This window comes from Protopterus annectens, chromosome 8.part0, assembly GCF_019279795.1.
Source record: "Protopterus annectens isolate FY-2018-M chromosome 8.part0, PAN1.0, whole genome shotgun sequence".
In the NCBI taxonomy this organism is placed as follows: domain Eukaryota; kingdom Metazoa; phylum Chordata; order Ceratodontiformes; family Protopteridae; genus Protopterus; species Protopterus annectens.
In genome coordinates, this window is record NC_056741.1 from 1,009,442,168 (window position 1) to 1,009,513,933 (window position 71,766).

The following is a 71,766-nucleotide window of genomic DNA, read 5'->3' on the forward strand; positions in this document are numbered from 1 at the left end:
CCCATTTCTTTGAGATGGTCTTGAAGATGTCGGATGTAGCATCCATTCGTGGGCATCCGATGTGGTTCTGCTTAGTATGTCTGCTAGAGTATTTTCTTTTCCCGGTACAAATATTGCCTGTATCTGGATGTTGTAGCTGAGTGCCAGGTTCCACAGCTCCAAAGTCATTCTGCATAGGGGTATGAATGAGTGCCTCCCTGTTTGTTGATGTACCACATGACTGTGGTGTTGTCTGTCCTTATCATCAACTGGCCCTCTTTGAGAAATGGTCTGAAGTTTTGGATTGCCAGTTTTACTGCCAGCATTTCTTTTAGGTTGATGTGCAGGTGAAGTTGATCCTGCGTCCACAATCCTTGCACGCATTTGTCCAGCATGTGGGGCCCCCATCCTAGGTCTGAAGCGTCTGTTGTGATGGTCTGGCTTGCTTGACATCTGCGAAAGGGTAGCCCTGGGTTTGACTGGCATGCTTGAGCCCACCATAGGAACTCCTGTTTTAAGCATGGAATTAGTGGAATTTCTGTTTCTAGGCTGTGCCTGTGTTGGGACCATAAATTCTTTAGGTACCACTGTAGTTTTCTCATATGTAGTCTGGCCAGTGGGACCAAGATTATGCATGATGCCATGAAGCCCAAGGCCTGCAGTACTTTTCTTGCTGTTAACTTGTTCTGTTTTGTTAGTGCCAAGAAGTAAAGGGGGAGTTCTCTTTGTTTTTCTGCAGTTAGGAAAGCCATTTGTTTTACTGTGTCCAATTCAGCCCAAGAATGTCCTTGTCTGGGATGGTATCAGCCTTGATTTTTGTAAATTGACTGTGTATCCCAGTGCTTGTAGCAAGTAAATGACCCTTTGTAAATCTGTTGTCAACTTGCTTTTGTTGTCCCTTGTAGCAGGCAGTCGTCCAGGTATGGGTAAATTTGAATTCCTGTAGTCTGCAGTGGGCGATTACTGATGCCAGGCATTTTGTGAATACTCTGGGTGCAGTAGATAAGCCAAAGGGCAATGCTGAGAATTGATAATGCTCTGATCCTGCAAGAAATCTGAGGTATCTTCTGCAGATTGGTCGAATGGGGACGTGCAGGTATGCCTCCTTGAGATCTAGAGTTACCAGCCAACACTCCTTGCCCAGCATGGGAAGAAGTTGCTGTAGGGTCAGCATTTTGAATTTTGGGACAATGATGTATGTATTTAAGGTGGACAGGTCGAGAATAGGTCTCCAACTTTTTTCCTTTCTTGGAACTAGGAATAGTCTTGAGTAGAATCTCTTTCCTTGTTCTGTTGTTGGCACTCTTTCCACAGCTCTCATGTTTGCTAACTGCATTATCTGTTGTAGAGCCTCTGTTTTTTGATTTGGAGGTAGATTTGGCATTCCTCTTTTGACTGGTAAAGTGCGGAAGTGGAACCGGTAACCTTGATCTATGGTTTGTAAAATCCACTTGTCTTTTGTGATATAGTGCCAGTTCTTTGAAAATAAGGTTAATTTGCCGCCTAATGGAGCTGCTATTTGTTCCCTGGTAGGCGGTTTTAGAGTTAAGTCACTGTGGCTGTGTTGTTGTAGTGGCAGTGGTTGTGTCTGTGCCTCTGTTGTTACCTTGCCACTGTCGTCCTCTGTAGGCACCTCCTCTGGATTGGTTTCTGCCTCTGGAACGTCTATTCCTGCCCCTTTGGGATCTTGTGGAGTCAGGAAAGGACCAATTTTGGCAGGCCAGTTCCTGCTAAACCTTGGGGTTGGACCTGCAAGAAATCTTTAACCGTTTGAACAGATTTTGCCTTTTCTTCCATTTTCTTCATTACCTGCTGGGCAGGTGTACCAAACAAGCTGGTCTTATCCATAGGAGCATCTAGTAACTTGGCTTTAACATGATCCGGTAAAGCTTGTTCCTTTAGCCATGCATGCCTTCTTATCACTGTGCCAGTCATGGCTGATCTAAATGAAGCCTCCAGTGCATCATAGCCACATTTTAAGGAATGGTTACTAACCTGTTGTATGTTATTTACCATTTCTAATACATATTTCTTATCAATTGATTCATCAGAGGATAGCTGTTTTGTTAACTGATCAAGCATAAACTCTTGGTATTGTATCATGTGAAACTGACAGTTTAAAGCTCTAGCTGAGAGAGTAGCCGAAGTGTAAACCTTTTGCCCCATCTGTCTAAAGACCTGGCTTCCCTTTCAGAAGGAATAGGGTTTTAGCTGTGGTCGCTACTGCCTTGGGACCCTGGGATATAGTTTCGGGTCTGCAAGTGGGGCCTTGTAAAGGTGGTGATGAGTGTCTGGTACCCTGTAAAATCTGTCTGGTTTGGCAGGGGCTGGAGGTAAAGAATCTGGTGCAGAGCAGACATCATTGAAGGCATCATCCACTACAGAGAGCACAGGAGGTATAGCTAAGGGCCTGTGTTGTGGAAGGTGCAGAAAGGTTCTAAGTCTTTTCTGGAGTCTGAGAAATCCTGCTGCTGCCATTGGAACTGCTCTCATGGCATGTAAGGTTTCCCCAAAGGAAAATTCTTCTGGTGGGGAGGCAGCTGGAATGGATTCTTCAGCATCTGAGTCTTCAATATTGGAGAAAGGAGCCTCTGGCTGGTCTGTTATGTCTGATTCATCAGCAGAATCATCAGAGGACACAGGCTCGGGGCTCTGCCCTAGGTCTCTTCTCTGGGGGCTGAGAGGCCCTGTCTGGGTGAGATTGAGATCCCTAATTAATGAAATTAAATCTTCTGCCAGGGTAAGCATTTGTGAACTAGAAGAGGGCCGTGTTGTAGGGGTTTAGCAGGCACTGTTCTAGTAGTTTTGGCTGCTTTGGCCCTGGCAAAGGCCTTAATGGACATGGCTGCTGGAGGCCTAGCAGCACCACGTGCTGGGGTAGACACATCCAAGGGAATGGTGTCTGATAAGTCAGTGGCAACCACCGTAGTGGATAAAATTTCTGAGGCCGATTCAAGAGAAGTAGCAGGGGCCTCAGTGGTAGTGATCGATTCTGCTGTATTTTGATCAGCTTTCTCGGTTTCGCCGAAACCGAGACACTCATGATTTGCTTAACCATGGTTTCGCCGAAACCGCGGACCATGAGTGTCGGTCTTTATCTTTGCGTTTTAGCAGTTTGGGTAGTCGGAGGATCCGACGGCATAATATACGCAAAATCAGAACCGAAAAACTGTTCAGCAAACTCCGACCGACGCCTAAGCATTCGTCGGTTGAAAGAAGCACAGGCCGAACAGGCTGCTACGTCGTGGGCTGGGCCTAAACAAGGCAGACAGTAAGAGTGGAAATCCTTATGAGGTATTTGTTTCCCACAGGTTAAACAATTATTAACTTTTTCTGACATCGGCTGAGGCAAGAAAGAGTCCCCAACGGGGTACTTAGCTTTAGAAGTCTTCGAAGTAGTATTCGGTAGAAGTAATCTCTGGATCCGACCGACCGGCACTTGCGAACAGCTTCTGCTTCGGGCGCCACGCGGCAAGAAAGACTGAGGAAAATGGCGTCGGCTGATGCTTTTATACCCGAAGACCAACAGAGATGACGTCGGGTGAAGTGCGACATCAGCCGAAGCCGGACCCGGACTTTGGAATCCGGCTGACTAAAGGGCTGCCTGACGACAGGACAACCCAGTTGTTATGACTGCAGATGCATCATGAAGGACATCTGGCGACTGGCCTAGAAGAGGCCTTGTAGTCAGTTTTGGGTCTCGGATGCTTGTCCTTGCACTTTTTATGCATTGCGGTCATCGGAATTTCCGACGGCATGGTGTAATTGAATTTTCTACCAAAATAATGTCGGGCAAGATCAAATAGACGTTTAATAGTGCGCTTGTTAAACCTAGCACAAAACCGACAGCCAGTGATGTTGTGGTCAGGGCCTAGGCATGGAATACAATAGGAGTGGAAAATCTTATGATGTATTTGCTTCCCACAAGAAATACAGTTATTAACTTTTACTGACATCGGTCTGAGGCAAGAAAAAGTTTCTCCAACGGGGTACTTAGCTTTTTTAGAAGACTTCGGTTCTGGATTCGGAATGAAAATCTCAGGAGTAGGCTGACCGGCACTTGCGAACTGCTTCTGCTTCGGGCACCGCGTGGCAAGAAAGACTGAAGAAAATGGCATTGGCTGCATCATTTATACCCCTGTCGCACTGACTTCAGGGAGGAGGCGACAGCAACCGACGCCGGACCAAGACTTTGGAACTCTGGCAGACTGCGGGGCCGCCTGACAGCAGGATAACCTAAGTGTGATGACTGCAGCAGTGTAACACAATGAACATCATCAGCATAGAGCCTGCCCTGAAACATAGATATGTCCTGCAAGACTCCCTTATGGGGATGTGCAGATAAGTTTCTTTTAAGTCTAGGGTGATTAATCAGGCATCCTTGGCTAGCATTGGAAGATGCTGCAGTGTAAGCATTTTGAATTTTGGGACCACCAGAAAAGTGTTGAGAATTGATAGGGCACCAAGGGCTCTCTTTTCTGGGCACCACGAACAGTCTGAAGTAGAAACCCTGTCCCCTTTGTTCTACTGGAACAGGTTGAATAGCCCTAATATGGAGAAGGGAAAGTACTTGCTTTTGAGCCTATGCCCACTGGTTTGGAGGAAGGTCTGGCAACCCACTTGGGGTTGGCAGTGAGTGGAAGTAGAATCTGTATCCCTGGGATACAACGTTTAGAACCCATCGGTCCTGATAATTGGAAAGTCACTGTGAACCTTTTCCATACGGGGGTGGCTTACCACTCCCTGTTTTTGAGGTGGGAACACTCCATTGTTTAGATCTCTGCAAACCCTTAGACTGTAGTCTTGGGGGTATGTTTTCCCTGGGTTTGGACTGACAAGGCCTGGGAGGGCCTGATAATACAAGTAGCCTGCTTTGAAGCGTTGGTATCTTCTGCAAGATTCCCTGACAGGGATATGCAGGTAAGCTTCTTTTAAATCTAGAGTTGCCAACCAGGCATCTTTGCCTAGCATAGGAAGTAACTAGTGAAGAGTTAGCATTTTGAAATTTGGAGTGTCCAGAAAGGTGTTTAGAGTAGACAGGTCCAGAATTGGACGCCATGATTAGTCTTTTCTGAGTAGCAGGAAAAGCCTGGAATAGAAACCTTGTCCCTTTTCCTCTTCTGGTACCGGCTGAATAGCTCCCATGGTTAAGAGGGAAAGTGCTTGTTTCTGAGCCTCTGCCCATTGATTTGGGGGCAGGGCTGGCCACCCGTTTGGTGTTGGCAATGTGTGGAAATGAAATTTGTTTCCCTGGAACACTATATTTAAAACCCATTTGTCCTGGGTTATGAGTTCACAGTTCTTTGCATGAAGAGCAATCATTCCCCCCAAAGGGGCGGCTAAAAGTTAAGTGCTTGGTAATTTTAAAGGAAAGTCATTGAGACTGTTTACCATAGGAGGATGTCTTGTTATTTCCAGATTTGGAAGTGGAGGCCCCCCATTGCTTAGTTCTGAGAGTCCCTTGTGACTGAAGCCTGGTGCTTTTGGCGTGTCTGGGTTTGGCTTGAGTGGATCTGGAAGGAGCTGGAAAGGGCCAATTCTTAGTAGGCCAGTGCCTACTACATCTTGGAGGTTGCACTTGTAAGAAATCTTTTACAGTTTGCATACATTTACCTTTAACTTCCATCTTTTTTAGAACTTCTTCAGCTTTATTGCCAAACAAGCGGCCCTGATTTAAAGGAGCATAAAACAATTTTGCTTTAACATGATCAGGCAGAGATTGCTCCTTAAGCCAAGCATGCCTTCTAATCACAGACCCAGTAACAGCAGCCCTGCAAGAGGCCTCTAAAGAATCAAAACCACATTTTAAAGTATGATTTCCAAGTTGTTCAGCAGAATGCAATAAATCCGGTAAATCTTTATTTTCCACAGTCAGAAATCAATATTTTCTGTTTAAGCAGTCTAATAATATGCTGTTATTTTAACATATGAAATTGGCAGTTTAAAGCCCTGATTGCCAAGAATGCAGAAGTATCAACCTTTTTACCCCATTTATCCAGCGCCCTGGAGTCTCTATCAGAAGGGGTAGGATTTTGAGCAGTAGAAGCCTTAATGCCCTTGGGCCCCTGAGAAATGGTTTCTGGAGCCGCAACAGGATTTTTGAAAAGGAACTTGTGGGACTCAGGAACCCTGTAGTATCAGTCAGGTTTACTAGGAGCCGGAGGCAGGGAATCAGGGGTCATACTGGATTCCGAAAACACATCAACAATGTCTAGTACAGGAGGTATAGCCAAAGGCCTATGCTGAGGTAGAAGGAGGAAATCTCTAAGCCTCTCTTTAGATTCAGAAAATTCCTGACTTTCCCAGTGGAAATGCTCCCTTAAGGTATGCAAAGTTTCCCCAAAAGAAAAGTCCTCGGGGGGGGGGGGGAGCAGAGGAAATGGAATACTCTGCATCAGAATTCTCATAGGTAGGTATGGACAAATCCAGGTCATTGGAAGAATTAGAAGAAAAGTACAGTTGTGTACACTTACCATAAATGTAGACGTTAAGAGTGTATTCACTGTTGCAGTCATTACATTTGGGTAATCTGCTGGCAGGTTGCCCTCAGTCGGCCTGAATTCCAAGGTCTTGGGTCCTGCGTCGGTTGCTGTCTCCTCTTCCATGACGTCAGGTCGTGAGGGGTATAAAACAGGCAGCAGACGCCATTTTCTTTAGTTTGTCTTGCCCCAGATGTCAGGTGCCCCCCAAATGGGTAGCAAAAATATATATACAAGCTATATATACATGCAATACAAACTTTACCTTCATCTACAAGCAAATACACCACAAAGGCTGTAGAAGATAGTGAAGGAAAGAGAAACTCCAGAATAAAAGGGGGATGGCGGGCGGGCAAACCTGGACTGCAACAGTGAATACACTCGAACATCTACATTTATGGTAAGTGTACACAACTGTAGTATGTTCTTCATGTTTCACTGTTGCAGTCATTATATCCAGGTAGAATCCCAAAGCTATGGATGGGAGGATGGAGCTAAACTGCCTTAGGGGCAGCTATAAGACCCTGCAGAACTGCAGTGACAAAGCATGCCCTGGACTTAGAATAGAGAGGCAAATGATAATGCGTTATAAAAATGTGAACAGAACTCCCAAGTAGCAGCCTCCAGAATGTCTTTGGTTGGTACCCCTCTGAGAAAAACTGCTGATGTAGCTGCAGCCCTGGTAGAATGAGACCTAATGCCCTTGGGCACTGGCTTGCCATGGTGTAAGCAGAAATGAATGCAGTGGCTTATCCACTTTGAAATAGTCTGCTTTGAAGTATCCTTTCCCTCTGATCCAGCAGCAAATGTCACTAGTAACTGCTCAGTTTTTCATAGAGCTTTAGTCCTGCTCAAGTAGGATCTTAGTTGTCTGTGTATGTCCAGGAAATGCAGAATCATCTCCCCCTTGTTTTGTGGATTTGGATAAAAAGTTGGCAGATGAATGGTTTGGCTAAGAGCCACACTGGAAACCACCTTAGGCATAAATTAAGGATTGGTCCTCAGGGTCACCCTGTCTGGGTAAAATATGATAAAAGGCTTGACAGCCACGAGGGCCTGTAGCTCTGAGACCCTTCTTGCTGAAGTAATTTGTCAGGAGAAGAGCTGTTTTCCATGATAAGAACTTTAGATCTGCAATAGCAGCTGGTTCAAATGGAGGCAGGGTAAGCTTTTCCAACAAATAATTGAGGTCCCATGCAGGAATTGGTGATCTTCTGGGAGTCCTTAAATTTTTGGCCCCACTAAGATACTGCTTTAGTAAAGGATGAGAAAAGATTGGTGTGTCTCTTTATTGTAATGAGCCAAGATGGCAGAAGCATGGATTTTTATTGATGAAAAAGATAGGCCTTTGTCAAGCATCTCAGTCAAGTATCGTAAAATCTGAGGAATATTTGGCTCTGCTGTCAGTTCCTTGTGCTTGATTCCAAGCACACAATCACTTCCATTTATCAGCATAAGATTTTCTAGTACTAGGCCTTCTGGCTTCCAAAATGACATCCATCACAGCTTTACTGAGAGGTGTTTTTTGACTAACTACATGATCAGCCATGCTGCCAGGTTCAGTGTTTGGAGCTGACTGTTCAAGATCTGATTGTTTTGCTGGGACAGTAAGTGAGGTATTTGAGGCACGTACCAAGCTGGGAATTGAGACATATTCCTTAGGATTGGGTACCAGTATTGGCGGGGCCAGTCCGGGGCAATTAGTATCATCTTTGGTTTCTCTTGTCTGGCTTTTAGTAGGACCTTGGGAAGAAGAGGCAGAAGAGGAAAGGTGTAAACGGATAGGTTTTTCCACCTGAAGGACAGAGCGTCCACACTTTCCATGCTTGACTGTGATAAGTCCTTGTGCAGAATTTTTCCAGTTGATAATTCCGAGGAGAGGCAAATAGGTCTATGTCCAGGCTCCCCCATTTCTTTGTTATCATGCTGAAGACTTGTGGATGTAGTTTCCACTCGTGAGGGTCCATAAGGTTTCTGCTTAACTCGTCAGCCAGAGTATTTTGCTTTCCTGGCAGGAATTGAGCTTGAAGATGTACTTGGTAAGTCAAGGCTGTGTCCCACAATGCCATGGTTAGTCTACAAAGGGGGTATGAGTGCGTGCCCCCCTACTTGTTTATGTACCACATAACCGTGGTGTTGTCCATCTTTATCAGTAGTTGTCCTGGATGAAGTAAGACCTTGAAGGCTGTTAGGGCATTTTGAAAAGCTAACATCTCTTTTTAGTTGATATGCAGTTCTATTTGTTTTGGGATCCATATGCCTCGAATGCATCTTCCCGTCAGGTGGGCCTCCCATGCATAATCTGATGCGTCTGTTGTCAAGGTTGGCTGGCAGGGGGTAGAGTGAATGCCCATCTATGTTTTGGTGACATGCCCTTGCCCATCATAGAAACTCTTGTTGTAAGCAGAGAATGAGAGGAATCATGGTTTCCAGACTGTGACAATGTTGACTCCATAAACTTTATAGGTACCACTGCAGTTTCCTCATATGCAGTCTTGCATATGGAATCAGTGGAATGCATTATGCCATAAACCCCAATGCCTGCAGAGTTTGTCTTGCAGGTAACTGGGTTTTTGTTGTCATCAGTTTGAAGCAAGTAGTCAGTTGCCTTTGTCTGGTGTGAAGAAAGCCATCTGGGCAGTTGTATTCAAGCTTGCACCCAGGAATGTTATCTTTTGAGAGGGTACCAGTTGTGATTTCTTTTCTTTTACTGTGTACCCTAGGCATGTTAGAAACCTTTTCAGAAACGCCAGATGCTGAAGAATGTCCTTGTTCTCTGCTTGAATGAGACAGTCGTCCAAGTAAGGATAGATTTGGATACTTTTGTCTGCAAAATGCAATTACTGGTGCCAGGCACTTTGTAAAGACCCTGGGTGCAGTAGATAAGCCAAAGGGCAGTGCAGAGAATTGGTAATGCATAAAGCCAGTCTTGAAACGGAGGTATCTTCTGCACAATTCCCTTATTGGGATATGCAGGTATGCCTCTTTTAGGTCTAATGTCAACAGCCAAGCGTTCTTGCCCAGCATGGGCAGTAGCTGCTGCAAAGTTAGCATTTAGAATTTTGGAATGTCCAGGTATGTGTTCAAAATTGATAAATCCAGTATTGGGAACCAGGCCTCGTTCTTTTCTGGGTACCAAGAACAGTCTTGAATAAAACCCTTGTCCTTTTTCCTGTTCTGGTACTGGCAGAATAGCTCCCATATCCATGAGGGACGTAACTTATTTCTGTGTCTCTGCCCATTGATTTTTTTGGCAGATCTGGCCAACCATTTGCAACTGGCAGAGTGTGGAAGTGGAATCTGTATCCCTGAGATACTATGTTTAACACCCACTTGTCCTGGGTTATTAACTGCCAATTTTGAGCATAAAGTGCTAATTTTCCCCCTAAGGGTGCTGCCAAAAGATAAGTGCTTGGTGATGGCAGAGGGAAATCATTGAGACTGTTTACTGTAGGGTTGTGCTTTATTTCCTCCAGATTTGGAGGTAGAAGTACCTCATTGCTTTGACCTGTAAGAATCCTGTGACTGGTATCTAGAACCTTTAGGGTGCCTGGATTTGCCCCATTGAGCTCTGTCGGACACAGGAAAGGACCAATTTTTTTTGTAGGCCAGTGTGTACTGAATCTTGGCTGCACTTGTAAGAAGTCTTTTACAGTTCGCATAAACTTAGCTTTGTCTTCCATTTTATTTAAAACCTCTTCTGCCTTAATACCAGAGTACCATGCTGTAAAGGTGCATCCAGCAATTTAGCTTGAACATGATCAGGCAAATTTTGATCTTTTAGCCAGGCATGCCTCCTAATCACAGATCCAGTAATTGCAGCCATGCAGGAGGCCTCTAAGGAATCAAAACCACATTGCAAAGTATGCTTTCCAACTTGTTCTGCTGTATGCAATAATTCCTGCAATTCTTTATTTTCTGCACATTCAGAAATAAACATCATTTTCTGTTTCAGTAATCCCATAACATGTTGTTGAAACTTGAGCATATGAAACTGGCAGTTTACGGCCCTAATTGCCAAGGTTGCAGCTGTATAAACCTTCTTTCCTCATCTATCCAGTGCCCTGGAATCACTGTCAGAGGGGGTAGGATTTTTTTGCTGTTGAGGCCTTAACACCTTTTGGACCCTGTGAAACAGTTTCAGGGTCAGCAGCAGGGTTTCTAAATAAAAATTTGTGCAAGTCAGGAACCCTGTAATGTCGGTCTGTCTGTCTTGCTAGGAGCTGGAGGTAAGGAGTCTGGAGTCAAGCTTGACTCCGAAAACACATCATCCACAATGTCTAAAACAGGAGGTATGGCTAAAGGCCTAAGCTGAGGGAGAAGAAGGAAATCCCTGAGCCTCTTTTTTGATTCTGAGAAATCTTGACTCTCCCAGTGAAAATGCTCACTCAAAAGTATACAAGGTTTCTCCAAAGGAATAATCTTCAGGAGGAGATGCAGATGGGGTAGATTCCTCTGCATCAGAATCCTCATAAGGTGGCATAGATAATTCTTGATCAGAAGAGAAATCAGAAGAAATAGAAACCTGATCTGAAGATTCATAATCAGTGTCAGGAGGGGGTTGGGAACCCCTCATCAAGGTAATTAGGTCTTCAGCCATTTTGATCTGCTTTTTGGGCATACAGGTCTGTGCACGTGGCTCATGCGTCATTTTTTTTTTAGCTTTAGAAGTTGCTTTTGTCTTTGATTTTGAAGCTGGCATCGGTTTTATATAAAAATGTTGTGGCCTGAATACACCCTCAGAAGCCGGTGCCTGCTCAGCGGCTCTGGACCCATCCGAGGGAGAGACATTCGCGGGTACAAAACTTTGAGAATCTCGCGGCATGCCAGACTTCACGTGGGTCTCAGTAGGAGCCTGCGACTCGAAGATAGCAGGTAACAGGGGCTGCAAAAGCGCCTCACTGAGTACTGGCGACTGGCTTAGGAGAAGTTTTGTCGTCAGTTTTGGACCGTGACTGTCTGTCTCTGTCCTTTTCTTTGCGTTTTTTTGTGTACTCCGGTAGTTGGATTGCTATCTGACATTTCAGGATAGTTAAATCTGTTTCCAAAATATTTTGAGGCAAAGATATATTGACGCTTAATAGTGCATTGGTTAAATCTAGCACAAAACCGACAACTAGGCACGTTATGATCAGGGCCTAGGCAAGGAATACAGTATAAATGGAAATCCTTATGAGGTATTTGCTTCTCACAAGTAATACAATTATTAACTTTTAACTTGACATCGGTAAGGAGCAAGAAAAAAGTTTCCCCAATGGGGTACTTAGCTTTAGTGAAGACTTCAGTTCGGAAACTCAAATTCGAAAATTTCAGGAGTCGGCCGACCGGCACTTGCGAACTGCTTCTGCTTCGGGTACCGCGCGGCAAGAAAGACTAAAGAAAATGGTGTCGGCTGCCTGTTTTATACCCCTGACAACCTGACGTCATGGAAGAGGAGACAACAACCGATGCAGGACCCAAGAACGAAGAACATCAGAGTCCTGGATCAGAAGATTTATAGTCAAGCTCAGCCCTAGGCCTCTTAGAAGGGGGGGGGGGTTGACTACCCCAGATTAGAGTAATAAAATCTTCAGCCATTTTGATCATTTGTTTTTTTGGGCATAGGGGCCTGAACATGTGGCCTGGGCGTCGTTTTTTTAGACAGTTTGAGATTTAGGCCTTAGTATAGAAGGTGGAGTCAGTTTAATATGCAAGTCTGTAGGCCTGAATACACCCTCAGAAGCTGGTGCATGCACAGCGGCTCTTTACCCATCTAAGGTAGAAACATCCGCGGGTTCCATAGGTGAAGCATCTCGCGGCATACCAGACTCCAAGTGGGTCTCAGCAGAGGCCTGCGAATCAGGAGTAACGGACTGCGAAAGCACCTCCCTGAGTACCAGCGAACTGGCGACTGGCTTAGAAGCGTCACCAGTTTTGGACCTCGACGGCCTGTCAGTTTTTCTTTGCGTTTTTTTAGGAATTCCAGTAGTCAGATGGCTAACCAACGTCATTTCTGGATAATTAAACCGAGAACCGAAATATTTAGAGGCAAAAATGTACCGACAACGGATAATGCGCTGATTAAATAAAGCACAAAACTGACAACAAGGTACGTCGTGGTCAGGACCTAGGCAAGGAATACAGTACAAATGAAAATCTTTATGAGGTACTTGCTTTCCACAAGTAATGCAATTATTAACTTTTACTGACATCAGTAAGGAGCAAGAAAAAGTTTCCCCAATGGGGTACTTAGCTTTAAGTTGAAGACTTCGGTTCTGAAACTCGAAAACGAAAATTTCAGGAGTCGGCCGACCGGCACTTGAGAACTGCTTCTGCTTTAGGCACAGCAAAAAAAGACTGATGTAATGGTGTCGGGCTGCATGTTTTATACCCCTGACGTCATGGAAGAAGGGACAGCAACCGACACAGGACCCAAGACTTTGTTATTCAGGCCGAATGAGGGAAACCTGCCAGCAGATTACCCAAATGTAATGACTGCAACAGTGAAACATGAAGAACATGGGTGATGGTCATCGGACTTCTGGTCTGTGGAATCAGAAGGAAATTCAATTCTTTGTCTTTTAGCAGGGGAAGGCTGGCTTCCCCCAGTTAGAGTAATAAGGTCTTCAGCCATTCTAAGCATTTGTTTTTGTGGCATGGGAGCTTGAGCATGCACTTTGGACATTGGTTTTCTAGGTGTAGTGCTAACTCTGGGCCTGAGAAATTCAGCAGTTTTAGTTAAAAAAGTTGTTGGTTTAATATGAATATCGGTAGGTTGGAATACACCTTCAAAAGCTGGTGCCTGCACACTGCTCCAGACCCATCCAAAGTAGACACCCGCAGGTTCCATAGTCGAAGAAGCATCTCACGGCATACTGGACTCCAAATGTGAAGTAGAGGCCTGCAAATCTGTAGATGTGGGCATCAGAGGCTGCAAAGGCGTCTCACTGAGAACCGCTGGACTGGCAACTACCTTAATGGAAGCGTCGTTGGCAGTTTTTGACCGATGTGGTCTGTCTCTGTCTTTGCGCTTTTTCAGAAAACCGGTAGTTGGATGACCTACCAAAGCCACTTTGGAATATGGAGAATGAGAGTGAAAGAATTTAGCTATAAAAATAGTCAGATGAATGGTTCGGGCGTTAAACAAGGCGCAAAACAGACAGTGAGAGACGTCATGGTCTGGGCCTAAACAGGTGACAGTAAGAATGAAAATTTCTATGAGGTATTTGCTTTTCACAGGCAAGACAATTGTAAACTTTTTCTGACATCGGTTAGCACAAGAAAAAATAATCCCAATGGGGTACTTAGCTTTAGAAGACTTCAGGTTTGAAACTCGAAAAATGAAAATTTCAGGTAGTGGTCGACTGGCACTTGTGAACTGCTTTGGCTTCAGGCTCCTTTTCGGCAAGAAAGACTGATGTAGTGGCGTTGGCTGCATGTTTTATACCGCTGATGACCTGAAGCCATGGCAGAGGTGACAGCATCAGATGCAGAAATCCAAAGACTCTGGTATTCGGGCTGACTGAGGGCTACCTGCAGGCAGATAACCCAAGTGTGATGACTGCAACAGTGAAACACAAAGAACATCTTCCTCAGAAGCTGGTGACTGCACAGCGGCTCTGGACCCATCCAAGGTAGAGACATCCGCAGGTTCCCTAGTCAAAGAAGAGTCTCGTGGCATACTGGACTCCAAATGGTTCTCGGTAGCAGCCTGAAAATCCATCGAAGTGGGCATCAGGGGCTGCGAAAGCACCTCACTGAATACCAGCAAACTGCTGACTAGCTTAACGGAAGCATCATCGGCGGTTTTGGACCTGTGCAGTCTGTGTCTGTCTTTATCCTTGCATTTTTTTGGAAGATAGGTAGTCGGATGTCTTACCGAAGCCATTTCGCAATATGGAGATCGAGAACCAAAGTATTTAGCTACAATAAGGGCCCAACGACGAATGGTTTGGGCATTGAACAAAGCACAAAATTGACAGCGAGGTACGTTGTGGTCTGGGCCTAAACAGGTGATACAGTAAAAATGGAAATCTTGGTGTGGTATTTGCTTTCCACAGGTGAGACAATTGTTAACTTTTTCTGACATCGGTTAGAACAAGAAAAAAGGATCCCCAATGGGGTACTTAGCTTTAGAAGACCTCAGGATGATTCAATTTCAAAAATTAACACTCAGGTAGTGGCCGACTGGCACTTGTGTGAACTGCTTCTGCTTCGGGCTCCTCAGCAAGAAAGACTGGTGTAATGGCGTTGGCTGCCTGTTTTTATACCCCTGATGACCTGACGCGAGTCCTGAAGCGACAGCAGCCGACGCAGAAATACTGAGTCTCCGGTATTCGGGCCAACTGAGGGCTACCTGCAGGCAGATAACCCAAGTGCGATGACTGCAACAGTGAAACATGAACATCATCTAGGTCATCTGCACGTGGGGTCACCCAGGAAGCAGAGGGTCAAGCACAAAAAACCTGCAAGAATACAGACCCCTCAGAGGAAAGGCTGGTGGGTTTCCAGTCTCCCCACTGCTTTAAGACATCTAGTACGTCTCTAAAGAGGACTTACTCAGGAGATGACTGTGGGGACCCTTTCCCCTTGATCGTAGTCTATCTTCGGTAAGGGATTCTTCGGGGAATCCACTTGCTTCCTCTTGCACAATCTATTACACGGAACCTCCTCAGTGGGGGTGCCTGAAGAGGATGCCAAAGAGTGGATACCTTGTGGAAGAGTATCTTGAGGTTCCCATGTTCGGTGTCCTGGAGTAGTGGACTGCGTCAGCTGTGGGTCAGTGGACATATATAAGTGGCACTCCAGCATTGAAAAAGTACAGTTGTGTACACTTAACATAAATGTAGATGTTAAGAGTATATTCACGGTTACAGTCATCACACTTGGGTTATCCTGCCAGGGGTAGCCCTCAGTTGGCCCAAATACCAGAGGCTTAGTATTTCTGCATCAGTTGCTGTTACTCCAGGACTGATAGCAGGTCGTCAATGTGGTACAAAATCAGGCAGCCAATGCCAGTAAATCAATTTTTCTTGCCACAAATGACAGGTGCCCCCCAAAAAGGGAGCTAAGTTGGAAGACCACCACCAGTAAGAAAGTAAATACCAAAAATCCTTGTAGAGAGTGAGGAAGAGTGAGTGAGAGACAAGGGGGATGGAGGGTGGGAAACTAGCAACAAAGAATACACTCGAACATCTACATTTATGGTAAGTGTACACAACTTGTATTATGTACTTCGTGTTTTACTATTGCCAGTCATCACACTTGGGTTGATACCAAAGCTGAAGTAAAGGGTGGAGGCAGTTAAGAAGTGGTGGGGCTGGCTAGTATGTCCTGCAAGACTGCGGTTGCAAAGCCTGCCCTGGATTTGGAAAAGATAGGCAGGTGGTAATGCTTGGTGAAGGTATGAAGAGAACTCCATGTTGCAGAATCCAGGATATTCCTGGTAAGGATGCCTTAGAGGAAAGTTGCAGAGGTGGAGGTTGCCCTTGTGGAATGTGTCCAGACCCCCAGGGGGTGGTTTCCTGTGGTGTTTAACAGAAATGGATACAGTGCGCTATCCATTTGGAGATTTTTTTTGGATATGGCCTTGCCCTCTGCCCCTGCTGCAAAGCTGACTAGCAACTGGTCATTTTTCATAAATGGCTTAGTCCTATCCAGGTAGAATTTAAGTTATCTGTGCACATCAAAAGAGTGCAGAATCCTTTCCCCCTTATTTTGAGGCTTAGGGAAAAAGGTGGGCAAATGAATAGATTGGCTGAGAGCCAAACTGGTCACCACTTTAGGCAGGAAGGTTGGGTTAGTCCTGAGGGAGACCCTGTCAGCATGAAAAATGATGAAAGGCTCCACTGTCATTAGTGCTTGCAGCTCTGAAACTCTTCTAGCTGAAGTGATGGCCAGAAGCAAGGCTGTTTTCCAAGACAGGAATTTTAACGCTGCTGAAGCTGCAGGGTCAAAGGGAGGTAGTGTGAATTGGCAAACATTTTACTAGAAGGATAGACCCTAGTGAAGTAGTTCTGCTAGGTAATCCAGGATGAGAGGTAGGGAAGGCTGTGTTGTATTAGCTCCCTTAGCCTGGATCCAGGTGCAATACCTTTTCCGCTTGTCAGCATAGGATTTCTAGTGCTGGGGCATCTGGCCTTGCGTATAACATCCAGGACTTGCTTGCTTAGGCTGGCAACTGGAAGAGAGGGGTCAGGGAATAAGCCAGGCTGCCAGGTTCAGGGTCTGCAATTGTGGATGCATGAAATCTCCATTCTGTTGGGTCAGGAGATTTGGGATCTGAGAAAGGTGCCACGGAGGCAGGGGTGACAGGCTGTGCTGCAGTGGGTACCAGTGCTGGCATGGCCAGTCTGGGGCAATCAAGATTGTTCTTGGGTTTACCTCCCTTATTTTGAGTAGTACCCTTGTGAGCAGAAGTAGAGGGGAAAAAGCACAGATCTAGAGGTATATCAACTGGAAGGATAGGGCACCCACTTTCCAGGCCTTGTGGTGAGGTTCCCTGGTGCAGAATTTGCTGATCTAGTGATTGTTGTGGGAGGCAAATAGGTCCACCTTCAGTGTGCCCCATTTCTGGGTTACAAGGTTGAAGGTGCTGTGGTCTAGCTGCCACTTGTGTGGGTCTAGGAGTGTTCTGCTTAATATGTCTGCCAAAGTGTTTTGGGAGCCTGGCAGGAATTGTGCTAGCAGGTAAATTTGCATGGCTGAAGCAGTGTGCCAAAGGGTCATGGCTAGCCTGCAGAAGGGACAGGAGTGAGTTCCTCCCTGCTTGTTGATGTACCACATCACTGTGGTGTTGTCTATTTTGATGAGTAGAAGCCCCCGGGATTGTAGGAGTCTGAAAGCTGTCAGAGCATGCTGAACAGCTAGCATCTCTTTTTGGTTGATGTGTAGATGCATTTGATTTGGGCTCCAATGGCCCTGAATGGACCTGCTGTCCAGGTGTGCACCCCAAGCATAATCTGATGCATCTGTGGTTAGGGTCTGGGTGCCATGGGGTTGTGCAAAGGGAAGGCCCTTGTGGTTGCATGATGCTGCCCACCAAAGAAAATCTTTCCTTAGACAAGGTATCATAGGTATGATAGTTTCCAGGTCCTGAGAGTGTTGACACCAAAGGCTTAAGTACCACTGAAGTATCCTCATATGCAGTCTGACATATGGAATGAGTAAAATGCAGGAAGCCATGAACCCTAGAGCTTGCAGGATTTTCCTTGTGGATAACTGGGTTCTGCTGGCTAGTTGAAAGAAGTAGCCTGTCAGATTGGCTTGTTTTTCTGGAGTAAGGAATGGTGGGATGCTGTGTCCAGGGTTGCTCCCAGGAATATAATTTTTTTGAGTGGGGACTAGTTTGCATTTATTTTAATTAATAGTGTACCCCAGGGAGGTCAATAGGTCCTTTATAAAGGTCAGGTGCTGTAAAAAGAAGTTATGTACCTACCATAACGTTCCATGTTAGTTGCCTTCTTTCTTGCTGGTTGGGTTCGGAACCGATCCTCGGCTCCGACTCGGCCATCTTCAAAAGCTCGAGAGCTGTTTACTGGCTCGAGGCCATCCCATATCCCATGATGACTGCTGCTAGATACCTAGATCTCGTTTGGTAAGTCTAACTGCAGACATAAGGAAAGGATCCTATCCTGGAATGTATAAAACCTACCAGAGAGGCTACTAGGCAGAAAAGAATAGCCAGAGAAGACTCAGCCAGTGAAAAACCATAAGGAACTCCTTCTCGGTCTACTAGGATAGGGGATGGACGGTGGGGCGCAAGAAAGAAGGCGAGAAGAAGACAACTAACATGGAACGTTATGGTAGGTACATAACTTCTTTATGTTAAGTTGTCTATCTCGCCTTCATTCTTGCTGATTGGGACAGCGTCCCTAGCATCTAAAATCCTGGATGGCTCATCGGAACAAACTCTTCAGAACAGTGGAACTAAAATCAGCTCTGCTCCTGGAAACCACATCCAACTTATAATGCAAAATGAAAGTATGTGGGTTGGGCCACTTAGCCACAGCACAAATAGATTCCATGGGAAACCTAGCCTGAAAGGCCATGGAAGTGGCTAAAGCTCTGGTGGAGTGACCTTTTGGTTTAACAGGCAATTCTTTATTCCTCAGTTGATAGATAAATGTGATGATAGAAGTCAACCACCTGGACAAGGTTACTGGAAGACCTTGTTTACCCTCAGCATAAGAAAGGAAAAGTTGGTCCGATTTCCTGATGTCCTTAGTTCTATGCAAATAAAAGCGTAGTTGCCTGTGAACATCTAACTGATGCAATTTATATTCCGCCCTGTTGGAGTGGTTGGGGAAAAAACACAGGAAGGTCTATGGACTGATTCAAGTTATTCTCTGAAGAGACCTTGGGAAGGAAGGAAGGATTAGTCCTGACAGCAACCCTGTCATTGTGGAACACTAGGTACAGAGGTTGGGTACAAAGAGCCTGAAGTTCCGTAATAGCGACCAGAAAGAGGATTTTCCAAGATAAAAACTTCAAGGAACAAGATGCTGCAGGTTCGAAGGGGGGAAAAATTAGGGAAGCTAAAATCAAATTTAGATCCCACGGAGGTGGAGGATCTCTCACTGGAGGCCTGAGCAGAATGGTCCCTTGGCGAAAGGCTTTACATAGATTATGGAGACATGATATTATTTTCCGACAGGCCAATGTAAAAATTTGAAATTGCAGCTAACTGAACTCTAATTGTAGCGAAAGCGGACCCAGCATGGAAGAGTTCTGCAAGAAATTCCAAAATGTGGTGTACAGGGGCTGAAAAGGGGTCTATACTCAGCCTCTGCCCAGGAAGAAACAAGTTTCCACTTACTAGCGTAAGTTTTTCTACTCATAGACTTGTGCGATGATAAAATAATTTCGCGCACAGAGGGGGAGATACCAGGAAGCCTGGCTAAAGTTGGAAGTGGAGCAACCAAGCAGTGAGATGGAGAGATTGCAGGGATTGGTGAAGCCCGCCCGATTGATGGATCAGAAGGTCTGGAAAGTACAGTTTTGTACCTACCATAAATGTAGATGTTCGAGTGCTAATACAGCTGCAGTCATAACAGATGGGTTTTCCTGCCATCAGGCGGGTCCTCGGTCAGCCGAATTCCAAAGTCTAGGTCCGGTGTCGGTTGTCGTCGCTTCTTCTCTGACATCAGTGCGACAGGGGTATAAAAGAACCAGCCGACGATATTTTCTTCAGTTTTTCTTGCCCCAGATGTCAGGTGCCCCCAGAAGGAAGGCAAAACATAAATTTATGTAATAATGCAATGCAGTATAATCAAAAAACAGTAGTTGCAAGCAAATACACCATAAAAGAATACCCCAATCAGGTTGTATGAGGAGGTGTTAGCCATTAGGCCTGTTCCAGAGGGAAGGAGGAGGAAACCTGGACTGCAGCTGTATTAGCACTCGAACATCTACATTTATGGTAGGTACAAAACTGTACTATGTTCATCGTGCATACAGCTGCAGTCATAACAGATGGGTAGAATACCAAAGCTAAAAAAGGGGTGGTATGCACTAGCAGGAGCCAGGATGCCCTGCAAAACTGCAGTGGCAAAACCTGCTCTAGATTTGGAGTATAAAGGCAGATGATAGTGCTTGGAGAAGGTATGCACAGAACTCCAAGTGGCAGCTTCCAAAATATCTTTGGTAGGAACCCCCCTGAAGAAAGCTGCAGAGGTAGCTGTGGCTCTTGTGGAGTGAGACCTGATGCCTACAGGTACAGTTTTACCATGAAGAGAGTAACAAAAGCGTATGCAGTGGGCTATCCATTTTGAGATCGTCTGTTTGGAAATAGGCCTCCCTTGAGCCCCTGAAGCATAGGACACAAAGAGTTGCTCTGATTTTCTGAAAGGCTTTGTTCTGTCCAAATAATAACGTAGTTGTCTGTGAATGTCCAAGGAATGTAGTAGTCTCTCCCCTTTGTTTTGAGGATTGGGGTAAAAGGTAGGCAAGTGGATAGCCTGATTCAAGGCTACCCTGGATACTACCTTTGGCATAAAGGAAGGATTAGTTCCGTAAGGGAACTCTGTCCTGGTGGAAAGTGATGAAAGGATGCACAGCCATGAGGGCTTGTAGTTCCGAAACCCTGCGAGCTGAGGTGATAGCCAGCAGGAAGGCTGTTTTCCAGGACAAATATTGCAGTTCTGTTGAGGCAGCTGGCTCAAAAGGAGGCAAAGTCAGTTTCTCTAGAATGAAATTGAGATCCCAAGCAGGTACTGGTTGTTTCCTTGGGGGTTTTATATTCTTAGCCCCTCTGAGGAACTGCCTTAAGACGGGGTGAGAGAATAAAGGAGGATCAGTGTTGTATTCTGCAAAAATGGCTGAGGCATGGATTTTGATGGAAGAGAATGAAAGTCCACTGCTTAGCATCTCAGCTAGATACTGTAATATTTGAGGTAAATTCAGTATTCCTGGGTTCTGGCCCTTTTTCTCATTCCAAGCACAAAACCGTTTCCATTTGGCGGAGTAGGCTTTTCTAGTAGAAGGTCTTCTGGCCTCCAAAATGACATCCTGTACCTCCTTGGAGAGTAGGGTCTGTTGTGATTTTAAGGAATCTTCCATGCGGCTAGATTGAGTGTTTTCAGCTGACTGTGAAGAGTTTTGAAGTTGTGCTGAGTCAGTAGAAGAGGCATTAGAGGCAGGATCCATGGTGGGGAATGAGTTAGGCTCCTCAAGAGTGGGTACCAGTGTTGTCTTGGCCAGTCTGGAGCGATGAGAATCATCTTTGGTCTGTCTGCTCTGGTTTTTAATAGAACTTTGGGCAGCAGAGGAAGAGGTGGAAAGGCATAAACTGTCATTGTTGTCCAACTGAGAGTGCGTCCATTTTCCAGTCCTGCGGATGAAAGGTCCTTGAGCAGAATTTTGCCAATTGGTGATTTCTGAGGGAGGCAAAGAGATCTATGTCTGGCCTTCCCCATGCTTGAATTATCTTTGAAAAAACTTGAGGATGCAACTTCCATTCATGTGGATCTGTCATATTTCTGCTTAGGTTGTCTGCCAGTGTGTTTTCCTTGCCTGGCAGGAACTGTGCTTGAAGCTTGATTTGCAATTCTAGAGCCATGTTCCAAAGAGACATGGCTAGCCTGCATAGGGGGTATGAGTGGATTCCTCCCTGTTTATGTACCACATTACTGTGGTGTTGTCTGTCCATATCAATAGCTGGCCTGGATGCAGCAGGTCTTTGAAAGCTATAATAGCATTTATTACTGCTAGCATTTCCTTTTGATTGATGTGTAGGTGCTTTTCCTTTTGGGACCATCTGCCCTGAATGCACCGATCTGTCATGTGCACCCCCCCAGGCGTAATCCGAGGCGTCTGTTGTGATGGTTTGACTTTCTTGAGGCTTGCAGAATGGGAGACCTGTGTTTGTTTGGCATGCTTGAGCCAACCACAGAAATTCCTTTTGAAGACATGGAATTAGTGGTATTATTGTTTCCAAGCTGTGGCTGTGCTGAGACCATAGGTTTTTCAGGTACCATTGAAGTTTCCTCATATGTAGCTTTGCACATGGGATTAGTGGGATGCAAGATGCCATGAATCCCAGAGCCTGCAGGATTTTCCTTGCAGTCAGCCTGGTGAAAGTTGCCAGTTTTCTGAAGTATTGAGTTAGTTGCCCTTGTTTCTGTGGCGTGAGGTAGGCCATCTGGGTGTTTGTATCCAATTTGGCACCCAGGAAAATTATTGTTTGAGAGGGTATTAGCCTTGATTTATTTTTGTTGACTGTGTATCCCAGGGAATTCAACAACCTTATTACAAAAGCCAGATGTTTCAGAAGTATGTGCTTGCTGTCCGCTTGGATCAGGCAGTCGTCCAAATATGGGTATATTTGTATCCCTTGCAGTCTGCAGTAGGCAATTACTGATGCCAGGCATTTTGTGAACACTCTGGGTGCAGTAGATAAGCCAAAGGGCAATGCAGAGAATTGATAATGTGTTGAACCTGCAAGAAATCTGAGGTATCTTCTGCAATCTTGTCTGATTGGGACATGCAGGTATGCCTCCTTGAGGTCCAGTGTTACCAGCCAAGACTCCTTGCCCAGCATGGGAAGAAGCTGCTGTAATATGAGCATCTTGAATTTTGGCATGAGTAAAAATGTGTTTAGGATGGATAGGTCCAAAATAGGTCTCCAATCTTTGCCCTTCCTTGGTACCAGGAATAGTCTGGAATAAAAACCTTGACCCTGTTCTTGTGCAGGTACCTCTTGAATAGCTTTCATGTCCATGAGATCTGAAATTTGTTTTTGTGCCTCTGCCCTTCGATTGTGTGGCAGGTTTGGCATGCCTCTCATTTTTGGAAGGGTGTGAAAGTGGAATCTGTAGCCTCTGTCTATAATGTCCAGGATCCATTTATCTTTTGTGACAATATGCCAATTTTTTAAAAATAATGCCAGTTTTCCGCCTAAAGGTGCTGCCATTTGAGCCTTGCTTGGCATGCAAAGGGGAAAGTCATTGGTTCTGCTTTCTGAATGGCTGTGAACTATCCTCACTACCTCTTTGGGTAGGTGCTTGCCATTGTCTGCCTCTAAACGATCCTTGAGATTGCCCTCTACCCCTCGGGTGCCTGTATCTACCTCTTTGGGGTCTGTCCGTGGCTGAAAAGGACCAATTTTTTGAAGGCCAATTTCTACTGAAACGTGGAGGTTGTACCTGTAGGAAATATTTCACTGTTTGCATTAATTTTGCCTTTTCCTCCATTTTCTTTAATACCTCCTCAGCTTTAACACCAAACAATACATCTTTTTGCAGAGGTGCATCCAGTAATTTAGCTTTGACATGATCTGGTAAGGTTTGCTCCGAGCCAAACATGTCTACGTATGACTGATCCTTTAACAGCAGCTCTACATGAGGCCTCTAAAGCATCAAAACCACATTGCAAGGTATGTTTACCTACTTGTTCTGCACTATGTATCAAATCCTGCAACTCCTTCAAATCTGGTTATTCAGGTTGTGACATTTTGCTTCTCAACTGTGATGACAGAAACTGTTGGTACTTTAACATATGGAACTGGCAGTTTAACGCCCTCATGGATAAGGTGGCCGAGGTGTATACATTTTTCCCCCACCTTTCTAAAGCTCTGGAATCCCTCTCTGAAGGTAAAGGATTTTTAGCAGAGGAGGCCTTAATTCCCTTGGGGCCCTGTGAGATAGTTTCTGGGTCAGCCGCATGGCTTTTGTATAGGAATTGGTGCGAGTCAGGAACCCGGTAATACCCGTCAGGCTTGACTGGGGCTGGAGGTAGAGTGTCTGGGTTAAGGCAGGACTCCGAATACACATCATCAAGGATATCTAAGACAGGGGGTATAGCCAGAGGCCTGTGCTGAGGGAGCAAGAGAAAATCCCTAAGCCTTTTCTTGGAGTCTGAGTACTCTTGACCTTCCCAGTGGAAGTGTTCCCTCAAGGTATGCAAGGTTTCCCCAAAAGAGTAATCCTCACAGGGGGGACAGAAGGAATGGACTCCTCTGCATCAGAATCTTCAAAAAGGGAGTATGAATGTTCCTGGTCATCAGAATGTTCTGAAATAATGGAAGCCTGGTCCGAGGAGGGGGATTCTTCCTCCACTCTGGTCCTTTTTCGGGGGTTGAGAACCCCTGATAAGAGAAATTAAGTCCTCAGCCATTTTGAGCATCTGCTTTTTAGGCATGGGGCCTTGAGAAGGGCCCTGTAGGATTTGTTTTTTAGAATGCATGGCTGTCAGACTTAGTGAAAGCCTTGATGGAAAAAGAAGAGGAAGGCCTGAAGACACCTTGAGAGGAGGCAGACCTGTCTAAACTCTGAGTTTCACTGCCAGGAGTGGCTTCGGTATCTGTAGTCGGGGTGTGGGCCGAAGAGCCTGCGACCTCGGGTACAGAAGACACCGCCAATGAAGTGTCATCGGTGGTCAGGGGCTGCGTAGGCACCTCGCTGAGAACCGGACCACCTGTAGTCGGCTTTGGCGTGGTGTCGATAGAGGCCGCGGATCTCGTGTGTCGGTCCTTATCTTTGCGTCTTTTAGACAAAACTGGAGTCGGAGTATCCGACGACATTATGTAGTTAAATTTTTTGCCAAAAAAGTGCTGGGCGAACTCCGCCCGACGCTTAATGGTGCGTTTGTTGAATGTAGCACAAAAACGACAGGCCGAGACATCGTGGTCTGGGCTTAAGCAAGGAATGCAGAGGGAATGAAAATCCTTATGCAGTATTTCCTTCCCATATGAAATACAATTATTAACTTTGTTTGACATCGGTCTGAGGCAAGAAAAGTTTCCCCAACGGGGTACTTGGCTTTCAAGAAGACTTCGGTTGCAGATATTCGTAATCTCAGGAGCTGGCCGACCGGCACTTGCGAACTGCTTCGGGCACCGCGCGGCAGGAAAGACTGAAGAAAATGGCATCAGCTGGTTCTTTTATACCCCTGTCGCACTGACGTCAGGGAAGAAGCGACGCCGGACCTAGACTTTGGAATTCGGCTGACCGAGGACCCGCCTGACGGCAGGAAAACCCATCTGTTATGACTGCAGCTGTATGCACGATGAACATCTAGGTCCACAGTCGAAGGCTGCTCGAGAAGATGATGATGCAGGAATGGGAACCATATTTGTCGAGGCCAGTAAGGAGCAATGAGGATCATTTTGCAGCCCAATATGGTAGCTTTCTGTATTAGTTTCAGAATTACGGGAAACGGAGGGAATGCATAAAGAAGTCCCTGAAGCCAATCGTGGACTAGAGCGTCTCTGGGGGAATGTCCGGGAAGTGAAAGGAGAGAGAAAAAAGTGCTGCACTTGCTGTTGAAGGGGGTGGCAAAAAGGTCGCAAAAAGGTTGGCCCCATTTGTGGAATATTTGGTCCGCAACTACTTGATTCAGAGACCACTCGTGAGGCATGAGAATTGCTCTGCTCAGCCTGTCTGCTATGACGTTGGACCTCCCAGGGATGTGCGTTGAGATCAGAAACCGTTGGAAAGAGATCACCCACTGCCAGTGTCTGAGTGCTTCTCGACATAGGGGGTAGGACTTGGTTCCGCCCTGCTTGTTGATGTACCACACTACTGATATATTGTCCATTTGAACTGCAATGGTCCTGGTAAGAAGAAAGTCCTGAAGAGCTTGCAACGCTAAAAGCACGGCCCTCATCTCCAAGACGTTTATATACAGATGGTGCTCGTGAGGTTGCCAGGTGCCTTGGACTGTCCTGCCCTGATAATGTCCCCCACCCGATCATGGAGGCGTCCATGGTCACGGTATTAACTGGAGGGGGAAGTACAAATGGTCTGCCCCGGGGCACTGATGTGGAGACCATCCACCACGCAAGGTGCTTTTTGTATGCTTCTGTGATCATAATCATGTGAGACATGGGAAGCTGCTGGAAGGACCATTGGGTGAAAAGAAGCCACTGGAGAATCCTCATGTGAAAACGAGCTAGAGGAACAAGTATGATCACTGCTGCCATGAGACCCAGAGTTTGGAGGACTAACCTGGCTTGAATTCTTCTGCATGCTAATAAGACCTGTACATGTTGGCGAATCACTAATACCCTTGTCTGGTGGAAGGCTCGCTGATATGTCTTTTGTATTTAAATTTGCGCCTATAAAGGTGATAGACTGACAGGGCGACAATGCAGACTTTTTGAAATTTATCGATATACCTAGTCTGGAGCAAGTCTCGATAGTGTAGTATCTGGCTCGCAGAAGGTGATGCCTGGTGGTAGCAGTGAGGAGCCAGTCGTCTAGATATGAAAACACCTGGAATCCTTGCCGTCTCAGGTGAGTGATAACTACTGCCATACATTTGGTGAACACCCTGGGGGCTGTGGTGAGACTAAAGGGCAGAGCTCTGAACTGATAATGGCTGGCTCCCAGCCGGAAGCGAAGGAATCTTCTGGAGCATCTGTCCATTTTGACGTGGTAGTACACCTCCTGAAGACCTATAGAGCACATCCAATTGTCCTGACCCAGAAAGAGTAAAATGGACTGTAGCGTGACCATCTGAAACTTCATTCTTTGTACAGACCTGTTCAGTCTGCTGAGATCCAGAATGGGTCTCCAGTCCCCTGTGTTTTTTGGTACCAAAAAGAACCTTGAGTAAATTTCGGATCGTTGCTGGATGGCCCTTTTTCTTAGCAGTTCTGAAACTTCTTGAACTGCTTGATCCCTTAGATTGGGTGGAACATCTGGAAGGGACTTGTTTAACACTAAAGGAGTGCGAATAAAGGGAATTCTGTAGCCTCCGGATATAACAAACTGTACCCATTTGTCTTGTGTTATGTTTTGCCAGGGTCTTGGGTACAGCGATAATCTTCCCCCGACTGCCTCCAGAGGTGGGCAGCCGGGCAACCCTTCAGGGATGCTGGAAGGGCTTCTCAGAGAATGATTCTCTGCTGCCCTGGTTTTGTGGACCCCCTCTGCCACGAGGGCGGTGTCTATTATTTTTCCCTCCTCTGCCCCTGGATGGGAACTCACCACGTGTGTCCGGCAAGGCTCCCTGGAATTTCCAGAACCACATCTTTCCACTCTTCTGACCCTTGGGATATGGTCTGGAAGGAGTGGAAAAACGAACTCCCACGGCAGAGAGAGTCTTGCCTTCCTGCTCACACCTGGTAAGGGTGTCCTTCACCTGTAATCCAAAAAGAGAGGAACCAAAGGGGGTGTTGGTGAAAGATGCTCTGAAAGGTTCTGCAAAGTTACATAGCCACATCCAAGCGTACCTCCTTAGGGCAACGCCTGTGCCCACGGCTCTACTCGCACCATCAGCTGCATAAGAAATGAGCCTCATGGAGGCGTTCACTACTGAATTAAGAGTCACCAGCTGGGAGGCTGCCTTAGCCTGGGCCCCCTCAGCTGATGGATCTTGGAGGGCATCTCCAAGCTCTTTAAGGAGATCCCTTTGAAGATGGGCAAAGTGGCACAAATAATTCAGAGACCTCATGGAAAAGGTCACTGCAGGGAACATCCACTTCCCATATCTGTCCATTGTCCTGGACTCCTTGTTAAGGGGATGGACAGATGAAGTTTCAGCCAACTCCTTTGTGGCCGCAGCTACCACCATGGCATCAACGGGAACACCTTTGGTCAAAAACTGTTTATCCTGCGGTGCAGTTATGAATTTAGCAGGTCTTCTGGGGGTCGGTTCCACTGTGTCTGGAGCTGACCACTCCTTCCGAGCCACCACAGACATCAGTGGGTCGAAAGGCGGAGACACCCTGGAGGTGGAAGGTCGGGATCCAAACGCATCCAGGAATACCGACTCATCCTCAGAAGGTCTTAGGGTTGTCCAGTTCCCCCTCTGCCTAAGCATCTCAAGGATGTCTGAGAAGGAGACATCTTCAGAGGGGAATTTCGGGGACCCTTCTGAATCCTCTAAGTCGGTATCTGATGTGACAAACTCAGGGGAGTCAACATGCTTCCTCTTGCATTTCCTCTTACGAGGTGGCTCCTCTGAATGATCAGGGGAGGCCTCGGAAGAAGAAGTTACACCCAAGGGGGTGCGCCCTGGAGCGTTGGTTCCCCACGCTTGGGGTCTGGAGGAGGGGCAGAGGCAGATGCAGGCACCATAGTGGGAGGAGCCGATGGGGATGATCGTGGGGCTGACTCAAGGGCCAACACACTCCTCATGACCTCGAAGGTGTCCCTGCTTGGATGCCAAGAAGGCTCCAGTTCCGAAGAGATCGGAATCCCTCTCCACACTGAGGGGGACGGCTCCGAAGCCGATGTAGGAGCAGAGCTCCAGACAAGGGTCCGATGACAATCGCCCCCTCGGAGCCGACGAAGGAGTCTCGGTGCCCACACCCTTCCAGGGATGGTAGCAAGGAAGTGATCGGAGCAGACGAAGGAACCGAAGGAGAAGGTATCGGTGCCGATGGTTCCACGACTCAAACCCCAATGAACTCCGGCTCAGAGCTCAAGGGAGGAGTCGGAGGAGGAATAACTGCAGACATGGACGGAGCAGACACCTGATGAGGGGGGCTGGACAACATTTTTGCTAGGGCCTGCGATTTCAACAGCCTACTGACCACTCTCTCCACGCCGTGATCTGAAAGCCTTGAAGACCGAGAAGAGTGGGAGGACAGATGACTGTGCTCCGAATGGAGCAGAGGAGAACTCGGAGCCAGCATATCGACTTCAGGGAGGGAGACCTTGATCTCTTTTGACTCCCTGGCGACTCTGAAGTGTGAGTTGGGACAGACTGGGAAGGCAGGCAGATCGGTTCAAGACGGAACCGAGGCAGAAGGAACAGCTTCACCCAATGACGGCTCCGAACTGGGAGCCGAAGATTTAGGTGGCTTAGAGGACTTCACGGGCTGAGCCTTAGCTGGCAAATCCTGCTTAAGTAAACCCCGTAGGATTAACTTATTTTTCCGCTCCTGAAGGACTCTCGGGTTGAAAGCATGGCGAAACGAACAAGAGTCCAGCAGGTGCATGGCGCACAGATAATAGACACAAGAAGTGTGACCATCTGTCAGAGACATCTTCTGACAGCATGAGTCACACTTCTTGAATCCGGACACCTTGGTATCCTTGGACATCCCTGAAGAAAAAAGGTGGAACACCAAGAACAATACACAAAAAATAGGAGATAACTATCACACACACTAAAGTTACCACACCCAAAAAAACAATATTCTATGTTTCCCACAAGCAAATAAAACTAAACTAGGTAAATACTCTTTTTTTTAAGAGAAAAAAGAAAGGGTTAGCCTCTAATTTAAATGGCCACCTACATGAAGAAATTGAAGGGGGAGGGGAAAACTAACTAAAACGAGTTTTCTGAAGGGAAGGGGAGGGATTCAGAAAAGAAATATAGATACAACAAAGATATACTGAGAAAGGTTGTAACTACAACTAACAATCTACACTAACAAAACCTAACAGTTTTTTATCAAAATACAGATAACATAATGAAAATATACGACCTGAGCCAGTAAGTCAACCTTGCAGCAGAAGCGGCAAATGAGATCTGGTTATCTAGTGCCAGGCATCATGGGACATGGGGTGGCCTCGAGCCAGTAAACCGCTCTCGAGCTTTTGAAGATGGCTGAGTCGGAGCAGAGAATCGGCTCCGAACCCAACCAGCAAGAATGAAGGCGAGATAGACAACTTACCATTAGCTTTTCCAGACTGTCTGCCTGAATTAGGCAGTCTAGGTAGGGGTAAATTTTAATACTCCTTTATCTGCAAAAAACAATGACAGGAGGCAGGCATTTTGTGAAAACTCTGGGAGCAGTGGATAAGCTAAAGGGAAGCACAGAGAGCTAAAAGTGCATGGATCCTGCCCTGAAGTGAAGACATTTCCTGCATGAATCCCTGATTGGGATGTGTAGATAGGCCTCTTTTAGGTCTAGGGTGGCTAACCAAGCATCCTTGGATAGCATAGGAAGAAGCTGCTGGAGTGTGAGCATTCTGAACTTTGGTATCACCACAAAATTGTTTAGAATTGATAGATCGAGGACTGAGTGCCAGGTGCCCTCTTCTGGATTAAAGGAAAGCCTGGAATAGAAACCTTGGCCTATCTGTTCTACAGGAACAGGCTGTATTCCCCTCATGGAAAGCAGGGATTGAACTTGGTTTGTGCCTCTGCCCACTACTTTGGAGGAAAATCTGGGAACCCTTTTGGGGTTGGCAGTGTGTGGAAATAAAATTTCTATCCCCGGGGACACTATGTTGAGAACCCATCGGTCGTTGGTGATGGAAGCCAAGTATTTTACATGAGAGGAGAGTTTTCCTCCTAGGGGCACAAAAGTACAGTTGTGTACACTTACCATAAATGTAGATGTTCGAGTGTATTCACTGTTGCAGTCATTACATTTGGGTAATCTGCTGGCAGGTTGCCCTCGGTCAGCCTGAATAACAAAGTCTTGGGTCCTGCGTCAGTTGCTGTCTCCTCTTCCATGACTTCAGGGGTATAAAACATGCAGCCAATGCCATTTTATTCAGTTTTTCTTGCCCCAAATGTCAGGTGCCCCCCCAAATGGGGAGCAAAAAAAAAAAAAAAAAAATATATATATATATATATATATATATATATATATATATATATAAACAAATATATATAATGCACTTTTAGAAACAAACTTTACCTTCATCTAAAAGCAAATACACCACAAAGGCTTTAGTATATAGTGAAGGAAAGAAAAGGTATAGAAAAGGGGGATGGGCAGGTGGATAACCTGGACTGTAACAGTGAATACACTCGAATATCTACATTTATGGTAAGCGTACACAACTGTACTATGTTCTTCGTGTTTCACTGTTGCAGTCATTACATTTGGATAGAATCCCAAAGCTATGGATGGAAGGATGGAACTAAACAGCATCAGGAGTGGCTATAAGACCCTGCAGAACTGCAGTGGCAAAGCCTGCCCTGGATTTGGAGAAGAGAGGCAAATGATAATGCTTTGCAAAGGTATGAACAGAGCTCCAAGTAGCAGCCTCTAGAATGTCTTTGGTTGGAACCCCTCTAAGAAAAGCTGCTGAGGTAGAAGCACCCTGGTGGAATGTGACAATTCCCTTGGACACAGGTTTACCATGGTGCAAGTAGCAGAAACAAATGCAGTGACTTATCCACTTAGAAATAGTCTGCTTTGATATAGCCTTTCACTTTGACCCTGCAGCAAATGCTACCAGTAGCTACTCAGACTTTCTTATAGATATGGTCCTGTTTAAGTAGAATCTTAGTTGTCTGTGTACGTCCAATGAATGCAGAATCCACTCCCCCTTGTTCTGTGGATTTGGGTAAAATGTTGGCAGGTGAATTGTCTGGTTAAGAGCCACACTGGATACCACCTTAGGCATAAAAGTAGGATTGGTCCTGAGGGACACCCTGTCCGGGTAAAATGTAATAAAAGGCTCCACAGCCAACTCTTCTTGCTGAAGTGACTGCCAAGAGAAAAGCTGTTTTCCAAGATAGAAATTTTACATCTGCAGAAGCTGCTGGTTCAAAAGGAGGCAGGGTGATTTTTTCCAGCACAAAATTGAGGTCCCATGCAGGAGTTGGTGATCTTCTGGGAGGCCTTAAAATTTTGGACCCCCTAAGATACCAAGCAGAGGATGAGAAAAGAGGGGGAGGCTCTGTGCTGTAATGAGCCGAGATAGCAGAGGCACGGATCTTTATTGAAGAAAAATATAGGACCTTGTCAAGCATCTCAGTCAAATATTGTAAAATCTGAGGAATATTGGGCTTTGCTGTGTCTGTTCCTTGTGCTTGGTTCCAAGCACAGAATCTCTTCCATTTATCAACATAAGATTTTCTAGTACTAGGCCTTCTGGCTTCCAAAATGACATCCAACACAGATTTACCGAGAGGTGTTGTTTGAATAATTAAATGATCAGCCATACTGCAAGATTCAGAGTTTGGAGCTGTGTGTGCAGAATTTGACTGTTCTGCTGAGACAGTAGATGAGGTACTTGAGGCAGGTAACCAAGGTGGAAGTTGAGACATATTCCTTAGAATTGGGTACCAGTGCTGGCGAGGCCAGTTTGGAGCAACTAGGATCATTTTTGGTTTTTCCTGTCTGACTTTTAGTAAGACCTTGGAGAAGAGGCAGAGGGAGAAAGGTATAGACTGATAGGTTTTCCAACTGAAGGATAGGGCATCCACTTTCCATGCTTTTCTGTGATAAGTTCTGGAGAATTTGTCCAGCTGATAAATTTGGGGAGAGGCAAATAGATCTATGTCTGGGCTCCCCCATTTCTGTGTTAACATGCTGAAGATTTGGGGATCCAGTCTCCATTTGTGCAGGTCCATAAGATTTCAGTTTAGGTCGTCTGCCAGAGTATTTGGTTTTCCTGGCAGGAATTGAGCTTGAAGATGTATCTGGTAAGTCAAAGCAGTGTTCCATAATGCCATGGCTAGTCTGCAAAGGGGGTAGCAATGTGTACCCCACTGACTATTTATGTAACACATAACCGTGGTGTTGTCCGTCTTTATCAGTAGTTGTCCTGGATGATTTGTTTTGGGCTCCATTTGCCCTGAATGCATCTCCCCGCCAGGTGGGCCCACCAAGCATAGTCTGATGCGTCTGTAGTTAGGGTTTGGGTGGCAGGAGGTAAAGTGAATAACAGTCCCTTGTTTTGGTGACATGTCTCTGCCCACCAAAGAAACACCTGTTGTAGACAGGGAATGAGAGGGAATCATTGTTTCCAGACTGTGACAATGATAACTCCATAAACTTTTTATGTACCATTGAAGTTTTCTCATATGCAGTCTCGCATATGGAATTAGTAGAATGCAGGATGCCATGAATCCCAAAGCCTGCAGAATTTGTCTTGCAGATAACTTGTTTTTTGTTGCCATTTGTTTGAAGTATGTTGTCAGTTGCCTTTGTCTGGCGTAAGGTAAGTCATCTGGGCAGTTGTATTCAAGCTTGCACCCAGGAATGCAATTATTTGAGAGGGTACCAGTTGGGATTTCTTTTAGTTTATTGTGTACCCTAGGCATGTTAGAAGTCTTTTTACAAATGCCAGATGTTGAAGAGTGTCCTTGTCCTCTGCTTGAATGAAAGGATAAATTTGTATGCTTCTTTGTCTGCAGAATGTGATTACTGGTGCCAGACACTTTGTAAAGACCCTGAGTGCAGTAGATAAGCCAAAGAAAACCTTGTCCTTTTTCCTTTTCTGGTACTGGTTGAATAGCCCCCATGTTCATGAGGGACATAACTTGTTTTTGAGCCTCTCTGCCCACTGATTTTGTGGCAGATCAGGCCATCCGTTTGGAATTGGCAAAGTATGGAAATGAAATCTGTACCCCTGGAATATTATGTTTAATACCCACTTGTCCTGGGTAATTAACTGCCAGTTTTAAACATGAAGTGCTAGTTTTCCCCCCAAGGGGGCTGCCAAAAGATAAGTGCTTGGTGAAGGTAGAGGAAAGTCATTGAGACTGCTTATTGTAGGGTTATGCTTTGTTTCCTCCAAATTTGAGGGTGGAGGCACCCTACTGCTTTGCCCTATAAGAACCCTGTGATTGGTATCTGGAGCCTTTTGAGCACCTGGATTTGCCTTGAGTGGCTCTGTTGGATACAGGAAAGGACCAATTTTTAGTAGGCCAGTGCCTACTGAACCTGGGTGGCTGCACTTGCAAGAAATCTTTTACAGTTTGAATAGATTTAGCTTTCTGTCTTCTATTTTCTTTAAAACCTCTTCTGCCTTATTACCAGAGTATCATGCTGCAAGGGGGCATCCAACAATTTAGCTTTAACATGATCAGGCAGATTTTGCTCCTTGAGCCAGGCATGCCTTCTAATCACAGATCCAGTAACTGCGGCACTGCAAGAGGCCTCCAATGAATCAAAACCACATTGCAAAGTATGCTTTCCCACCTGTTCTGCTGAATGCAATAATTCTTGTAAATCTATTTTCCACACAATCAGAAATCAACATAATTTTCTGTTTCAGTAAGCCCATAACATGCTGTTGATATTTAAGCATATGAAACTGGCAATTCAAGGCTCTGATTGCCAAGGTTGCAGACGTATAAACCTTCTTTCCACATCTATCCAGCGCCCTGGAAACTATCAGGGGGTAGGATTTTTTGCTGTAGAGGCCTTTACACCCCTGGGACCCTGTGAAATAGTCTCAGGATCAGCAGCAGGATTTTTGAATAGAAATTTGTGGGAGTCAGGAACCCTGTAGTATCTGTCTGGCTTACTAGGAGCCAGAGGTAGGGAATCAGGAGCCATGCCTGATTCCAAAAACACATCTCCCTAAGCCTCTTTTTTGATTCAAAGAAGTCCCGACTCTCCCAGTGAAAATGTTACCTTAAAGAATGCAAAGTCTCTCCAAAAGAGTAATCCTCAGGAGGAGATGCAGATGGGATGGATTCCTCTGCACCAGAATCCTCATAGGGTGAAATTTTCCTGATCAAAAGAGGAATCAGAAGAAATGGAAACCTGATTTGAAGATTCATAATCAATGCCTTGCCTAGGCCTCATAGCAGGGGGTGGGTGGGTGGGAACTCCTGATCAAGGTAATTAAGTCCGCAGCCATTTTGATTATCTGTTTTTTTAGGCATAGGGGCCTGAGCACGTGGCTCATGCGTCAGTTTTTTTAGACATAGATGTTTTTGATCTTGTTTTTGAGGCTGGCGTCGGTTTAATATAGAAATGTTGAGGCCTGAAAACACCCTCAGAAGCCGGTGCCTGCTCAGCGGCTCCAGACCCATCCAAGAGAGAGACATCCGCAGGTTCAATACTCTGAGAATCTCGCGGCATACCGGACTCCGAATGGGTCTCGGTAGAGGCCTGCGACTCAAAAGTAGCAGGTATCAGGGGCTGCAGAAGTGCCTCACTGAGTACCGGCGACTGGCTTAGGAGAAGCTTCGTTGTCGGTTTTGGACCTCGACGGTCTGTCTCCGTCTTTTCCTTTACGTTTTTTGTGAACTCTGGCAGTCGGATTGCTAACTGACGACATTTCAGGATAATTAAATCTTGATCCAAAATATTTAGAAGCAAAAATATACCAACGCTTAATAGTTCGTTGGTTAAATCTAGCACAAAACCGACAGCAAGGCACGTTATGATCTGGATCTAGGCAAGGAATACAGTACAAACGAAAATCCTTATGAGGCATTTGCTTCTCACAACTAATGCAATTATTAACTTTTACTGACATTGGTAAGGAGCAAGAAAAAATTTCCCCAACGGAGTACTTGGCTTTAGTTTGAAGACCGGTTCTGAAATTCGAATGCAAAAATTTCAGGAGTTGGCCGACCGGCACTTGCGAAAGTACAGTTGTGTACACTTACCATAAATGTAGATGTTAAGAGTGTATTCACTGTTGCAGTCATTACATTTGGGGTAATCTGCTGGCAGGTTGCCCTCAGTCGGCCTGAATTCCAAAGCCCTGGGGGTCCTGTGTCGGTTGCTGTCTTCCCTTCCATGACGTCAGGTCGTCAGGTATATAAAACATGCAACAGATGCCATTTTCATTAGTTTTTCTTGCCCCCGATGTCAGGTGCCCCCAAAAAGGTAGCAAAAAAAAAATATATATATATATATATATATATATATATATACATACACATGCATCAATATAAACTTTACCTTCATCTACAAGCAAATACACCACATAGGTTGTAGAAGACAGAGAAGGAAAGAAATTCCAGAATGATGGCAGGGGAATGGTGGCAGGGTAACCTGGACTGCAACAGTGAATACACTCGAATATCTACATTTATGGTAACTGTGTACACAACTGTATTATGTTCTTTGTGTTTCACTGTTGCAGTCATTACATTTGGGTAGAATCCCAAAGCTATAGTTGGGGGGCTGGAGCTAAACGGCATTAGGAGTGGATATAAGGCCCTGCAGAACTGCAGTGGCAAAGTCTGCTATGGATTTAGAGTACAGAGGCAAATGACAAGGTTTTGTAAAAGTGTGAACAGAACTCCAAGTAGCCTCTAGAATGTCTTTGGTTGGTACTCCCCTTAGAAAGGCTGCTGAAGTAGCTGCAGCTCTGGTGGAATGAGACCTAATGCCCTTGGGCACAGGTTTACCATGGTGCAAGTAGCATAAACAGATGCAGTGGCTTATCCACTTTGAAATTGTCTGCTTTGAAATAGCCTTGCCCTCTGATCCTGTAGCATATGTCACTAGTAATTCCTCAGTTTTTCTTAGAGCCTTAGTTCTGCTTAAGTACAATCTTAGCTGTCCGTGTACGTCCAAGGAATGCAGAATTCTCTCACCCTTCTTCTGCGGATTTGGATAAAAGGTTGGGAGATGAATTGTTTGGTTAAGAGCCACACTTGAAACCACCTTGGGCATAAAAGTAGGATTTGTCCCCAGAGATACCCTGTCTGAGTAAAATATGATAAAAGGCTCTATAGCCATGAGGGCCTGTAGCTCAAACTCTTTTTGCTGAAGTAATGCTAGTAGTAGAGCTGTTTTCCATGATAAGAACTTTATATCAGCGGTAGCAGCTGGTTCAAATGGAGGCAGGGTGAGCTTTTCCAACACATAATTGAGGTTCCATGCAGGCAATGGTGATGAATTTGGAGGCCTTAAATTTTTGGCACCTCCAAAATACTGCTTTAGTAAAGGATGAGAAAAGATTGGTGGCTCTGTATTGTAATGAACCAAAATGGCAGAGGCATGGATTTTAATTGATGAGAAAGATAGGCCTTTGTCAAACATCTCAGTTAAGTATTGCAATATCTGAGGAATATTTAGCTCCGCTGTATCAGTTCCTTGTGCTTGATTCCAAGCACAGAATCTCTTCCATTTGTCAGCATAAGATTTTTTAGTACTAGGCCTTCTGGCTTCCAAAATGACATCCATCACAGCTTTACTGAGAGGTGTTGTTTGTATGACTACATGATCAGCCATGCTGCCAGGTTCAGCGTCTGTAGTTGATTGTGCAGGATCTGACTGTTTTGCTGGGACAGTAGTTGTGGTCTTTGAGGCAAGATCCAAGCTGGGTATTGAGACAATTTCCTTAGGATTGAGTACCAGTACTGGCGGGGCCAGTCCGGGGCAATTAGTATCATCTTTGGTTTCTCTTGTCTGACTTTTTGGAGGACCTTGGGGAGAAGAGGCAGAGGAGGAAAGGCATAAACTGTTAGATTTTTCCAACTGAAGGATAGGGCGTCCACTTTCCATGCTTGTCTGTGATAAGTCCTTGTGCAGAATCTTTTCAATTGATAATTTTGAGGAGAGGCAAATAGATCCATGTCTGGGCTCCCCCATTTCTCTGTTATCATGCTGAAGACTTGTGGATTTAGTTTCCACTCATGAGGATCCATAAGGTTTCTGCTTAAACATCTGCCAGAGTGTTTTGTTTTCCTGGCAGGAATTGAGCTTGAAGAAGTATTTGGTAGGTCAAAGCTGTGTTCCACAGTGCCACGGTTAATCTGCAAAGGGGGTACGAGTGTGTGCCCCCCTTGCTTGTTTATATACTACATGACTGTGGTGTTGTCCGTCTTTATCAGTAGTTGTCCTAGATGAAGTAAGCCATTGAAGGCTGTTAGAGCATTTTGAACAGCTAGCATCTCTTTCTGGTTGATATGCAGATGCATTTGTTTTGGTGACCATATGCCCTGAATGCATCTCCCTGCCATGTGGGCCCCCCAACAATAATCTGATGCGTCTGTTGTTATGGTTTGGCTGGCAGGGGGTAGAGTGAATGGCCGTCTCATATTTTGGTGACGTGCCTTTGCTCACCACAGAAACTCCTGTTGCAGGCAGGGAATGAGAGGAATCATTGTTTCCAGACTGTGAGAATGTTGACTCCATAAACTTTTTAGGTACCATTGAAGTTTCCTCATATGCAGTCTTGCAAATGGAATCAGTAGGATGCAGGATGCCATGAAGCCCGGAGCCTGCAGACTTTCTTTTGCTGAAGACTGTTTTTTGTTGCGATCAGTTTGAAGTAAGTAGTCAGTTGCCTTTGCTTGTCTGGCATGAGGTAAGCCATATGAGCAGTTGTATTGAAGGCTGCACCCAGGAATGTTATCTTTTGAGAGGGTATCAGTTGTGATTTCTTTTCATTTATTGTGTACCCTAGGCATGTTAGAAGCCTTTTCACAAATGCCAGGTGTCAAAGAAGAGTGTCCTTGTTCTCTGCTTAAATGAAACAGTCCAAGTAAGGATATATCTGTATACTTCATTGTCTGCAAAATGAAATTACTGGTGCCAGGCAATTTGTAAAGACCCTGGGCGCAGTAGATAAGCCAAAGGGCAGTGCAGAGAATTGGTAATGCATTAAGCCAGCCATGAATCTGAGGTATCTTCTGCACAACTGTGTTATTGGGACATGCAGGTATGCCTCTTTTAGGTCTAAAGTCACCAGCCAAGCATTCTTGCCCAGCATGGCCAAAAGCTGCTGCAAAGTCAGCATTTTGAATTTTGGAATGTCCAGGTATGTGTTAAAAGTCAATAAATCCAGTATTGGCCACCAGGCCTTGTCCTTTCTGGGTACAAAGAAATTACAGTTTTGTACCAACCATAAATGTAGATGTTAGAGTGTTCACACTGCTGCAGTCATTACACTTGGGTTATCCTGACATCAGGCGGTCCCCGCAGTCAGCCTGCGTTCCAAAGTCTTGGTCCAGCGACGGTCGCTGTCACTTCTTCCCTGAGGTCAATGCGCCAGGGGTATACAAGATGCATCAGATGCCATTTTCTTCAGTTTTTCTTGCCCCATATGTCAGGTGCCCCCAAGCAGTTAGGCAATACATATTCCTAATCAAAAATATACAGTAAAAACAATACCTTCAGTTACCAGCAAATACATCCCAAAGGTTGTATAGGATAGAAAGGTACAGATAAGTCCAGCTAGTTCAGAGGGGATGGAGGGAGGGTAACCTGGACTGCAGCAGTGTGAACACTCGAACATCTACATTTATGGTAGGTACAAAACTGTACTATGTTCATCGTGTTACACTGCTGCAGTCATTACACTTGGACAGAATCCCAAAGCTGAGGTTGGGTGGCTGGTCTATAAAGAGTTAGGATCGGCTATGAGGCCCTGCAGAACTGCAGTGGCAAATCCTGCTCTGGATTTAGAGTAAAGAAGCAGGTGGTAATGTTTGGTAAAGGTGTGCACTGAACTCCAAGTTGCAGCCTCCAAAATTTCCTTGGTAGGTACTCCTCTGAGAAAGGCTAATGAAGTGGCTGTTGCCCTGGTGGAATGTGGCCTAATGTTATTTGGGACTGATTTTCCATGCTGTGTGTAGCAGTAGCGAATACAGTGTCCTATCCATTTGGATATAGTCTGCTTTGAGATAGCCTTGTCCTGTGATCCTGCAGCATACGCTACAAACAGTTGCTCAGTTTTCCTGAGAGCCTTTGTTTTGTCCAAATAGAAGCGTAGCTGCCTGTGTATGTCCAAAGAATGCAGATGTTTCTCCCCTTTATTTTTGGTTTGGATAAAAAGTTGGCAAATGGATGGTTTGGTTAAGAGCCACACTAGATACCACCTTTGGCATAAAGGTAGGGTTTGTCCTTAAAGATACCCTGTCCTGATGAAAAATTATAAAAGGTTCCACTGCCATTAATGCCTGTAGCTCTGAGACTCTTCCTGCTGAAGTTACTGCCAGGAGCAGAGCTGTTTTCCATGATAAAAATTTTAGATCAGCTGTATTGGCTGGCTCAAAAGGTGGTAGGGTCAGTTTTTCCAAAACGAAATTGAGGTCCCAAGTTGCTGGTGCTCTCTGGGGCAGTCTTATGTTTTTAGCCCCTCTGAGGTACTGCTTTAGCAAGGGATGAGAATAAAGGAGGATCCATGTTGTAATGTGCTGAAATGGCAGAGGCGTGGATCTTAATTGATGAGGATAGGCCTCTGTCCAGCATCTCAGTTAAGTATTGTAAAATCTGAGGAATGTTTGGAACAAGAGGGTCAAGGCTTTGAGCCTGGTTCCAGGTGCAGAATCTCTTCCATTTTTCTGAGTAAGCTTTCCTGGTGCTAGGCCTCCTGGCCTCCAAAATGACATCCATAACAGCTTTACAGAGAGGTGTTGCCTGTTTGACTAATGTATCTGTCATGCAGTCAGGTTTAGTGTTTTGAGCTGACCGTGCAGGATCCGATTGTTTTGCTGAGTCAGAAGGTGTGGAATTTGAGGCAAAATCCATGGTGGGCCTTGAGCCAAGTTCCTTTAGATAGGGTTCCAGTGCTGGCGTGGCCAGTCTGGAGCAATCAGGATCATCTCTGCTTTTTCTTGTCTGGCTTTTAGGAGTACCTTTGAAAGAAGAGGCAGTGGCGGGAAGGCATAAACTTTTAGGTTTTTCCAGCTGAACAGAAGAGCATCCACTTTCCATGCTTGTTTGTGATAAGGCCTTGTGCAGAATTTTTGTAGTTGGCAATTCATTGGGGAGGCAAAATATCTATGTCTGGGCATCCCCACTTTTGCGTTACCATGCTGAAGATTTGTGGATTCAATTTCCATTCGTGAGGGTCCATGATATTTCTGCTTAGATCGTCTGCCAGAGTATTTTTCTTTCCTGGCAGGAATTGTGCTTGCAGGTGAACTTGATACGTTAAAGCTGTGTTCCACAAGGTCATGGCTTGCCTGCATAGGGGATAAGAATGAGTGCCCTGTTGCTTGTTTATGTACATTACTGTGATGTTGTCTGTCTTAGTAGTAATTGTCCTGGATGTAGGTCCTTGAAAGCTGTTAGGGCATTTAGAACAGCCAACCTCTCTTTTTGATGTGAAGATGCATCTGGTCTGTGGTCCACTTGCCCTGAATGCATTTTCCTGCCATGTGTGCTCCCCAGGCGTAATCCAAAGCATCTGTTGTTAGAGTTTGCCTGGCTGTGGGTTGGGTAAAAGGCTGACCCATGTTTAGGTGACATGCCTGTGCCCACCATCGAAACTCCTGTTGTAGGCAGGGAATCATTGGTATTACTGCTTCTAAACTGAGTGTGTTGAGTCCAAACACTTTTCAGGTATCATTGTAATTTCCTCATCTGCAGTCTGGCATATGGTATTAGGAGTATGCAGGATGCCATGAATCCCAGGGCCTGCAAAATTTTTCTTGCAGGGAGATGGGACTTTCTTGCCAGCAATTGAAAATATTGAGTTAGCTGAACTTGTCTGGCGTGAGGTAAGCCATCTGGGCCGTTGTATTTAAGCTGGCACCCAGGAATATAATCTGTTGCGAGGGTACTAGTTTTGACTTCTTTTTGTTTACTGTGTACCCTAGATAAATTAGCACTTTTTTACAAACGCCAGATGCTGTAGAAGAATGTCCTTTGTCTCTGCTTGAATGAGGTAGTCATCCAGATATGGATATATTTGAATTCCTTTTTGTCTGCAAAATGCAATTACTGGTGCCAGGTACTTTGTGAAGACCCTGGGCGCAGTAGATAAGCCAAAGGGTAGTGTAGAGAATTGGTACTGCATTGCACCAGCTTTGAATCTGAGGTATCTTCCGCAATTTCATCTGATAGGGACATGCAGGTATGCCTCTGAGGTCCAGAGTAACAAGCCAAGCCTTCCTGCCCAGCATGGGTAGAAGCTGCTGTAATGTCAACATTTTGAATTTCGGAATATCCAGGTAAGTATTCAGAATTGAAAGAACTAGTATGGGCCTCCAGGCCTTGTCCTTTCTGGGGACCAGGAAGAGTCTTGAGTAAAATCCTTGTCCTTGTTCCTGTTGTGGTACTTTTTGAATAGCTCTCATGTCCATGAGGGCTGAAATTTGTTTTTGTGCCTCTGCCCATTGATTTAGTGGCAGGTCTGGCATTCCTTTTAACCTTGCTAAAGTATGAAATTGGAATCTGTAACCCTGAGACACAATATTCAGGACCCATTTGTCTTGGGTGATTGTTTGCCAGTTTTGAGAAAAAAGTGCTAGTTTTCCCCCTAAGGGGGCTTCCAGAAGGGACGTGCTTGGTGTACGAAGGGAAAAGACATTGTCCTCACCACCTTTTGGGGTTGAGGTGCCCCGCTGTCGTCTGTTTGAGCCTTGGGGTTGAGATCTGCCTCTTGGGCGTCTGTAACTGCCTCTCTGTGGCCTGACACTGGAAAGGACCAATTCTTTGTTGGCCAATTTCTGCTAAACCAAGGTGGCTGTACCTGTAAGAAATCCTTGACTGTTGGCATAGATTTAGCTTTATCCTCCATTTTCTTTAACACCTCTCTTCTGCCTAATGGGTAAGGTGTTTGCCTTGCAAGCACAAGGTGCAGGGCTTGAGTCTCACAAGGGATAATTGGCTAGGCTTAAAATGGCTCACAAAGGCAGTTAGCTTAGTGCTAATCTATGAACCTAATCTATGGTTATTGTAAGATTTTGGGTGTGGTAATTGTGGCCAAGTGGTTAAGGCGATGGACTAGAAATCCATTGGGGTTTCCCCGCACAGGTTCGAATCATGTCAATTACGGTGGTGCTTTAAGTGTTGGGAGGGTGGCCTAATGGTTAAGGTGTTTGCCTTACAAACACAAGGTACAGGTTTTTAATCTCACAGGGGATAACTGGCTAGGCTTAAAAAATGGCTCGCAAGGGCAGTTAGCCTAGTACTAACCTATGAACACCAAACAAAGTATCATGCTGTAAAGGAGCATCCAATAATTTTGCCTTAACATGATTAGGTAAACTTTGTTCTTTTAACCAAGCATGTCTTCGAATCACAGAACCTGTAACTGTGGCTCTACAAGAGGCCTCTAAAGAATCAAAACCAGATTGCAGAGTATGTTTTCCCACCTGTTCAACTGCATGCAATAAATCCTGCATTTCTTTACAACCAGGAGCTTCTGAGCTTGCAAGCATTTTCTGTTTAAAATGAGCCATTAAATATTGTTGGTACTTAAGCATGTGAAACTGGCAATTTAAAGCTCTTACTGCTAAAGTTGCAGAAGTGTATACTTTTTTCCCCCATCTATCCAAAGCTCTGGAATCTCTGTCAGAGGGTACTGGAGTTTTTGCAATGGAAGCCTTAACCCCGTTTGGACCCTGGGAAATAGTTTCAGGATCAGCAGAAGGGTTTTTGTAAAGAAACTTGAGAGAGCAAGGACTCTATAATACCTATCTGGCTTGGTTGGAGCAGGGGGCAAAGAGTCAGGAGATAAACTGGGTTCAGAGAACACACCATCCACGATATCTAGCACAGGCGGAATAGCCGGGGGCCTGTGCTGAGGCAATAAGAGGAAATCCCTGAGCCTTTTCTTGGATTCTGAATAATCCTGGCTATCCCAATGGAAATGCTCCCTCATAAATTTTCCCCAAAAGAATAATCCTCAGGAGGAGAGGCTGAAGGGATAGATTCTTCAGCATCAGAGTCCTCATAGGGGAGGAGAGAGTATCCTTGGTCTGAAGAGGAATCGGAGGACATGGAAACCTGATCAGAAGAGTCATAGTCTGTATCCTGCCTAGGCATTTTCTCAGGAGGGAGATGGGAACCCCTGATTAGAGTAATAAGGTCTTCGGTCATTTTAAGCATCTGTTTCTTAGGCATGGAGGACTGTCCAGGAAAATGCTGTACTTGTTTCTTTGTCTTTAATGGTACCTTTGTCTTGGCTGTTGTTTTAATGGTAAGTTGTGAAGGTCTGAAAACACCCTCGAAGCCAATGCCTGCTCAGCAGCTCCAAACCCATGAGGAATTAGTTTCCGTAGGCCCAATACCTTGAGTTTCCAGAGGCCTAGATGTCTCCATGTGGGAGTCGGCAGCGGCCTGTGGCACTGAAGTAGCGGGTGCCAGGGGCTGCAAAAGCGCCTCACTGAGAACCGGCAAACCGGCGACTGGCCTAGAAGAGGTTTCGTTGTCTGTTTTGGACCTCGGATGCCTGTCTTTATCCTTGTCTTTGTGTTTTTTCAGTATTGAGGTCGTCGGCTGATCCAACGGCATCGTATAATTGAACCTTCGGCCAAAGTAATGCAAAGCAAAATCAAAACGTCTTTTTATAGTGCGTTTGTTAAATCTAGCACAAAACCGACAACTAGTGACATCGTGATCAGGGCCTAGGCATGGAATTCAGTAAGAGTGGAAGTCCTTAAGAGGTATTTGCTTCCCACAAGAAATACAATTAACTTTTTCTGACATCGGTCTGAGGCAAGAAAAAAGTTTTCCCAACGGGGTACTTAGCTTTATTGAAGACTTTGGATCTGAAATTAGACTTTGAAAATTTCAGGAGTTGGCCGACCAGCACTTGCGAACTGCTTCTGCTTCGGGCACCGAGCGGCAAGAAAGACTGAAGAAAATGACGTTGGATGCATCTTATATACCCCTGGCGCACTGACGTCAGGGAAGAGGCAACAGCAACCGACGCCGGACCAAGACTTTGGAACTCAGGCCGACTGCGGGACCGCCTGACGGCAGGATAACCCAAGTGTAATGACTGCAGCAGTGTAACACGATGAACATCAGCCTTGAGTAAAAACCTTGTCCTTTTTCCTGTTCTGGTACTGGCTGAATGGCCCCCATATCCATGAGGGACGTAACCTGTTTCTGTGCCTCTGCCCACTGATTTTTTGGCAGATCTGGCCAACCATTTGCCATTGGCAGAGTGTGGAAATGGAATCTGTATCCCTGTGATACGATGTTTAGTACCCACTTGTCCTGGGTTATTAACTGCCAATTTTGAGCAAAAAGTGCTAGTTTTCCCCCTATGGGTACTGCCAAAATACAAGTGCTTGGTGTAGGCAGAGGGAAGTCATTGGGATTGCTTTCTGTAGGTTTGCACTTTATCTCCTCCAGATTTGGAGGTGGAAGCACCCCATTGCGTTGACCTGTATGAATCTTGCACCTGGTATCTGGAACCCTTAGGGCATCTGGATTTGCCCCTTTGAGCTCTGACACATGAAAGGGCCAATTTATTGTAGGCCAGTGTCTACTGAATCTTGGTGGCTGCACTTGTAAGAAGTCTTTAACAGTTTGCATAGACTTAGCTTTGTCTTCCATTTTCTTTAAGACCGCTTCTGCCTTAATACCAAACAGAGAATCATGCTGTAAGGGTGCATCTAGCAATTTAGATTTAACATGATCATGCAAATTTTGTTCCTTTAACCAGGCATGCCTCCTAATCACAGATCTAGTAACTGTGGCCCTGCAGGAGGCCTCTAAGGAATCAAAACCACATTGCAAAGTATGCTTTCCAACTTGTTCAGCTGCATGCAATAATTCCTGCAATTCTTATTTTCTGCACATTCTGAAATCAACATTTTCTGTTTCAGCAATCCCATAACATGTTGTTGGTACTTAAGCATATGAAATTGACAGTGTAAGGCCCTGACTGCCAAGGTTACAGATGTGTAACACCTTTTTTCCCCATCCGTTCAGTGCCCCTGAATCTGTCAGAAGGGGTAGGATTTTTTGCTGTTGAAGTCTTAACTCCCTTTGGACCCTGTGAAATAGTTTCAGGATCAGCAGAAGGGTTTCTAAATAAAAACTTTATGTGAGTCAGGGACCCTGAAATATCGATCAGGCCTACTGGGAGCTAGAGGTAAGGAGTCTGGAGTCAAGCTGGACTCCGAAAACAAATCAACAACGTCTAAAACGGGGAATGGCTAAAGGCCTGTGCTGAGGGAGAAGGAAATCCCTGAGCCTCTTTTTTGATTGAGAAATCTTGACTAGCCCAATGAAAATACTCCCTCAAAGTATGCAAGGTTTCTCCATATGAATAATCCTCAGGAGAAGATGCAGATGGAAGAGACTCCTCAGCATCAGAATCCTCATAGGGAGGTATAGATAATTCCTGATCAGAAAAGGAATCAGAAGAAATAGAAACCTGAAGATTCATAATCGGCGTCTTGCCTAGGCCTCTTATCAGGAGGGGGATGGGTACCCCTGATCAAGGTAATAAGGTCTTCAGCCATTTTGATCATCTATTTTTTAGGCATAGAGGCCTGTGCACATGGCTCATGCATCGTTTTTTTAGTTTTAGAAGTTGCTTTTGTCTTTGGTTTTGCAGCTGTCATCTGTTTGATATACAAATGTTGAGGTCTGAATACACCCTCAGAAGCCAGTGCCTGCTCAGTGGTTCCGGACCCATCCGAGGGAGATACATCCGTTGGTCCAATACCTTGAGCATCTTGCGGCATGCACATGGGTGTCGGTAGAGGTCTGCAACTCGAAGGTAGCAGGTATCAGGGGCTGCGAAAGTGCCTCACTGAGTACCGGCGACTGGCTTAGAAGCTTCGTCGTCAATTTTGGATCTAGACTGCCTTTCTCTGTGCTTTTCTTTGCGTTTTTATGTACTCCGGTAGTCGGCTATCTGATGACATTTCTGGGTAGTTAAATTTGTTTCCAAAATACATTGATGAAAAATATACCGATGCTTAACAGTGCGTTGGTTAAATCTAGCACAAAACTGACAGCCAGGCACATTGTGATCAGGGCCTAGGCAAGGAATACAGTATAAATGGAAATCCTTATGAGGTATTTGCTTCCCACAAGTAATACAATTAACAACTTTTTCTGACATCGGTAAAAAGCAAGAAAAGTTTCCCCAATGGGGTACTTTGCTTTAGTGAAGCCTTCGGTTCTGAAACTCAAACTCGAATATTTCAGTAGTCGGCCGACCGGCACTTGCGAAATGCTTCTGCTTCGGGCACCACGCGGCAAGAAAGACTATAGAATATGGCGTCGGCTGCATGTTTTTATACCCCTGACGACCTGACGTCATGGAATAGGAGACAGTAACCGAAGCAGGACCTAAGACTTTGGAATTCAGGCCGACTGAGGGCAACCTGCCAGCAGATTACCCCAAATGTTATGACTGCAACAGTGAAACACGAAGAACATCTGCTTCGGCCAACGCGCAGCAAGAAAGACTGAATAAAATGGCGTCGGCTGCATATTTTATACCCCTGACGACCTGACGTCATGGAAGAGAAGACAGCAACCGACACAGGACCCAGTACTTTGTTATTCAGGCCGTCTGAGGGCAACCTGCCAGCAGATTACCCAAATGTTATGACTGCAACAGTGAAACACGAAGAACATCAGGTGGGCAGAGGGAAGGGGTGGAGTTGTAAAGTCATTGTGAGCTCTTTCCATAAGGGGTGGCTTAGCGCGTTCTAGTTTTGAAGTAGAGGTTGAAGTAGAGGAAGTCCACTGCTTAGATCTTTGTAATCACTGGGACTGCTGTCTGGGGGGGGGGTCTGCTTCCCCTAGGTCTAGTCTGAGCTGGCCTTGATGGGGCTGGACAGGACCAGTGCTTGGAGAGGCAATGCCTACTGAACCTCGGAGGCTGAACTTGCAAGAAGTCTGTAACTGTTTGCATAGATTTAGCATTTTCTTCCATCCTTAAGACCTCTTCTTCCTTGGTGCCAAATTGTCTTTGTTCAATGGTGCATCCAATAGTTTTGATTTGACATGGTCTGGCAAGGTTTGTTCCTTAAGCCCAGCATGCCTTCCAAGTACAGAATCTGTGACTGCTGCCCTGCAGGATGCTTCTAGAGAGTCAAAGCCACATTGCAAGGTGTGCTTTGTAACTTGGTTTGCAGAATGCATAAGCTCCTGTACTTCTTTATTTTCTGCACAAGCAGGAAAGCTAGATAATTTTTGTTTAAGGAGTTCCATTGTATGTTGCTGGTATTTTAACACTGGCAAGAGTTGCAGAGGTGTATACTTTTTTACCCCATCTGTCTAAAGCTCGGGAATCCCTGTCCGAAGGGGTGGGATTCTTGGCTGTGGTTGCTTTTATTCATTTAGGTCCCTGGGAGATGACCTCTGGGTCCGCAGTAGGATTTTTGAAAAGAAATTTGAGAGAGTCAGGGACTCTGCAATACCAGTCAGGTATCCTGGGAGCAAGTGGTAGGGTGTCAGGAGTTAAACTAGATTCCATGAAAACATCATCCACAACATCCAGGACAGGAGGGATAGCTATGGGTCTGTGCTGTGGTAAATCTAGAAATTCCCAGGGTCTCTTTTTGGGCAGAGGATAATCCTGGCATTTCCAATGGAAGTGCTCTCTCAAAGTATGTAGGGTTTCACCAAAAAAAAAAAAATCCTCTGGAGGAGGGCAGAAGGAATGGATTCCTCTGCATCTGAATCCTCATAAGCAGATAAGAACGTCTTCATATTCTGAAAATTCAGAGTAGGCGGACTCCTGGTCAGATAAAGCTGCTGGGGACAAATTTCTTTCCTTTAGAAAGGGTAGGCTGGCTTCCCCTAATAAGCATGATAAGGTCTTCCGCCATATTAAGCATCTGAGAATAAGGCATGGAAGCAGGTGCTTGAGTTTGGGTCATCAGCTCTTTAGGCGTAATTCGTACCCTGGGCCTTAGAAACTCAGCAGTTTTATAAAGAACTGAAGACGTGAAAGTAGTCATCAATTTGTGTTGAATATCAGTAGTGCAAAGAACTTCCTCAGAAGCCGGTGCCTGCTCAGTGGCTCTGGACCAATCTAAGGTAGAGACATCCGCAGGATCCTCAGTCAAGAGAGAGTCTCGCGGCATACCAGACTCCAAACAGGTCTTGGTAGAGGCCTGCGAAACCACAGAAGTGGGCATCAGGGGCTGCTAATGTGCCGGAGTACCAGCGAACTGGCAACTAGCTTAACGGAAGCATCGTCTGCAGTTTTAGACCTGTGCGGTCTGTCTTTCAGAAGATCGGTAGTCGGATGGCTTACCGAAGCCATTTCAGAATACAGAGATCGAGAGCGAAAGTATTTAGCTATGATAAGGGCCCAATGACGTATAGTTCTGGTATTGAACAAAGCACAAAACTGACAGCGAGGGACATCGTGGTCTGGGCCTAAACAGGTGACGCAGTAAAAATGGAAATCTTGGTGTGGTATTTGCTTTCCACAGGCGATACAATTGTTAACCTTTTCTGACATCGGTTAGAGCAAGAAAAAAGGATCCCCAATGGGGTACTTAGCTTTAGAAGGCTTCAACTTCAATTTCGGATACGAAAAACTCAGGAAGCGGCCGACCGGCACTCATGAAAACTGCTTCTGGCTCCTCTTCTGCAAGAAAGACTGATGTAATGGCATTGGCTGCCTGATTTTATACCACTGATGACCTGACAGTCCTGGAGCGACAGCAACAGACGCAGAAATACTAAGTCTCTGGTATTCGGGCCGACTGAAGCTACCCCTGGCAGGATAACCCAAGTGTGATGACTGCAACAGTTAAACACGAAGAACATGTAGCTCTGAGCCTGCAGAGGCAAGTGCCCTCTCCATCACCTGGAAAGCAGGCCCTCTCAAAGAGGGATGGCAGCCCAGAACAGAGAGACAACCTCGAGACTGGGATCACACCATGCTCCGACAAGCCCACCCACAGAGGAGGAGCCACAAGAGGACTCTGTGCTGCCAAGACAACTGGAACCGTAGTAGATGACACCGTAGAAAAAACAGGCACTGTACGATCCCAAGGATGGTTCGGCTCCAAGTGAGTTGAGGACCATAGGGTAGATTCCCATGTTAAGGTCTACCACTGGAACCGAAGAAGCTGGTACCGGATGGGTGTCAGTGCTGAGGGCTCAAATACCTCCAAGGAGGTCAAAGGAAGAACAAATGTCAGAGTTTGGAGAAAATTCCTTGGCTCCTGGTGGGAAGGAGGATTTAGAAGGAATTGGAATTCCTCTGGCCGCCAGGAGCTGATCCACTATTCTCACGTCAAATTCCTAAAGGCTCCTGGAGGAGGGGGTCGACATCCCAGAGGGAGACTCAGGACGTTCTAGGAAAGGATTCGTTGTCTAAAAAAGGGATCTGTCAATGGGGAACAATGGGTCCGGGGTAATATTTCGCTCTTTGGTACCATGGTCAAAGGACCAGCAAGCTGCGTAGGAGGGGGGTAAGTGACCTGAATTGGGGAAACATTTTGGTGCCGAGAGGGGTGTTGGTACTGTAGCAGGAGTAGAAGTTTTGGGTGGTTCTGTAATCATGAGCAGCAGTGTAGTAGGTGTCTGAGGCACTGGTGCAGAGGGCGGCACCACAGAAGGGGTTTGAGGTCCTGCTGCCGAGATTACAGGAGTTAATTTAGGAACTTTTGCCTTCGGTTCTGTGGGAGATTTAGCAGATTTAGAGTCACTGGCATGTGGAGAGGAAGGAACGGACTGACTCCTCTTTTTATGTTCCTTTTTAGGAGGGGTTGAGTCCTACCTCTCAGATATAGTCTCTAAGAAAGGAGTTTTTAGGAGACCTTTAGAAAAAGAAGCTATGTCTTAACATAACGTTCCATCTACATTGTTAACCTTCGTTCATAATTGATAGGTTTGGAACTGATCCGTGGTTCTGATTCGACCACTATACAAAGCTCACATCAGCCAAAACCTCTTGTGCTAAGATTACCCATAGTACCTCTCTCCCCATTACCTCAGATCGAGTTTGTCCAAGGACGTAAAAGTGGAGGCTTTTTCTGATCAGAATACCCTAAACAGGATAAAGGAGCATATCCAGAAACCTACTGGAGGGGGATGGTGGGAGGGGCATAATGAATGAATGAAGATGATCAACACAGATAGAATGTTATGGTAAGAAAGAACTTTATCTGATGTTGTTAATCTTTATTCATTCCTTACTGATGGGACAGAGCCCCTAGCTACCTCGTTTCTTGGGAGGCCCTATGGAAGAATATTCCTGAGCACCACAGAGCCAAAGGCGCCCCCCCCCCCGAGACCAAATCCAATTTGTAATGATTAATAAAGGTATGTGAGGAGACCCACGTTGCTGCTGCACAAATATCCATGGTAGCTCTAAAGTGGAAAGCCACTGAGGCTGCCATAGATCTGGTTGAATGTGCTCTAATTTTGTTTGGCAAGGGCAATTTGCTATGGTGGTAGACAAAACATATGGAATCTCTCAACCATTTCGACAAGGTAATCTTGGAACGCGACCCTCTTCCATTTTAGGTCCGGAATAAGAGATAAAGAGTTGGTCAGATTTTCTAAAGGATTTTGTTCTGTCCAGGTAGAACTATAATTGTCTGTGTACATCCAGTAAATGGAGACAGTACTCCCCTTTATTTGAAAAATTTGGGAAGAACACTGGGAAGTCAATTGTCTGATTCATGGTTAACTCTGAAATTACTTTGGGCAGAAAGGAAGGATTAGTCCGAAGTGATACTCTGTCTTTGTGAAAAATCATAGGGACATTTGATGCACAAGGCCTGAAGTTCAGATATTCTTTGTGCTGAAGTAATAGCTACCAGAAAAAAAGACTTCCACGAGAGAAATTTTATTTCACAATTGGCTGCATGTTCAAAAGGGGGTTTAGTTAATACCTGTAACACGATTGTGACGTTCCAATGCTCAATAGGTTCTCTAACTGGGCCCTGATGTGAGAAACCCCTTTCAGAAAAAATTTGAAGAGGCGATAAGAAATCAAGGAGGTATCCTCAAAGCCATTGTGAAAACTGGAAACAGCAGCTAGGTGAACCTGCATCGTAGAAGCTGTTACTCCAGATTGTAATAGGCAGGAGAGATAATGAAGTACATCAGGGAATGAAGCTGAACCAGGATCTGTTATTATTACGAGCCCGCAAGCTAAATTTTTTCCACCTGTCATGATACAATTTTGTTGGAAGGCTTATGAGAAGCCAGAAGAATGTCACGAACAAGGGAGGAAAGATTCTTCTGCCTGGCAATTATTGGAAGTGGAGAGACGAGAAACCAAGCTGTCAGCTTGAAACTGGAAAGGTTCGGGTGGAGTAGTCCTTCAGGGTGTGACAGCAATCCCGGAGCTAGATCCAGAATCCATGGTTTGCATACCAGATGAGGCTACAGGAAGGGAAACCAAACTTGTCGGGGCCAATAAGGAGCAATGACGATTAATTTGCTTCTCAACCAAATTGCTTTCTTCAAGAAACGCAGGATCAATGGTATCAGGGGAAAGGTGGAGAGCAGTCCCGTGGGCCAATCATGTGTGTGTTCCTCGGGGTTCCACCTGAGGGGGGATTACAGCAAAGTAACTTCTGCACTTGTGATTTATGGGCGAGGCGAAAGTACAGTTTTGTACCTACCATAAATGTAGATGTTTGAGTGTATATACTGCTGCAGTCATCACACTTGGGTTATCCTGCCGTCAGGCGGTCCCGCAGTCGGCCGAATCCCAAAGTCTTGGTCCGGCGTCGGTTGTCGTCGCTTCTTCCCTGACGTCAGTTTGATGGGGATAAAAGAGGCAGCCAACGCCATTTTCTTCAGTTTTTCTTGCCCCAGATGTCAGGTGCCTCTAACTAGGAAGGCAATATAAATAACTATGCAGAAATACCTTAGTAGATAAACAATAGTATTAGCTGTTAGCAAATACACCATATAGGCATGCATCCAATAGATTGATGTACATGGAGTTATAACTAACACCCTGGTATGTAGAGGGGATGGTGGGAGGGTAACCTGGACTGCAGCAGTATATACACTCGAACATCTACATTTATGGTAGGTACAAAACTGTACTATGTTCATCGTGTTATACTGCTGCAGTCACCACACTTGGGTTGAATCCCAAGCTATGGATGGGTGGCTGGTACTAAACTAGGTTAGGTGAAGCTAGGATGCCCTGCAGAACTGCAGTGGCAAAACCAGCTCTGGTTTTTGAGTATAATGGAAGGTGGTAGTGCTTGGTAAAGGTGTGCACTGAACTCCAAGTAGCTGCCTCCAGAATGTCCTTGGTTGGAACCCCTTTGAGAAAGGCTGCTGTGGTTGCTGTAGCCCTGGTAGAATGGGACCTAATATTAACAGGCACTGCTTTCCCATGGTACGAGTAGCAAAAGCGGATACAATGTGCTATCCATTTGGAGATGGTCTGTTTTGAAATAGCCTTTCCTTGTGAACCTGCAGCAAAGGTCTTTGTCTTATCCAAATAGTAACGTAGCGGTCTGTGAATGTCCAAAGAGTGAAGGAGTCTTTCTCCTTTATTCTGGGGGTTTGGATAAAAGGTGGGTAAATGAATGGTCTGATTCAAAGTCACACTGGATACTACCTTTGGCATAAAGGTAGGGTTAGTTCGTAAAGAGACTCTGTCCTGATGGAAAATGATGAAAGGTTCTGCATGTAGTTCTGAGACCCTGCGTGCTGAGGTGATAGCCAACAACAGAGCTGTTTTCCATGACAAGTATTGTAGTTCTGCTGAGAAGGCTGGTTCGAAAGGAGGCAGTGTTAATTTTTCTAAAACGAAGTTGAGGTCCCAAGCTGGCGTTGGGGGTTTTCTGGGGAGTCTTATATTCTTAGACCCTCTGAGAAACTGCCTTATTAAAGGGTGTGAGAATATGGGAGGATCCATATTATATTGGGCTGAAATGGCTGAAGCATGGATCTTAATGGATGAGAAAGAAAGGCCTTTGTGTACCATCTCAGTTAAGTATTGCAGTATTTGAGGAATGCTTGGTATCCAAGGATTTTGGTCTTTAGCCTGGTTCTATGCACAAAATCTTTTCCATTTGTCTGAGTAAGTTTTTCTGGTGCTGGGCTTCCTGGCCTCCAAAATGACATTCAGGACGTCCTTTGAGAAAAGTGTTGATTGGTAATTCAAGGTATTCTCCATGCAGCTAAATTTCAAGTCCTGAGCTGACTGTGAAGGATCTGAGAGTTTTGCTGAGTCAACAGAAGTGGGAATTGAGGTAAGATCCATGAAGGGCTGTGAGTCAAGGTCCTTAGTAATGGGTACCAGTGCTGACGCGGTCAGTCCGGAGCAATGAGGATCATTTGAGGTCTCTCTGATCTGACTTTCAGTAACACCCTGGTCAAGAGAGGTAGTGGTGGGAAGGCATAGACTGTCAATGCTGTCCAACTGAATGATAGGGCATCCACTTTCCAGGCTAGGGAATGATAAGTCCTTGTGCAAAATTTCTGTAGTTGGCAATTGTTGGGGGAGGCAAACAGATCTATGTCTGGCCGTCCCCACCTTTGAGTTATCATTGAAAATACTTGTGGGTGTAGTCTCCACTCTTGAGGATCTGCCAAATTTCTGCTTAATTTGTCTCTCAATATGTTTTCCTTTCCTGGCAGGAATTGTGCTTGCAGTTGTACTTGGAAAGTCAATGCTGTGTTCCACAGCCTGTCTGCATAAAGGGTAAGAGTGTGTTCCTCCCTGTTTGTTTATGTACCACATAACTGTGGTGTTGTCTGTCCTTATTAGTAGTTGTCCTGGATGCAAGAGGTCCTTGAAGGCTGCCAGTGCCTTTTGCACAGCTAGCATCTCCTTTTGGTTGATGTGTAGATGCATTTGCTTTGTGGACCATTTGCCCTGTATGCACTGTCCTGCCATGTGTGCTCCCCCAGGCATAGTCTGAAGAATCTGTTGTCATAGTTTGGTTTGCTGGAGGTAAGACAAAAGGAAGACCCTTGTTTATTTGACATGCTTGAGCCCACCATAGGAACTCTTTTTGAAGGCAGGGAATGAGAGGTATACTTGTTTCGAGGCTGTGCCTCTGTTGAGTCCATACACTTTTCAGGTACCATTGTAATTTCCTCATATGCAGCTTTGCATGTGGAATTAGTTGAATGCAGGATGCCATGAACCCCAATGCCTGCAGGATTTTCCTTGCAGTGAGCTGGGTAAAAGTTGCCATCTTTTTGAAGTATTGAGTCAGTTGTTTTTGTTTGGCATGAGATAAGCCATCTGGGCCGTTGTATTTAAGCTGGCACCCAGGAATATTATGTCTTGTGAGGGTATTAGCTTTGACTTCTTTCTGTTTACTGTGTACCCTAGGCAACTTAGCAGCTTTGTTACAAATGCCAGATGCTGTAATAGAATGGCCTTGCTGTCTGCTTGGATCAGGCAGTCGTCCAGATATGGATAAATTTGTATTCCTCGTTGTCTGCAGTATGCAATTACTGATGCCAGGCATTTCGTAAATACGTTGGGCGCAGTAGATAAGCCAAAGGGCAATGCAGAGAATTGATAATGCGTTGTACCTGCCAAAAAACTGAGGTATCTTCTGCAATCTTGTCTGATAGGGACATGCAGGTATGCCTCGGAGGTCCAATATTACCAGCCAAGACTCCTTGGCCAGCATGGGAAGAACTGATGTAATGTGAGCATTTTGAATTTGGGTACCTCCAGGTAAGTGTTTAGAATTGAGAGGTCTAAAATGGGTCTCCAGGCTTTGTCCTTTCTTGGTACTAGAAATAGTCTTGAGTAAAAAACCTCAACCTTGCTCCTTTGTAGGTACCTTTTGAATTGCTTTCACATCCATGAGAGCTGAAATTTGCGTTTGTGCCTCTGCCCATTGGTTTGGAGGCAGATTTGGCATGCCTCTCATCCGTGGTAAAGTGTGGAAATGAAATCTGTAGCCTCGGGTAATAATATCCAGAACCCATTTGTCCTTTGTTATGATACGCCAATTTGGGGGAAATAGAGCCAGTTTTCCTCACAAAGGTGCTGCCAGGGCAATTTTGCTTGGCAGGCGAAGAGGGAAGTCATTGTGTTTGTTTCCTGAAGGGTTGAGATCTTTCGTCTCCACCTCTGAGTTGTTGTATGCCATTGTCTAGGCCTGAAAGAACCTTGTGGCTGGCTTCTGCCCCCTTGGGCGTCTGTACCTACCCCTTTGGGTCTGTCTGATGCAGGAAAGGACCAGCTTTTTGATGGCCAGTTTCTGCTGAAATGAGGAGGTTGTACCTGTAAAAAATCTTTAACTGTCTGCATAGATTTTGCCTTTTCTTCCATTTTCTTTAAAACTTCCTCTGCTTTGACACCAAACAACACATCTTTCTGCAATGGAGCATCCAATAACTTTGCTTTAACCTGTTCTGGTAAGGCTTGCGCTTTTAGCCAAGCATGTCTACGTATTACAGATCCTGTGACAGCTGCTCTACATGAGGCTTCCAATGAATCACAACCACACTTGTAAGGTATGCTTTCCCACCTGTTCTGCTGCATGCAGCAAATCCTGCATCTCTTTGAAATCAGGTTGATCTGTCTGAGGGATCATTTTCTGCTTTAACTGTGTAATCAAGTACTGCTGGTATTTTAGCATGTGGAATTGGCAGATTAAGGCCCTCATGGCCAAAGTGGCAGACGTATACACTTTCTTCCCCCATCTTTCTAATGCTCTGGAATCTCTTTCAGAAGGTAGAGGATTCTTAGCAGTAGAGGCCTTAACCCCTTTGGGACCCTGGGAAATGGTTTCAGGGTCTGCAACAGGGCTTTTATATAGAAACTTGAGAATTAGGAACTCGGTAGTATCTGTCTGGTTTAGCTGGTGTAGGAGGTAAGAAATCTGGGTTTAGACTAGATTTGGTGTAAACATCATCCAAAATGTCTAAAACTGGAGGAATTGCAAAGGGGTCAATGCTGTGGGAGAAGAAACTCAGAGTCTTTTCTTAGAGTCAGAGTAATCTTGGCCTTCCCAGTGGAAGTGTTCCCTCATGGTGTGTAGTTTCCCCAAAAGAATAGTCTTAAGGGGGGAGACAGAGGGAATGGACTCTTCAGCATCTGAGTCTTCATAAGGAGGGAAGGAATAATCCTGGTCCTCGGAGTTAGCTGAGGAAATGGATGCTTGGTCAGAGGAAGGATAATCTTCCTCCAGTCTAGGCCTTTTGTCAGGAGGGGGTTGTGAACCCCTGATAAGGGTAATTAAATCCTCAGTCATCTTAAGCATCTGTTTTTTAGGCATAGGGGCCTTTGGGGGGGGGGGACTGTGGACCCGGTGCTTCAAGTTTAGCATAAGACTTAATAGAGATAGTTGTCGGTTTGAAGACACCTTCAGAAACTGAAGGCCTGTCCAAAATCTCTGGATCACTGTCAGGGTTGGTGTCCGAGGGGTGAGATGGAACCGGCTCCTGAGGCCCAGCTGATTCGGTCTGGGAGGCCATCAGAATTTCTAAATCTGCGGTAGTCAGGGGCTGCGTAGGCGCCTCGCTGAAAACCGGAGAACTGGTGGCAGGCCTTGCTGAGGCCTCGGTATCTGGTCTTGGCCTTGGTTGCCTATCCTTATCCTTGCATTTTTTAATCACTGCTGATGTCGGTTGCTCCGATGACATGCTATAATTAAATTTTCTGCCAAAATAATGTCGAGCAAAATCTGCCTGACGCTTGATTGTATGTTTGTTGAACCTAGCACAAAACCAACAACCAAAGACATCGTGGTCTGGGCCTAGGCAAGGAATACAATAAGAAAGAAAATCCTTATGAGGTATTTGCTTCCCACAAGAAATGCAATTATTAACTTTGTCTGACATTGGTCTTAGGCAAGAAAAGTTTCCCCAACGGGTTGCTTAGCTTTAGAGAAGACTTCGGGCTGAAATTCAATTCGAAAATCTCAGGAGCTAGCTGACCAGCACTTGCGAACTGCTTCTGCTTCGGGCACCGCGCGGCAAGAAAGACTGAAGAAAATGGCGTTGGCTGCCTCTTTTATCCCCCCGTCGCACTGACGTCAGGGAAGAAGCGATGACAACCGACGCCGAACTAAGACTTTAGGATTCGGCTGACAGCAGGATAACCAGAGTATGATGACTGCAGCAGTATAACACGATGAACATCAAGTCGCAGCAAGGCTGGCCCCAGCAATCGAATATCATCGACGCCACTCCAGAATTGACAGACCACTCATGAGGTAGGAGAATACACCTGCTCAGTTTGTCTGCAATCACGCTGGAATCCCCAGGAATGTGTGGTGCTATCAGAAAGCAGTTGGAGGCCATCACCCATTGCCAAATTCTCATGGCTTCCCAGCACAAAGGATAAGATTTTGTTCCCCCTTTTTGTTGATGTACCAGACCACTGACATGTCTGTCTGAATTGCAATAGTCCCTGATGGAAGGACGAGGTGGAATGGAATGTTTGCCAAGCTAGAAGCACTGTCCTTGGTTCCAGGACATTGATATGCAAACTGGCCCCTGCAGATGTCCAAGTACCTTGGACCATCTGACCATGAAAATGCCTCCCCACCCAATCAGGGAGGCATCCGTGGTCACTGTGGCCTTGGGCTGTGAGGATGAAAATGGTCGATTCCATAGAGATGTCTGGCTGCATCCACCATAGTAAGTCCTTCTTGCATAGATTCGTACAAAGCTGGAAAGATAACAGGCGAGTCAACACTGACCATTGTGTTAACTGAAGCCACTGAAGTATTCTCATAAGTAGTCTTGCTAGTGGGACAACTGTTATTGTTGAAGCCACTGACCTCAAGATTTGAAGGACTGCCTGAGCGGGCCCCTTGTCTCAGGGAAGTATTGCTTGGATCTGAGAAACCAGTCTTTCTAATCTGTGATGAGGTAGGGAGACTGTGCAAGTGTTCACAGCATTGCCCCTATGAATTCCAAGGACTGAGCCGGAGTCAGCTGACACTCCTCCATATTTATGGAAATCCTTAAACGCTGCGATAGTAATAGGGTGTACTGTCATGCCATTATCAGTAGATGCTTGGTGGGAGTGGTGAGGAGCCAATCTAAGTATGGAAAAACCCGGAATCCCTGCAGTCTCAGGTGAGCTGCTACCACTGCCATGCATTTGGTAAACACTCTGGGGGGCTGTAGAGAGGCCAAAGGGCAGTGCACAAATCTGGTAAAGATTGGCTCCCAATCAGAAGCGGAAGAATCTTCTGGATCGTTTCTCCATCTTTTTGTGGTAATACCCATCCCAAAGATCTAAAGAGCACATCCAATTATCTTTTTCAGGAAAGACTGAACTGTGATCATCCGGAACTTTGTCTGCTTGACAAACTTGTTTAAGATACTGAGGTCCAAAATGGGTCTTCAGTCCAGTTTTTTTTGGCACTAAAAAGAACCTCGAGTTGAACCCAGATCCTATCTGGTCTGGTGGGACTATCTGGATGACTCTATTTTGTAGCAGCTTTAGAACCTCTTGAGCTGTGGCTTCCCTTTGACTGGGTGGAATGTTGGGAATATGTTTTTGGGTGAAGATTGAAGGGAATGCGACAACCTCTGGTAATGATCTGCTGCACCCAGAAGTCTGAGGTGATATTTTGCCAGGTGTGTTGGTGCAGCGAGAAACATCCCTGAATGCTTCCAGAGGAAAGCAATCGGGCTGCTCTTCAGGAGCACTGGTAGGGCTGGCCAGAGAAAGAATCTCTGGATCCCCGATTGTGCAGACCCCCGCTGTCCCGAAACGGGTGCCTTCTGGAAGAGTTACCCCCTCTGCCACATGGGGTATACTCACCACGTGTCATGGAAAGGACACTGGTACTTCTTGTGCCACATTTTCCCACTCCTCTGATTCCTAGAAGAGTACTGTTGACGATTGGAAAAATGGACACCAGGGTCTTACCATCCTAGTCATATTTGGCTAGTGTCTTTCACTTTGAATCTGAAAAAGGAGGAAGGTTCGACTGCAGTGATGAGGAAGGAAGCCTTGAAGTGATTTGCGAAGTCGCAGAGGTGCATCCAGGTGTGGCGTCTCATGACAACACCTGCACCCGCCACTCTAGCTGCCCCTTCGGTTGCATGGGAGACCAATCTCATGGACGAGTTAGAGATGGACTCTAGGGTTGCGAGCTGCAACGCCACCTAATGCCGGCTCTCATCAGATACAACTCCTGCTAGTGTTCCAGAGAGCTCTGTGATGACATCTCTCTGGAGCCTAGTGAAATGTGCCACATAATTCAATGACCGAAAGGTAAAGGTTGAAGAGGCGAACTTCTGCTTCCGTACTCTGTTCCAATGCCCGGGACTCCTTGTTCAGGGGATGAACTGTTTGGCTCTCCTCGACAAACTCTCTCTTTGCCACCATTGCGTCTACAGGCAATCCTTTAGACCAATAAGAACCATCTTTGGGGGGGACATAATTTATCTGGTCTCGGAGGAATAGGTTCAATGGAGCCAGGCTTTTTCTAGGCGTTCTGCATAACAAGCTTATTGGAAGGCAGGGTCAACCAGGTGGTAGAGGGCCGGGCGAGGAAGGCCTGCAAGACCACTCCTCGGAGGATGGGTTTGTGGACTTCCAATCCCCTTGCTGCTTCAAAATTTCAAGGATGTCTCCGAAGGTGACATCTTCAGGAGGGGCTTTTGGGGACCCCTCCCCTTCATCGTAGTCAGTCTTCCATGAGAGACTCTTCAGGGGAGTCTACGTGCTTCCTCTTGCACGCTCTCTTCCTCGGAACCTCCTTGGCGGGGGCTTCCGAAGAGGACTCGAGAGAGAGGATGCCCTGTTCAGAGAGTACCTTGGGGCTCCCGTACCTGGTGTTCTGGGGTGGCAGACAGTGTCAACTGAGGTCTAGGAGGCATGCACATATGGTGTTCCAACGCCTGTGGAGCCAGAAGAGTGCCTGCAGAGGCCAATGCCCTTTCATCGCCTGGAAAGCGGGCCCACCTGAAGGATGGGAGCCCAGAACAGAAGGGGACAACTTCGGAGCCACGGTCAAATCCTGCCCTGACAGACAATTCGTCAGGAGAGGAACCTCAAAGGAACTCTGTGCTGCCACGATCATCGGGGGAGTAACACAAGGTGCAGTAGAAAAAACTGGCACCGGGCTAAAACACTCAGCTGATGGGACAGTCCCAACCTAGAGGATGGCTCAGATCAGAGGGACTCGACATCCATAAGGTGATCATCAGTGCCACAGATGAGGATGCTGTTGGAACCGGGAAAGGCATCAGAGACGAGGGCTTCGAACTCAGAGAGGTCGAAGGAGGTGTATAAGATGGAGTCTGTGGAGAGAACTCTTATTTTCCAAATGGAATAGAGGGTTTACTTAGTGAAGAGAACCCCCTAGCCATCAAGAGTTGATCCACAAATCTGACCACGTCCAGTTTTGATAGACGCCTGGAGGACCTGGTGGATATCCCAAACAGTCTGGACGTTCCAAGAAAAGACTATACGGTTGTCCTGAGAATGGATCCACCAACGGGGAGTATCTGGCCAAGGTATTGCCTCTCCCTTTGACACACAGGTTGATGGACCTGAAGAAAATGCAGTAGGGAGGGGGGAAGTGACCAGAATTGGAGACTCCATTGTTTGGGCGGAAGGGAGAATCTGAACAGTGTTAGTCATGGTCGGTACCGTGATAACTAGAGCAGAGGTCGACTATGCCAACATAGTCTTATCAGACTTCAGTAATCGGCATCGAAGTAGAGGACTCAATTCCCAGTGCCGATGGAGCTGAAGGCAAGTTAATAGTCATGATCAGAGTCAGTTCCACAGTCTGAACTGAAGAAGGGGTTTTGAGCACTGGTGCTGAAGGAACAGAAGATAATTTAGGTCAAGGATCTAAGGCCTTCGACTCCTGATCTTTACCAGGAGGGGGGAGAAAGTACAGTTTTGTACACTAAATGTAGATGCTGGAATGTATTCACTGTTGCAGTCATCACATTTGGGTTATCTGCCTGGAGGTAGCCCTCAGCCAGCCTGAATACCAGTCTCTTTGGATTTCTGCGTTGGATGCTGTCGCTTCTTCCCTGATGTCAGGTCGTCAGGGGTATAAAACATGCAGCCGATGCCAATACATCAGTTTTTCTTGCCTCAGATGTCAGGTGCCCCCACAATAGGAAGCAATTATATGGTATGGTACAACCCCATGAAAAAGCAAATACACAAGAAAAAATAAATATACCAACAAAAAGGAAAGGTAGAGCCAAGAGAGGTCAGTGAGCTTGAGGGAGGGTAACCGGGACTGCAACAGTGAATACACTCGAACATCTAAATTTATGGTAAGTGTACACAACTGTACTATGTTCTTTGAGTTTCACTGCTGCAGTCATCACATTTGGGTTGATTCCCAAAGCTAAGGAAGAGGGGAGGAGGAAGTTAAAGAGCATTAGGTCCAGCTATTAAGCCCTGAAAGACTGCAGTGGCAAATCCAGTTTTGGATTTAGAAAGATAGGCATGTAGTAATGCTTGGTGAAGGTATGAACAGAGCAACAGGTAGCAGCTTCTAGGATGTCCCTGGTAGGGACCACTCTGAAAAAGGCTGTAGAGGTAGATGCAGCCCTGGTGGAATGGGACCTTATCTCGTGTGGTAGGTTTTCCATGGTGCTTGCAGCAGAAATTAATGCAATGGGCTATCCATTTGGAAATGGGTTTGCTTTGAAATGGCCTTCCCCTCTGCCCCTGCAGCAAAGCCAACTAGCAGCTGTTCAGATGGGCTTAGTCCTGTCCAAATAGAATCCAAGTTGTCTGTGTACATCCAGAGAGTGCAGTATTCATTCCCCTTTGATTTGTGGATTAGGGAAAAAAGTACGCAAATGAATGGACTGATTTAAGACCACACTAGACACCACTTTGGGCATACAGGAAGGATTAGTCCTGAGGGAAACCCTGTCCGCATGAAAGATAATGAAGGGTTTCACTGCCTTGAGGGCCTGCAATTCAGACACTCTTCTTGCTGTAGTGATGGCTAGAAGGAAGGCTGCTTTCCAAGAAAGGAATTTCAACTCTGCTATTGCAGTTGGCTCAAAGGGGGGGGGAGCTTTTCCAATACAAAGTTAAGGTCCCAGGCTGGAGTAGGAGCTCTTCTGGGGGGGGTCAAATTTTTGGCCCCTCTAAGGAACTGTTTTAGCAAGAGGGGAGAGAAGAGGGGTGGGCTCAGTATTATAATGTGCTGCAATGGCAGAGGCCTGAATTTTGATTGACGAGAAGGATAGGCCCTTGTGGAGCATTTCTGTTACGTACTCTAGAAAATGAGGTAAGCTGGGCACTGTTGTGCCCATCCCCTGAGCCTGGCTCCAGGAACAGTATCTTTTCAACTTTTCAGCACAGGATTTTCTAGTACTAGGCCTCCTTGCCTCCAGAATGACACCCAGCACCTGCTTACTGACAGATGCTACAGGAGAGCTCTAGGAATTAGCCAGGCTGCAAGGTTCAAGGTTTAAAGCCGAGGGTGCAGAATCTGGCCTGCCTACTGGGACAGCAGGGAAGGGGTCTGAGACAGGTGCCATGATTGTAGCAGTGTCATATTGCGCAAGAGGGGGTACCAGTGCTGGTGTGGCCAGTCTGCTGCAATCAGTACTGTCCTTGGCTTGTCCTGTTTGATCTTTAATAGAACCTTCGAGAGGAGAGGCAGAGGGGGAAAGTCATAAAACCGAGAGGCTTTCCCAGGTAAAGGAAAGGGCATCCACTTTCCAAGCTTGACTCTGGGGAGTTCTTGTGCAGAATTTGTTCAATTGGTAGTTCTGAGGGGAGGCAAACAGGTCTACCTTTGGAGTCCCCCATTTGTTCCTCAAGAGATTGAATATTTTGGGTTCTAGTTTCCATTCGTTTGGGTCCATCAGATTTCTGCTGAAGTCTGTCAGTGAATTTAGTTTGCCTGGCAGGAATTGTGCTTGTAGGTGTACTTGGTAGCTCAAGGCCGTGTTCCAGAGAGCCATGGCTAGTCTGCAGTGGGTACGAGTGGATTCCCCCCTGCATGTTTATGTACCACATAACTGTGGTGTTTGTCTGTCTTTACCAATAGCTGTCCTGGAAGAATACGGTCTTTGAAGGCTATCAGAGCATTCAGTACAGCTAACATTTCTTTTTGATTGATATGCAGGTGCATCTGTCTTGGGTTCCATTTGCGCCGAATGCATTGCCCTGTCATGTGAGCCCCCCCATGAATAGTCTGATGCGTCTGTTGTTAGGGTTTGGGCTGCTGGGGATAGAGTGAAAGGGAGTCCCTTGTTGTGGTAGCAGGCCTCTCTCCACCAAAGTAACTCTGTCTTCATACAAGGAATGATAGAAATAAGAAGTTATAACGTTCCATGTTAGCTGTCTTCATCTCGCCTTCATTCTTGCTGGATGGGTTCGGAGCTGATCCTCTGCTCTGACTCGGCCTTTTACTAAAGCTCAAGAGCTATTTACCGGCTCGAGGCCTCCCCTTATCCCACAATGCTAGGCGTCAGATATCCAGATCTTGTTTGGTAGAGCTAACACCATGGAAAAAACACCTGTTCCCACCGCAAGGCTTACCTACAGTGCTACAAACAGAGGAGGACACAACCTAAAAAAAAGTCAACCATAGGAAGAAAGGCCTCAAAAGGGATTCTTCTCGGTCCTAACCAGGCTAGTGGATGGAGGGTGGGACGCAAGAAAGAAGGCAAGATGAAGACAACTAACATGGAATGTTATGGTAGGTACATAACTTCTTAATGTTGTCTATCTCGCCTTCATTCTTGCTGGATGGGACAGCGTCCCTAGCACCTTAGCCCTGGGTGGCTGATTGAAACAGACTCTTGAGCACAGTGTAACCAAAATCAGCTCGACTCCTGGAGGCCATATCCAACTTGTAATGCGAAATGAAGGTATGAGAAGTGGCCCATGTGGCTGCAGCACAAATAGATTCCACTGGAAGTCTAGCCTGAAAAGCTACCAACGTAGCCAATGCTCTGGTGGAATGAGCTTTTGGTTTTGTAGGGAGTTCTTTATGCCTCAGTTGGTAGATCAAGGTAATAATAGAGGCCAGCCACCTGGACAAGGTTACCTTAGAAACTGGAAGGCCCTGCTTGCCCTCAGCATAGGACAGGAAGAGTTGATCTGATTTCCTTGTCTGTTTGGTCCTATCCAAATAAAAACATAGTTGCCTGAGAACGTCCAAATAGTGTAACTTTTTGCTCTGTTTGAATAATTAGGAAAAAGACAGATTGAGATTTGTCTCGGAGGGTATTTTGGGTAAAAAGGAAGGATTAGTCCTGAGTGAAACTCTATCTTTGTGAAAAATAAGATAAGGAGGACAAATACAAAGGGCTTGGAGTTCCGATACTCTTCTGGCTGAGGTGACGGCTACTAAGAAGAGAGTCTTCCAGGAGAGTAACTTTAAGGAACAAGAAGCCGCAGGTTCAAAGGGAGGGAGAATCAAAGAAGTTAATATCAAGTTCAAATCCCACGGAGGGGGAATCTTTAACCGGGGGTCTAAGTAAAAAAGTCCCCTTATGAAAGGCCTTACAAAGTTTGTGGGACATGATACTGGACTCTGATAGGCCAACGTGGAAATTTGAGATAGCAGCCAATTGGACCCTAATGGTGGCAGACGAGTAACCTACTCGAAAAAGTTCCGCTGAAAAATCTAAAACATTATGGACAGGGGCTGTAAAGGGGTCTATGTTCTTAGCCTCTGCCCAGAAAGAAAAACATTTCCACTTACTAGCATAAGTCTTCCTAGTAGAAGATTTGTGCGAAGTAAGATTTCACGCACTGGCTGAGAAATATGTGGAAGTCTGGCTAAGGTTGGAAGTGGAGCAACCAAGCTGTGAGGTTGAGAGAGTTAAGGGATTGGTGCAGCCCGCCCGACTGATGGATCAAGAGGTCTGGCACTGGGTCCAGATTCCAGGGCTGCTCCAGCAGGTGACGATGCAGGAATGGGAACCAGATTTGTCAAGGCCAGTAAGGAGCAATGAGGATCATCCTGGATCCCAAAGCGGTCGCTTTCTGAATCAGTTTTGGAATTAAGGGAAAAGGAGGGAATGCATAGAGAAGGCCCCGGGGCCAAACGTGAACTAGAGCATCTCTGGGGGAAGGGCCTGGGAGGGGGAAGAGAGTGAAGAAGTCGCTGCACTTGCTGTTGAGAGGGGGTTGCAAAAAGGTCGCAGCAAGATTGACCCCATCTGCGGAAAATTTTGTCCGCTACTAACTGATTGAGACCACTCGTGAGGCATAAGGATTGCTCTGCTTAGCCTGTCTGCTATGACGGACTTCCCGGGGATGTGCACTGCTATCAGAAACCATTGAGAGGAGATCGCCCACTGCCAAAGTGAGTGCTTCTCGACATAAAGGATAGGACCTGGTTCCGCCCTGCTTGTAGATGTACCACACTACCGACATATTGTCCATCTGAACTGCAATAGTCCCGGTAGGTAGAGTCTCCTGAAGAGCTTGCAACGCTAAAAGTACCGCTCTCATCTCCAAGACGTTTATGTGCAGATGGTACTCTAGGGGTTGCCAAGTGCCCTGGACAGTCCTGCCCTGAAAATGCCCCCCCACCCGATCAGGGAGGCATCCGTTGTCACCGTGGCAACCGGAGGAGGAAGGACAAACTGTCTGCCCTGAAAAACTTGAGGGGAGACCATCCACCAAGAAAGGTGGTCTTTGCATGATTGGGTGATTATTATGTTGTGAGACATCGGAAGCTGTTGAAAGGACCATTGGGTAAAAAGCATCCACTGAAGAATCCGCATGTGAAAACGAGCCAGGGGAAGTAATGTGATTGCTGCAGCCATGAGACCCAAGGTTTTCAGTACAAATCTGGCCTGAATTCTCTTGCACTGTAGTAACGTTTGAACATGTTAGTGAATGTCGAATACTCTAATGGAAGTTTTGCCGATGGTTCTTTTGTATTTAATATGGCGCCTATAAAGGTTATAGATTGACAAGGCGACAATGCAGACTTTTCGAAGTTTATAGAGATACCTAGCTCGGAGCAAGTTTGGATGGTAAAAGCCCTGGCTCGGATTAGCTGATGCTTGGTGGAAGCAGTTAGGAGCCAGTCGTCCAGATATGGAAACACCTGGAATCCTCACCGTCTCAGGTGAGCCGTAACCACTGCCATGCATTTGGTGAACACCCTGGGGGCTGTGGTGAGACCAAAGGGCAGGGCTCTGAATTGATAGTGACTGGCTCCCAGCCTGAAGCGGAGAAACCTCCTGGAGCATCTGTTCATTCTGATATGGTAGTACGAATGCTGAAGGTCCATGGAGCACATCCGGTTGTCCGGACCCAAAAAGGGTAGAATGGACTGAAGAGTGACCATCCGGAACTTCGTTCTTTGAACAGACTTGTTTAACCTACTGAGATCCAAAATGGGTCTCCAGTCCCCTGTTATTTTCGGTACCAAAAAGAAATTGGAGTAAATCCCGGATCCTTGCTGGTCTGCTGGGACTGGCTGGATGGCTCTTTTTCTAGCAGTTTTGAAATTTCTAGTACTGCTTGCTCCCTTAGACCAGGTGGGAACATCTGGGAAGGGATCTGTTTGCACGGGGGTGTGGACAAAAGGGATTTTGTAACACTCTGATATGATAGACTGTACCCATTTGTCTTGTGTGAGGAGTCACCAGGCTTCTGGGTACAGTGACCATCTTCCCCTGACTGCTTCCGAGGGTGGACAGTCGGGCAGCCCCCTCAGGGGTGCTGAAAGGGTTTGTCAGAGAAAGCTTCCCTGCTACCCTGATTGTGTGGACCCCCTCTGCCCCTCAGGCGGCATCTGTTGTTGTTCCTTCCTCTGCCCCTGGAGGGAAACTCAACACGTGTGTCAAGCACGACTCCCTGGGGTTTGCGAAACCACATTTTTCCACCCTTCTGACCTTTAGGGTATGGTCTAGAGGGGGTAGAAAAACGGACTCCCATGGCAGAGAGAGTCTTGCCTTCCTGCTCACACCTGGTGAGAGTATCTTTCACCTGTGGTCCAAACAAAGCCGAACCATCAAAGGGGGTATTGGTGAAGGACGCCTTAAAGGGGTCAGCAAAGTTACATAACCGCATCCAGGCATGTCTTCTCAAAGCCACGCCTGTGCCTGCAGCCCTACTCGCCCCATCAGCTGCATAAGAAATGAGCCTCATGGAGGAGTTGAGTATAGAATTAAGGGTCGCCAGCTGGGAGTTAATCTTTTCCTGAGACCCCGCAGCAGATGGATCCTGAAGGGTATCACCCAGTTCCTTAAGGAGATCCCTTTGAAGGCGGGTGAAATGGCACAGACAAGTTCAGCGACCGCATGGAAAAGGTCGCTGAAGAAAACATCCGCTTCCTGTACCTGTCCATTGTCCTAGATTCTTTATCAGGTGGATGGACAGGTACAGAAGGGTCAGCCAATTCCTCCTTAGTGGCAGTTGCAACCACCATGGCATCAACAGGGACACCCTTTGTAAGAAACTGTTTGTCGGACAGGGCTGTAATGAATTTTGTGGGCCTGCAGGGAGTTGGTTCCACTGTGTCCGGGGCCGTCCACGCCTTCCGAGCCACCACTTCCATGAGCGGGTCGAAAGGCGGAGACACCCAGGAGATGGAAGGCCGAGAACCAAACACATCCAGGTACATCGACTCGTCCTCAGAAGGGTTAAGGGCAGTCCAGTTCCCTCTCTGCCTAAGAATGGCAAGGATGTCTGAGAAGGAGACATCCTCAGAGGGGACCTTGGGGACCCTTCCGAATCCTCCAAGTCTGTGTCTGAGGTGACTGACTTGGGGGTATCAACGTTTCCTCTTACATTTTCTCTTCCGAGGGGGCTCCTCTGAATGATCAGGGGAGGCCTCGGAAGAGGAAGATACACCCAATGGGGCTACCTGGAGCGCCTGTTCTCCACGCTTGGGGTCAGGAGTGTGGACAGAGACCGACACAGGCACCATAGTGGGAGGAGCCGAAGGGGTCAATCACGGAGCCGACACCGGAGTCAGCACACTCCTCATAGGTAGATAGGTACCTCATAGGTAGATACTAGGCTATCTGCCCTAGGGCATTTATAAGCCTAGCCAGAGTGTATTTGGCTTCCGCCTCCCTATTAGATTAGCCTACTGTGCCTCTGTAAAGTGGGTCACAGAAGGTACCCTTTTAAAATTAGTTTACTGTGCCTCTGTCTAGCAGGGACACAGGAGAGATTCCAGGGGTGAATTTGCGATTTCCCATCCACGCGTCCAAATTTCGCTTGAAGAGGGTCAGCGAGGGGCTATGTCTAACATGAATTGGGATTCTATTCCAGAGTGAGGGGAGCCTTTGGGAAATGAATCTGTCCCTCCAGCATGTCCTATTTATTTTTGTACTGAGGTTTAGGTCCCTGGAGCGTGTAGCTCTAAGGGACTTGGATTTTTTGAGGTGGAGCATGTCCATTAATTCTGGGTTTGACATGGCTTTGTACGTCAGGCATAGATCGCCTCTGAGTAGGCGGTAAGCAACTGAGTAGAGCTGGAGTTTCCTTAGTTGAGCTGCATAGGACATCTGTTTGAAGCCCATGATCCTCTTGGTGAGGTACTTTTGGGGTCTCTCCAGTTACTGCAGATGTCGGGTAAGGTACATCCCAAAAGGGGCATTGTATTCAATTATGGGCCTGATGAGTGACGAGTAGAGGGGCACAATGACCTCTCTTGATCTAGATGCGAACCCTTTCGTGATAAGGTGGGCTATATAGAAGGTCTTTCTAACCACTTTGGCAACGTGATTATCAAAGGAGAGATTACTATCTACGTTGGTCCCCAAATCTCTAATTACTTCTTCCGTACTTAATGGATTACCACCTATGTGGTAATTTGTGGGCACCTTGTTTTTCCCAAAGGGGATGACTATGCACTTTTTAGCATTTAGCTTGAGGCCGTGGCTCTGGCACCAAGCATCCATCTCTGTGAGACCCTTTTGGAGGATGCTTGTGTGAGCTGGAGATTCGATTATGGCCCCCAGTTTGCAGTCATTTGCGAACTTTGTCAGCCATAATCCCCAGTGTTAGCCTGAACCTCAGAGAAGTATATACCGAACAAGAGAGGTCCCAGAACTGAGCCCTGTGGGACGCCACCTGTAACTGGTTTGGATTCGGACATGGCACCTGCGACTCTGACCATGTGGGTTCTATCTCTGAGCCAGTTTGCAACCCATCTTGTGATATAGGGGTTATTTAAGCTGGTAAGCTTATTTATGATGCCCGAGTGGGGTATTGTGTCAAAGGCTTTTGCGAGGTCCAGGTAGGCTGTGTGGACTACCTTGCCCTCATCTATGGCTTTGGTAACTGTTTCAAAGAAATCAGCTAGGTTTAAGAGGCAAGATCTGCCCTTAAAGCCGAATTGGGTAGGGTCCAGTGTCTGGAGGCTCCCAATGTCGTTGTTTATGAGTTCCATGATAATACGCTCCACAGCTTTACAGACCAGACTACTCAAGCTTATGGGGCGATAGTTTCCAGGGGCCGTTGTGGCACCACCTTTGTGGAGTGGGACCACTGCAGCTGTACGCCATTCTTTGGGTACATATCCTGTAGTAAGGCTAAGTTTGAACAGTGACTTAATGTGAGGGTTCAGTTCTTCTTGGAGCTCGTGTGAGAGACAGCCTGGGACACCGTCCGGTCCGTCCCATAGATGCTGTGTTTTATGCTTTGGAGAGGGCAGCTTTCACCTGTGCATATGTGATGTCAGGGAGGTTACATTCAGTTGGGATAGGCGTTTGCTCCTTTGGGGGGAAGGGGGGGGGGAAAGTTTGCACTGAATCGGTCTGCCAGGATGTTGGCTATGTCTGTAGGTTCGGTATATTTTGTACTGTTATGCAACAATTCAGAGCATATCTGAGCATTTCCGCCCATGTTTCTGACAATTAAAGAAGGCCTTGTGATTATCTTTAGTGTCTAGGGCAATTTTTCTTTTGAAAGTGGCCTTTGATGATTTTATGAGGGATCAAAGTTTCTTGCTAAACATGATCAGAGATGCCTCCCCTTTTTGGGATTTTGGTCTGTCATGTAGCAGCTTCCTCCTTCCAGTTGTATAGCTTATTTATGGCTGGGGTCCACCAGACCAGTCTCCTGTTTTTGGAGGAGTGAGTCATAGTTTTATTTGGGATAGCACGATCCATGCATTCCTGCAAGTACTCATACAATGCATTTGTAAAGGATTCTGCGGATTGGGCTGTATTATACTCTGGCCCAGGGGCTTTGAAGGATTCCACCTCAGTCTTGAGAAGTGCAAAGTTGGCTTTGGAGAAATTCTTTAAAGTGATTTCCTTGGCTGGGGGTGGGGACGGGATATGGATGTCCAGGGAAATTTGTTTATGGTCTGATCTTACCAATGAGGGGTTTACCTCTGGTGTGGAACATAGAGTCCCCATGTTGGTGATGACCAGGTCCAATATGTTGTTCCCTCTTGTGGGAGTGGTGACCAGTTGTTCCAAAGCGTTAGAGTTTATAAATTCAAGGAACCGTTGGCCGAGGGTGTTTGGGCTTGAGTAGTTTTCCCAGTCAATGTTTGGGTAGTTGAAGTCATCTAATAACATAGTGTTTGGAGAGACCTTCATGTTCTCAGGAATGCCAAGTGGGGTTCCTGTAATAGGGAGGGTGTTCTGAAGCAGGCTACAAACTGAAAGGCAGTTTTGCTCACTGTTAGTTGCACATGGATGGTTTCCGATGCTTCGTGCAGTGCCACTAACCTGGAGGTGTAGGTATCTTTGATGAATATAGATACTCCCCCCCTCCTTTTGTGCTTCGGTCCGAGTTTTGGGGCCAAAACGCATGGCACGAGTTATAACCTGGTAGTGCTGGGGTGCTCTCAGGAGTCTTGAACCAGGTTTCTGTTACTGCACAGACAACGATTTTCTCCATACTGAGGAGATTCTCGAGTGCGTGCATCTTGAGGTTTAGACTTCTGGCATTGAGTAGCATTACCTTTAGTTTTTTTACCTTTGGGTTGTCTATGGAGGTGGGTTTGTCCTTTGAGCCTTGCCTAAAAAAGGCACTATGGGGGTGGCAAGAGCCTTGGGCAGTATACGAAAGCCTAAGGGTGACAGGTGCAAACCGTCCCTAGCGAAGCAACGTAGCTTGTCGAGCATGTCATCCCAGGCTGACAGACACTGGATCCCCTTTGAATGACACCAATACTTTAGCCAATTGTTGAAACTGATCATTTTGTCTTTATACTGTGGCATCATTCTTGGCGAGGGCAAGATGCTACTCAAGGTCAGGGACATACCAGCCTGGGCTACATGGTCAGAGAGCTCCTCTATGTCTCTTTTCATGTAGCCCAGGGAGGTACATCTCAGGTCATTCACACCAGCATGGACAATGACGGAGTCATACTTGTACTTGCTTTGGAGTGACCTGAGTGCTTGCGTTATGTGGCGGATCCTGGCACCCGACAGGCAGCTTACAGTGACCTTCTTGTTCAGTCTGGTGAGTGTGCCGTCAGTGTGCCGGACAATAGAGTCCCCTATAACAAGTGCATTTAGTGTGTTGTTTGGCCTTAAGGGCTGTGACTGAGGCACACTGATTTTGTGAGATATGCGATTTGTGGATATTGTTGAGGGGTGGCTGTTGCTTGGATATCTGCTTAGGAGGTCTTTGCTGTTTAGGCAGATTTTTATTTAGAGCCTCCGAGTATGTTTTTGTGTGTTTATGTGTTGGGTATGCAGATGCAATAGGTCTGTGTGAGACTGGATTTGTGGTTTGGGTGGTTAATTTTTCCTCCTGACTGACTGTGCCAGTCTTGGGTTGAGAGCTCTGCCTCCAGTTTG

At 46.1% G+C, this 71,766-nt stretch overlaps 1 non-coding gene across 1 annotated transcript; it reads left to right on the top strand.

Moving 5' to 3' along the window:
• Nucleotides 1-42,137: 42,137 nt before the first annotated feature.
• TRNAS-AGA lies at nucleotides 42,138-42,219 on the top strand. Its single transcript has one exon. It is a non-coding gene; the product is annotated as a tRNA-Ser (tRNA).
• The last annotated feature ends 29,547 nt before the right edge of the window (nucleotides 42,220-71,766 follow it).